The sequence below is a fragment of the Drosophila teissieri genome, chromosome X (genome assembly GCF_016746235.2).
Source record: "Drosophila teissieri strain GT53w chromosome X, Prin_Dtei_1.1, whole genome shotgun sequence".
NCBI classification, from domain to species: domain Eukaryota; kingdom Metazoa; phylum Arthropoda; class Insecta; order Diptera; family Drosophilidae; genus Drosophila; species Drosophila teissieri.
Genome location: NC_053034.1, coordinates 17,023,837 through 17,095,925, shown reverse-complemented (window position 1 = coordinate 17,095,925; position 72,089 = coordinate 17,023,837). Strand labels below are relative to the sequence as shown.

General features: G+C 44.0%; 3 protein-coding genes across 4 annotated transcripts; 2 read left to right on the top strand and 1 right to left on the bottom strand.

Moving 5' to 3' along the window:
- Window positions 1-22,309: 22,309 nt before the first annotated feature.
- Window positions 22,310-66,364, top strand: LOC122624757. 2 transcript variants are annotated; one of them, XM_043804443.1, is made up of 10 exons: window positions 22,310-22,344; window positions 23,089-23,182; window positions 61,956-62,256; window positions 62,320-62,554; window positions 62,633-62,803; window positions 62,869-63,090; window positions 63,159-63,362; window positions 63,421-63,699; window positions 63,764-66,141; window positions 66,224-66,364. In XM_043804443.1, exons 3-10 carry the CDS (start codon window positions 61,999-62,001, stop codon window positions 66,230-66,232), a joined length of 3,756 nt encoding a protein of 1,251 aa, XP_043660378.1. In that variant the 5' UTR covers window positions 22,310-22,344; window positions 23,089-23,182; window positions 61,956-61,998; the 3' UTR covers window positions 66,233-66,364. The 2 variants fall into 2 exon arrangements, with proteins under 2 accessions (XP_043660378.1, XP_043660377.1); XM_043804442.1 differs by having other exon boundaries at window positions 62,320-62,803.
- Window positions 34,412-35,623, top strand: LOC122624758. Its single transcript, XM_043804444.1, has one exon. The coding sequence runs from the start codon at window positions 34,548-34,550 to the stop codon at window positions 35,547-35,549; it is 1,002 nt and encodes a 333-aa protein (XP_043660379.1). The 5' UTR covers window positions 34,412-34,547; the 3' UTR covers window positions 35,550-35,623.
- Window positions 43,464-43,958, bottom strand: LOC122624759. Its single transcript, XM_043804446.1, has one exon. It carries the CDS (start codon window positions 43,860-43,862, stop codon window positions 43,503-43,505), a length of 360 nt encoding a protein of 119 aa, XP_043660381.1. The 5' UTR covers window positions 43,863-43,958; the 3' UTR covers window positions 43,464-43,502.
- Window positions 66,365-72,089: the final 5,725 nt, after the last annotated feature.

Sequence of the window (72,089 nt, the reverse complement as noted above, 5' to 3'; positions counted from 1 at the left end):
CTCTATCTTTTCGGTGGCAGCAGAAATCAGAGCTCGTTAAAAACGCTCAACTTGAACCAATCAAAAGACGCGCCGTTGTCGACGACGATGCCGCCATCGTTGTGGGCCATAAAAAGCAAATAAACAACAACACAGCAACACAAAAAATTATTAAAAAACATAAAAGACAACGAGAGAAAAAAAAAAACGAAAAACAAAAACAAAAAACAGTGCGACAGAGACGGCTAGGTAGAAGCGCTTGAGATAGATATAGCTGAACAAGATAGATAGATAGATAGATGGATAGGAAGAAGATTTGAAGAGGTATATACTCGTAAAAATGGGTAACGCATCACAAAAATGGTGAAAATGTGCGACTTTTTACTCGTGTAAACTATTCATATCGAAAGTTCATTGTACGCAAGAACGACGACTGCGACTACGACATCGAGTTGAAGTCGAGAGTCATTAAAATATGATCTATGATCCATTGTTCTAGAAATTCAGGGGTTCGGAAGTCGGCTTAGCCCGATTTCTTGGGCTAAAAAAGAAATGCGGGAATTTCCAAAGGGACAGGAAATGGCTTTAAGATGCCAACAAATGAAATTAAGTTTATGGCCGCGCGATTTATGGCTGTTATAGAAATTAAATGAAAAATAAAAACTGCTGCCAAGCCACTTATTAATCCCATTAAGCAAGAATTACTAGAAAATTCAAATAAGAAATGCTTAATACAATACGATCACTATTAGTTTTTATAAAATATTGGGCTCTCAACCACATTTATTAATGAAAGCTGAGTGTTACATAAGAACTCATAATCTTTACGTGGAAACTCATGCAATAATTAAGTTCCCAGTTGCCACGGCAGCTACGTGCATGTTATCTCCGTCAACGGACTTAATATAATATCAACCAACTGAAGTTGGGAGCTGCTGAGCTTTCCCCAAGTCGTAACCCTCGTGGTTCCGGCAGCGTTTTCTGCACATTATGGTGGCCATGGCCACCAGTCAACCAGGAGGTATCTATGTGTGTATGTGTGTGGAAAACCTCTTTCCCAGCGTTCTTCCCACAGCTTTAGCACCGAATCCGAATCCGAATCCGTATCCGAATCGGAATCGCAATCCGCGGGCTGCAGTCTTGATTTCCAATCCATCAGCATGACTCGTCTGCTTTCCGGCTCTCCAAAGACGATGCCGTGGATATAGTTTTCAACTTTCAGCTTTTGAGTAGCTTGGTTTTCAGTAGTTTGGTCTTTAGTAGTTTGGTTTTCAGTCGCTTGCTTTTCAGTAGCTGGGTTTTCAGTAGTTTAGTCTTCAGTATCTTGGTCTTTAGTAGCTTGGTCTTCAATAGTTTGGTCTTCAGTAGCTTAGTCTTCAGCAGCTCGGTTTTATGTGGCTAGAGACTCTGGACTCTGGCGGCGGACTATCTTGGCGGCAGCCCTAAGCGGGGACCATTAAATCAAACCACTCAACCACATCAACACCCGGGCGTGCAGCTTATTAAGTTGAATCATAATGGAATCTATATGGCCATAGCTGCAGCTGGGACTACAGCTACACTGTAAATACGGCGCAGGACTTTTGCAAAAACATATTATGCAGGCAAACAAATGCATGTCTCTTACAAAAATAACACGTTTATATATTAATTACTTCTTAAATATATTTATTTAATTTATTTAATACATATACACATTCAATCATCAAATATTCCAAGTGTAATCTCTTGCTGTCTTTTTCCCTCTGCCTCGCGGGCTTATCAATTATTTTCGCAGAAGTCTCATCGCCGTCATAGATTCGACTCCACTCCACTTCACTGCGATCCACTTCACTCCCTACGAAAGCTTCCTATAAATCCCATGCATATTTATGGGAGTATGGGGTTTTGGGGATATGGGGGATATGGGATATGGGGGGTATGGCAACTTTTGCCCATATTTTACACGTTCATAATTTTTACATTGTTCTATCACGCGAATCGGCTCTCGGTTGGGATTGGACCTGCGATGGTAGATGGTAGTCTTTGGGATGGGATAAGATGGCTAGCAATGGGTATGGGCTATGGTATGGTATGGTATGGTATGGGGTATGGTAGGTATGGTATGGGGTATGGGCTATGGTATGGTATGGAGGTCCCACCTTAATGTATGGCCTATAAGAAACTGGGGGTTCGAACTGCCACCACTTCATCACTCCGCTCTTTTCTGGTCTTGGTGGCCATATAGCGCACATAGCGCATACTCCATTGCTTTCAGTCATTACGGGCCCTCTTACGGGCATAAATCAGAAGTGGAAGTTGCCACCTTACGTTCTTATACTCGTCGTACACCCAACTCCCCTACTTTTTGGCGTCGCATGTGCAGCATTTTGAATTATTAGCATTGGACGATGGCGTTGTTTTTGCCTGCTTCGGTTCTTTGATTGCCAACTTCTTCGAGCCAAGCGCCATGCTACAAGCCAACACATACATATAAATATATATATATCTAGATACGTACATATTTTTATATGTATATATGTATGCCCAGCCATATCCGAGCTATATATCATCCTCATCGGTTCGCTGTTGGCCATATAGATTGGCGTTGTTTGGTTTGCTCGCATCGTGTAATGTGTGTGGTAAATAGCGGCAATTGGCACAACTCCCCACCTCCACCTGACTCGATTTTAAATTTACCTTTTGGAGGGGAGGGAGGTGCCTTCATTTCGGGGGCATTGACTGATTGGATGGGTTGCCTAGAAGATTTATGTATCTGTAAGCCTTTAAGATCGGTTACAAATAAGTTATTGAACCTTACAATCTAAAACTAAAGAAGTTTAATTAAGATTCTCGTTTTTAAATGCACGATTTTCAAGTCTCTTTCTCCCACTTGACTTACAGTTGTGAGACGCAGCTTCATCTTGACTGGCTTGATATCATTGTAAGCCCTATTACAACGCAATGCCAATTTCTCATGGCAAACTCAATGCAAATCAGCTCATTGCCCAACGGTAAGACGGAAATGAAGAGCAGCCAGCTACTCCATTAATTAAAACCACTAAATATTACCAACTAAAGCGAACCAAAACCTAAACCAAAACCTAAACCGAACCGAACCGAAGCCAAAATGGAAATTAAGAGCCAGACTTTGGACAAAGTTCAGAAGCGCACAAAAGCCAAAGCCGTGACTCAGTTAACCAGTGGATACAAATAAAAATGGGGGTCTGCTATGTATGAGCGTAATCAGCGCATTGGCCGACTGATTTTTGCATAATAAAACACTTAATTTCTATGAGCATTTCCAAAAACCAAAAAAAAAGAAGTCCAAAAAAAAACCAAAAAAAAAAAATGCCAGCGAAACTAAAATAATAGAAAACCCCAAACATCTTCGTATGTAATTTCAAATGGGAAATTTATACAGCGAGTTGTAGAAAATCATTAAACAAATCGCACTTTAATAGGCAACAGCCAGACGGAGGCCTACGGAAATTTACGATCCGCACACTCACCCCCCCCAACACCCACCCCCCACCCAAAAAGAAAAAAAAAGTAACCAAAACTTAAAACCCAAAGCGAAAAACTACAGCTACAAGCGAAAAGACCAAGTTGAATCGAGCTTTGAGCCAAGTTGAACTGAACTGAGCGGAGCATCCAAGCGGTGCAAAATTGAAGTGAAGTGAAGTGCAAAAGGCAAACAACAATAGCTGCCGAGTTCAAAATGAGCCTCTCAAAAATCTGAAAAAAACTGAAAAAAAAGAAAAAATAAGAAAAACCCCCAGCAGCAGCCACATCGCAACATGGAACCACCTGCGCCTGCGCAAAGCCAAAAGCCAAAAGCGCAGTGGAAGGCGCTTGCGCATGTGTGTGGGCGGTGGGCGGTGTTAGGGGGAGGGAACTTTGGGGGGCGAGTGGAAAGTACACTCGAAGAAAGCAGTGCAAAGGTGCACAAAACTCTGCTATTGAACAAAATGCAGCAACATATATACTGACTTTTAAACTACTCTTTATTACAACTTATTGCTTATTGCTGTTATTAATACTATTTTCCTTTTTCTAGTATGTCTCATAATAATGTTTAAAATGACTAAGAACTCTTACCAATTAATTACATGATAATTATGTATTATTCATGATTTGCCGCACTTTTTTTCCATATTTTTCAGTGCACGGCGTGCAAGGTGTTTCTCATGCGTTTTTGGCTGCCTGCCTGACTAGTGAGAGCTACGCATCTCAGAGTCGCAAGAAGTCGACTCGCCCATTACGTTTCAGTGCGCCAGCCAACCAAGCAGCAAACCCCAAAAAAAAAAGAAAAAAATAAAAGAAATACAGGAAAAAAAACACTCTGGAGAGAAAAATATACAACAATAAAGAAGTAACTGAGTAACTGAGGCCGATACGTATGCGATTTTTATGTGTGAACGTAGACAAGTTCGGTAGTTAAATAGATGCACAAATACACGGTCGCCGAGTCACACAAAAGGCACTAGCAGCCAACAACAACAACAGCAACAACAACACCATTCCGTCAGTTAGTTAGACGAACGGACAGACAAACGGACAGACGAACGGACGGACAACAATAAAAACAAGCCAAAGGAAAACCCCAAAGTTAACCAACATTAACATTTAATCGAACCTCATGTTCAGTAGAGCATGTCTCCTGTTACATACGAGTTATCATCCGAAAGAGGGAGGGTGCCTGCCGTGGGTTAAGCCAGAGGGGTGCGGGGGTGCGCGGGGGGATTCGGCTGCCAAGGGTTAAAGGGGGAGGGGGCAGTGTAGGGGAGTAGGGGCCTGGGAGCAAGGCAGCGGGAACTACTGAAGCTCTGCAAAAAGACTTTGCCACACTTGTGAGCTCCAGTTAAGGGTTACACTGGAAAAAATAAATGTTACAAATGCATATGCTTAAAAAAAAATACTTAGCTACTAACTACTTACTACTAACCTATTATAATACACTGTAATATTGTTCTATGAAATGAATTATGTGAATATATTTGGCATTTAATTTGTGTTTCAGTGTAGAGTATGTGTATATGTATCGGTTCTATATACTTGTGCTGACTGTTGCCAGTGATGATCGCTCAACGTCATCGTCATCGTCGTTAGCGTTTGTCGTCTTTTGTTTTCGCATGTGATCGCTGCCTTTTTCCACGCCAGCCGATTTTCATTTCCATTTCCATTGCCATTTCCACCATTTTGCAGCAGCGCTTTAATTTAATTTTCATTCGCATTTCATTTGTTTTGGGGCTGCGGCCCACCGTTCGCCATTCGCGATCACCATCGACGCTCGAGTGTGTAAAAAATCACATAAAACCTGCCCTCGATGGCGCCTTTTCAGAGGCCCCACTGTTACAGGGGGTCATACATACATAGATCGCTAACCGATAAGCAAAACTTAAGATCTTCAGGCTTGAGCGAGCTGTAAGATCCGATGGAAGCGATTGGTCTGGGCAAGAAGCTCACTGCGAACGCTGAACTATACATAGTTCCGCATAGAAAAGTCACAGGTGATATGATACCCGTTATTATTCGGCACTTTCAAAAGAAAGGGGAAAAAATAGTAAAGTAACTAAGCAGGCCAGCAAGGCGATCTTTGAACTAACCCAAATTAAGCCCAACCCCAGGAAAAAGATGACCCAAGAAAGGTGGCGAAACTATATATGCTAAACGATCCAACACTTGACCAAAGAAGCTCACAGCTGCAGAGATCTGCAAAGACAAAGACAATTTGCTAAAGGGAAAATAAATGTGAGCGTATTTGAAGGCATATGTATGGCGATATGCAGGAATGTCGGGCAATCACGTTGCGATCTGCGGTTTGCATGTGCGGCTTCCGAAATGAAGGTAACTCCAACGATGGTATCTGCAGCCTCGATACCTTTGTGGATACGGGACAGGGATCTGCGGATCTGCGGATGCACGGATTCATGGCTCCACCTTAACCCATTAAAGGCGAACGTGGCACAATTATGTGTGCGTTTGCAAATTGCTCAATTGCCCGGCTGACCACCAACTGAACCACCAACTGAACCACCAACTGAACCACCAACCGAACCACCAACTGAGCAACTGAAAACCACTGGACCACCGCAAATGCGAGCAGAAATATTTGCATTTCGCCTGGCACCGCTTATACAATTTATTTGCAATTTTCAATCAAAAGTCGTGGCCAGAACAAACAGACAACGGCAAACGGAAAACGGAAAAATGTTGGCAAAAACGAAACCGAAATTGATTACTTAGCCGCATTGCGGTTACATCAATTCGGTGTTCAGCTACACTGAGGATCAGTAGTGTAAGGTCAAAGGATCAAGCATCACTGAGGAGCAGTAGTGTAAGGCCAATGGATCAAGCAACAAGTGGCAGCTCAAAATGATTTGAAGCGATTAGAAATAATGTTTTTATTAGGTATTAACTTACGCTTTATTTACTAGTTATTATTGATTTTGAAGATAAATATTTACTAGTTATTATTGATTTTGAAGTTTAATGGTGGCTAATTGTTATGAAACGCACTGTACGCCGTTTTGGGTGGCCCACGCCGATTCGATCACGTTGCAATACTTTGAGGTTTTCCTCTACTGATTTGTCGGCCCATAATTTATAGCGAAAATTTGATCAATTTCGATGGCGCTTAACTCACAGGTGGCATTCGCCGAGTACTAAACCCTCCTCATTCACCTCGCATCTCTGGATCTGGCATTGCTCTGTTTCTCTGGAGATGACGACTCCAGCTCTCGATACGTTTTCACGCATCAACTAAAATTGAACCCATGAAACGCAGGAAGCGCAACGTATTTTGAAGATCTTTGTGTCGGCTTTTAACAAATCTTTACGATATGTCATTAAAAAGAAACACACACGCACACAAAAGTGAAATACATGCATGTAGGTATTTTGTATATATACGTGGATAGATGAAGTCGGGCGGCGTTTATCGCTGTCGGCAAATCGGAAGTTTAATGGGTTAATGATGGGCACACCGAGCCATATCCCATAGCCCATATCCCATATCCCATCACATAGCCCATAGCCCACATCGCATATCCCCTGCCCAAGTTGGACTAAAACTAAGCATGGCAACAAATAAACATATAAAAATGAAAAAAGAGAAACAATCATAAAAAATTGCAGCCGACACGACCGCGTTGCACCACCCGGTGGTGCTGGTGGCAGCCGCTCGGACCACCTTGGTGGCCATTCCCATACCCATTCCCAAACCATTCCATCATATGCCATCCACTGCATCCATCGAAACTATTTCTTTCTGTGGACTTGGGGGCGATCTTTAGCGCCACACGGATGAACTGTAATAGCGATCGAATGAACCTCTCACCATCTAATGATTTGATTTGGGACTCGACCTCACTTGATCCAAACCTATGCGATATAAATTATGTCGATCGTAAAATGAAATGATATTTGGCTTCAGAGCTTTTTAATTTTTAATTGTATCATCATGATTTTAGATTTAGAACTTTTGAAATGTGTCATAATGATTCGATTCAGAACTTTTGAATTGTATCATAATGTTTATTTTTAGAACTTTTTAATTGTATCATCATGATTAGATTTAGAACTTTTTAATCATCATCATGATTAGATTCAGAACATTTTAAACATCACCATGATTAGATTCAGAACTTTTTAATCATTATTATGATTATTTTCAAAACCTTTTAATCATCATCATGATTAGATTCACAACTTTTTAATCATCATGATTAGATGTTGAACTTTTTAGAACTTGACGGGACATATTTCATATTCCGATGCTCAAACATTTACGAGACAATTCAAAACACATTTGTTAATCTGGACAATCGGAGCTAATCGTACTGCAAACCACCATCAAACCTATCTAATCTAATTAACCGATGATCGCTGCCGTTGTCTTTCCGCCTCACTAATTGATCCTCATGGCATAATCAAATATTCAGCATCCGCATGCATACTATATGTATAAGAGTATCCAAAGTGATCAAGTGATCACTTAACAAGTTGCCTTCTGTCCACCCTCCTGCCCCCCCCTCAAACGGAAACTCTCAAAGTGAATAAAAAACGAGAAACATTTTCAATTAAGTTAAATTTCTCCACACTCAATTGAATTGAAGCATTCACACGCCCTTTTGCCTCGCGATTGCCGATCCAGCGATCGCATTGACAAGAGTCAAACAAAAAAAGATACAAAACAAAGATACACAACAAAGATACAAAGTTAAGATGCTGATGAGCTGCCGTTGATCATATTAACACTAGGCGGAGTGGAACGAACGCTCATCATTGGCATTAACGATCGGCGAGGAGATGAGCCACTCATATTCACAATCATATTCATGTTCATAAACATATTCATACGAGTAGACCGACTGCACTGGCGGCTTACCAATTTCAATTTATTGAAATGTCACTTTCAATTAAAACTAACTGCTGAGCAAACATAATTCATGCGTCGATCATGCGTCCCTTTGCATCAGATCTTTGCATTAATTGATGATATCAAACTGAAGTGTCCGCATTGGCACATTATCGTTTCGTCTGCACTGACGAAAATAATGTGAAGTGTAATTATAAAATCTACAGTTGCCAGTTTATAAGTGAAGTTGCAAGATAAACTGCTCTGAAGGGATTCAGTTATTTGTAATCAAGCTACGCTATTTTCTCTCAGTGCCGGGCAGCTGCACTGCTCCAACGTGACCCCGAAGACAATACCCATCTTGGCACTCATTAAGCATGCAACCCAACTCTTGCAGCTCATCCGCCCTCCCTCCTCTGTCTGATATTGACTTATGGCATTTTTATTACCAGTACCCCTTCCTTCCTTTTTGTTGCTAAGCTTACTGCGGCATTCCGGGAATTTTTCAGGCTTATACTCGTGTTGCATCGCATGGTGTGGGCCGCAAGGAGCCACCAAGGACATCATTATCATCATCAATAAAGCATAATTCCTGGCAAACAATTCTATTGAACAACAACAAGAACGTCGTCGTCTTCGTCGTCGTCGTCGTTGGCCCACCAAAAGTGCCATTATAAAGCGAGAAGATGAAGCTTCTGGCTCGTGTTACCGGGTTCCAGGTTCCAGGCTCCAGGTTGCAGATTCCAGGTTGCAGGCTCCAGGTTGCAAGTACCAGGCTGCAAGCTGCAAGTCTATGATCAGCGATCGCTGGATGGCAGCTCGGTGGTGGTGCGGCTACACAATAGGGGTCACAATGAATGGCAATTTTTTCAAACTGTCAAAAATTTATAGTTCGAGCTGACTGTCTGCCACGCCAAGCAGCAGCACAAGTCGCAACACCAGGAGCGGTTCAGCTGGTCAAGGGTGCTCAGTGTATATTCATTCGAAGTTACACAAGTGCAAGTAGACATGCATTAGATGCATTTAATGAATGCTGCATTATTTTATTTGTTAATAATGATTAATTCGGCTTTTAAGGCCCCGCTGCTGGCGCCAAACACGTTGCTCACCGCCTCCTTGCATTTAGTCCGTTCCGATCAGAAAGTGGCCATCAGTAGTCGCCCACCTACTGAGGGCGTTCCTCGCATAGCGCAGCCAAATCCGCATCCGAATCCGAATCCGAGCTCCAGTACAAACCTATGCATCCCCACCCACAGCTGCATCACACCAGCAGCACTAGCAGCACCAGCACCACTACTAGCACCACTAGCACCACCACCAGCACCACTAGCACCACTCTCACTCCCACCACCATTTCCATTTCCTTGCACTGGCGGCCAATAGACAAATAGTGGACGGCAGGCGAGCGGCGAGCGGCGAGCGGCGCTGGTCGATTTATAAAGGTGGCTTATTATTGCAATTTAGCCACTGGTTTTGATTTTGCCAGGCATAAAAAACACAGCGAGTGGTCCGCCAGATGAAGAAGCTCGTGTGTGTGTTTGTGTGTGTGTTTGTGACTGGGCGCGTGAGACGAGACAAATGTCATTTGGCAGCATTCGAGCGACTATATAGGCTGTCATGATCATTATCGCAATATATATTCCCCTACCGAGAAACGGCACGCACAGTCGAGGTCGCGAGCTCTGTTCCTCTGTTGCTGTATTGCCGCTGTAATCCCAGCTCATCTCGCCCAGATCGCTGTGGTTGGTCCCCCAGAATGGGAATGGGAATCGGATTCAGATTCGGATTCGGGCATCTCTATGGATGAATTGTTGAGGCGAAAGTGAGTTATGCCCGCCGCGCGTGCACTGAGCCAATGTCCTGCTGTGTGACACCGTTGCCATGGCTTTGGATGCCTTCGATTCGATTCAATTCGAACCGATCCAATCCGATCAGATACTTCAGCCAGTGGGTCTGGCTGGGCTCTTCCTGGGCCACTCATTTGTAATTTATACCATCCAGCCAAGCAGTCAATAAATGTCATGTTTGTGTTGTTGATTGTCCACACCACACTATACCAACCACACCATACCAACCATCCAGTCAGCCAGTCAGCCAGTGAGCCAAAAGCACCCAAGACCCGTTTTCCCTTCGAAAAAGAGGAGAGGAGAGGAGAGGTGGCGGCGGCGGCGGCGGTGGTGCTCCAGTATTCGAAATCGCAGGCATTCCTCTTGGCTGGGCTCCTCGCGCCGCGATTTGCATACACAAGATCAATTGCAGGTGATTTGTTTAGCTGTCGAAATCGTCGTCTTATCGTAACTCATTACGAGATTTATTTTGTTCAACAAATGCAGAAGGTGTGATTTGTCTTTGTACCGATCACAGTCCTGCTCGCTCTCTTTCCTACCCTTGCCGATCTTTGCATTTATTTTTTATTGAGTGAATCATGCATCAGGAGGCAGTTCAGTGCACTCGAAGAAAATGCTCTGCTGACTAGTAATTAATTGTTTAATTCATGTGGCAATGTTCTGTAGGCTTATGTTTAAAGTTTACATCATGATTCATGCACAAATACATGCATACTAACATTCTAAATAAAAAGGGTAAGTAAAGGCAGTTCAGTCGAATTTCGTTCAGTGTAGCTTTGGTTCTGGCTTTTGACTGGTGTCGGCTGAATGGACTTTTAGGCAATGGTTCAATAAATTCTCCTCGCTCCCAACGCACTTGGCAGCAGCATCATTAACCGTCCGCGGACACAAGCACGGACACGGACACAAACGGACACGGACACGGACAAATGGACAAACGGACAGAGACAGTGGGCCGCCCACAAAGGCCGCCCGGCCGACTGGCCGCCTGGCCGCATGATGAGCAGCTTCTAAATGCGACCGCATCCAGTTGGTCCACAAGTGAAGCGATAATGTGATTTATGCCGTCCATTAATCTGGTAATTCATTTAAGCGCAGGAAACTGAGCCGCTATACCAGCTAGTCAGTTTGGTTCAGTTCAGTGCTGTTCAGTTCTGTTCAGTTCAGTACGGTTCGGTTGAGGAAACCAAGTCCACATGCAAACGAGGAGGAGGAGTCGTCGTAGTCGGAATCGGAATCGGAGGAATCAGAGGAATCGGAGGAGTCGGAGTCGCCCAGTGAACATATTTTATGGCATTGTGCATATGAATCTCTTGGCCGGTTGCCGCTGCCTCACCGCATCGATTGCAATTCGACTGCTGTTCATCTTTGCCGGGCGAGCAACAGGTGGGGTGCGGATTGAAGAGGATTATGGTTTGGGGTTTGGTGTATGAGGTTTGGGGGCTTTAAAGAGATCGGAAGGATTATGGTGGAGTTGCAGGAAACCGGCCCCTTGCTGTCTCCCAGCGGAGGGCCAATGAAGTGCAGGTCGAAGCTGGCAGCGATCGCTTGTCGCTTGTATTAATAAAACATTAATTACACACTTGATACTCGCTCAAGTTGCTGGCTTCAAGGCTGCCACTGCACTGCACGTAAATTTATATGAATTATTGGAATGAAAATATGCAAAAAGGGCCAGAAACTATATAAATATATTGTACATAAATATATAAAATGCATTATGTTGTGTAAAACTAAAAACACATTGATTGGTTTTTAAAGCATGCTTTTATTTTGCTTTCATAAATCTCATATATATGCTAATGAATATTCTAAAGTTTTAAAGTAGCAGTAGCTGTTCTTATGCACACCATGCTGTATCTCTTCTTATTCACACTTATTCTTATTCTAACGCCATGTTTCTCTCAGTGTGCCGCCGTGCTGCAGTACTTTTTGCTTTCGTGCGCTCTGTTGCGTTGCATCGATGCAGTGTTGTGATGCTGCGATGTTGCGATGTTGCGATGTTGCGTTGCTGCGATGCTTCGATGGTCTATGAGGTGTCGTTGTAGGTGTTGCATGGGCTTGGCTGGTGGTCCACACGTTAGACGCGCCCGCTGATGCCGATGATGATGCGCAAAATTGATGGGCACACGGCCACCGAATGCTGTCAGTTTGCAGTTTGCCGTTGGCAGTGGATTTTTGGCCAGGGGTTTGGGGGTCACCAGAGTGTGGCTTTCATTCACCTTTCGCCGGGCGTTGAGCTTTTGCGTTGAGGTGCCGATTGATGGGTGGGTCAGTTGGGGTTAAGTGCTCCAAAGGGAAGGAATTTCAGCGAGCTGTTTCAAATACAACAGAGAATAGGGTAAAAGTTACCATGCCTGTTGCACAGAGAAGAAAAGAATACTTTGCTTCCATCAATCTTAATCTGAATCTTAATCGGTTATTATAGGAAATAAATGATGCCGCCTTCATTGACCAATCTCCCAACTTCCTGATGCCCCATCATTTACGCCCAATTTCCCTAGCCAGCCAATCAATCCGTTTACCTGGCAATCGTCCAGGCCAAACAAATTGATGGCCATGTCGTCATGCTAATTGTACGTGTGATTATTTTGACAGCGACGACGGAGACGGCGGAGGAAGCCTTCAACTTCCGTCGATGTTCGTTGTCGATGTTGATGCTGATGTCGATGTCAAATTGAGAATGCAATCATGCGTCCAAACGTCAAATGAAACAGCTCGGAACGGATTTCTGGCGGCAGATCGCACCGAACACGCTGGTCCACGGCCAAAATCGTGTGAGCGAACACCCACTTAACTAATCGCATGATTAATGATGTCAAACTGACACTTGAGGCAAACTCGGCTCGTTTCTGTTCCATCTACATTCTCCATCCCTCATCCTTGGTGCCCAGTTCCCAGTTCCCAGTTGCCAGCTCCCAGTTGCCAGTTGCCAGTGCCCCAGCTTATACAGCAATCTCGTGGCGATGCCCCTTGCCACCTCCAGTGGTAGGTGCATGCATGTTGGCCTGCCAATCGCAGCTGCGACGCTTGAATGACAGGTGCTGACAGGTGATAGATTATTGCTGGCGTGCTGCCGATGTTGCTGCCTCAGCCTTTGGACCCTGCGTGATTTATCCAAAAAAATCAAAAAAAAATCGAAAAAAAAATCAACAAAAAATCAAATAAGAGAAGTACGAACAGGAGGTGAAAACACATAAAATGATGTGTTCCTGATTATGCGCCGCACACTGAAAGAAAACTCAGACCTAACACCTTTAGTTAGTTACTTTTGTATATGCAAATTTACTTAGTAGTTACTATTGTATATGTATAGGTACTAAGGTATAGGTACTTGGTAGTTACTTTTGTATATGTATAGGTACTTATGTATAGGTACTTAGTAGATACTTATGTGTACATATATATATGTACTTAGTAGTTTCTTTTGTATATTATTATGTGCAAATAATTGCCAGTTAAATCAGTTTTGGTATACTACATATATCTGGTTGGCTTTTAAATGCATAAGACATGATATGTACATATATCTGATTTTGCTTCGTGCACCAAATGCGTAAGACTTGAAATGTATCACTTATTTTTCTGCGTGCACCATATGCGTAAGACTTGAAATGTATCACTGATTTCTCTCCGTGCACCGCATCATCGAAGCAAGGCAACTCATTGGCATCGCCGCGTAAAAGCATCGGAGCATCGGGCAAGCAGCCAAGCAGTCAGCGGGTAATTGATCTGTTCAATCCACGGCGATCGGCCACGCCGGAATGGGACTCCCCAGCAAGATTGCCGAGTGGGTGAAAATCAAGGGGGAAAATCGGGTAAAAATCGGGGGAAAATCGAGTAAAAATCGGGTGAAAATCGGGGGGAAAATCGGGTGAATATCGGGGGGCATTCGGAGGAAAACGGAATCGAAATCGGAATTGAAATTGGAATGGGAATGGGAATTACTTGGCGTCACTTTGAGCGTTATTAATGATGGCAACGTGTCCGCTGGGTTCGCAGCCCAGTCCCATTAGCCGATAACTCAATTCATTTCGACTAATTGAATGATGGGAAAAACAGGACGAACGAATTACAGGCCAGCGCTTTTACTTCCGCTCCCGGGTGACAACGAACAATGAAAGGGATCAACATTTGTGTGGCTTGAGTGCTTGATAGTGCGGCGTGCAAAGGGTCACAGGTCACTGATGTTAGGATGAGGTTTTTGACCAAAAGCTTGGAGTATATTGCCCGATTCAAATGCAAGCCATCCAGTTCCTCAAGCGATTGAGAACTGATGCGATCCCACGTAGCGACCGCAGGCGCTGACAATTGATTTGTCATCACAATTGGACGTGGCCCGGCGATCTTGGCCAGAGATTTGCCATAGTCGAATCAATCAAAGGCCCCAGCCATTATGAGGCCTGGTGATTTGGCTTGAGGTTAGGGCAAAGCAAATCGCCCGAGCAAAGCAAATATACAAGAGATCACCAGGCAGTGATCGTGTCACGTACATGGAATTGGGTTGCCATCGGTTTTGCTTTTAGTTTTGGTTTTGTTTTTTTGTTTTTAACTCGGGCTTGAGTTCTGGGTACCAGTGCCAGTGCCAAGTCTCCATTACCATTTGCAGCTCCAGCTGGAGCTCCAGCTCCAACTTGAGCTGAAGTCTTTGGGGGCTGTGGCAAGGTGCCGTCGAAGCCGTTTACTAGAACGAATTTCGTTAATTTTTATTGTGATTTCCTAGAACCGAACGACAGTCAAAGTCTTTGGCCTGGTAAATCACGAAAAAGTGTCGGCGGACACGCGCCTCTAAAAGCCCAAAAGACCAAAAGCCCAGCGCGAGCGTTCCAATCGAATCGAAATGCAAATTATGCAACGCCGCCAAATGAGGTGGACTCAAATCCAACTAAAGTGATGGCAAATAAGGGGAAAGATGGAAGGGAGTGCTGTGCTGTGCTCTGCAGTTAATTTTTAACGACTCGAGATTTGTGCATTCAGGCGCTACAAATTGTTTATTGTGGGGGCCCCCAAATCGCACTTCAGCTCTTCTCACTGCAGAGCGACTTGTCGTCCCAGAGTTTTTCCATCACCAAATCGAATTCGCTGTGGTCAGTCCAGTCCAGTCCAGTCTCCTCCACCTCGTCTTTTATCTTTTAACTTTTGCTGTTTGCTGTAACTCAAGGATTACCAAATGAACATATAGATTAGTTTGTCTGAAGATGCGCACATATATGCAATTGATTAAATGAATGATATATAATGTGATATAGAAGTTTTGGCCACTCCTTGTTGAAAGAGCCCAAACCCAAACAAGAAAGCCCATGGAACCCCACACCCAGAACTAAGGAGCATAACCAGCTCGTTTCAGTTGGGGCTGCTTAAGCATGCAAATCACGGACTCCACCGGCAGTTGTCGTCTCGTGTTGAGGAACGCGCGTCAGCATCATAAAACTGTCATTCCAAAGAGGCCTGTAGCCTGTATCACCGATTTCGGCCTAAACGGAGCTCAATTTGAGCGGTCTCCTCTTTTATGCGCGAAAATCTGCGATTCGCTCCACTGTGCGCATGGAGTGAAGATAGCCGAGGAAGACGAAGAAGAAGACGAAACGGCAGGCAGAATGAACGATTTGTGTGTTTTAGATTGAAATCAAAATAAAGCTCAAAGAGCCAGCCGACATGCAGCCCCCCTTAACCCTCTAAAGCCCCCACCTTCCATATGCTGGGGACTACCTTTTTGCGGCAGTCACCTTTTACAATACAACACACACATGTGTGTGTGTGTGTGTGATTTGTCAAAACTGTTACGATCGCCAAATTGCAGATAAGTCCTACGGCTCCAACTCTCAACTCTTCGGCGAGAATCTCCATTTAGAATCACAGACGGCGGCAGGCGGTCTTTTATAATTATATCTTGGTGTTTCACTCCGCGCGGTGTCATAAACTTATTGAATATCTTGATATCGCCGCTCTCCGCTTTCCATCTCCATGTGAATGTGAATGTGAATTAGCTGATCTTTCGACTAATTGGCAGTGGCACAAATGCTGCAAGATGCGGCAAGCAGATTTCCATATAAAATCAGGCAGACTTTGCTGCAAGTAGTGATCTCCTTTTGGGATGATATCTAGAATTTAATTAAAAAATAGGTTATTTCATTGGCTTTTAATTCGATAAACTGATAATGGCCGTGTAATTTGGGGCCATTCATATTGTATTCATATTCTGGCTGCACGTCCACAGGCACTTGGCTTGACTCGTGTGTCAATAGTGTCGAGCGGAATGTCAACAGGCCCATGGCCACGCGTCACTCGCAGTTCATATCAGACACATCCCCCCTTCCCCCTCCACCCCCTCCCTCCATTCAAAGGGACGCCCCCTTTTCTCCCCGCCCCGCCCTGCCACGCCGCCCACTTTTCCGACAAACGATCCGCCGGACGGTTCGACACTCATTAACATAACAAGTAAAGTCAACAATGGAAATTGTTGTCTAAACAAGACGCGAGCGGTCGCAACGTTTCAATAAACGATGCCGGTCTTCGTACGTCTTTAATTCTTTCTTCATTTTTGTTTTTTTTTCTGTTTTTTTTTTTGGGTTTTTTTTTTGGGCGCTTTGCTGCAGAATTTATTGAGGCTGTGGTAAATATTCGGGGCTCGTTCAAAAGAAATCAAACAAGTAATTTGTTTATTTGGCCGGGGCAATAAAATGAGTAAGCGGCAGGAGAAAGCAACAATCAAAGGGCACAAGAAAAAAAGTGCGAGAATTTCGTGGGGAATTGTGAGGGAGGATCGTTAAAAATTTGGGAGCGACAAATACGGGCAATCATCGTGGTCGTTATCGTTGCAATAATATCACAAGATTGCAAGAAAGCAGATACCTAAATCGTAGTAGTTAAAATACGTGCTAAAATACTTGCAAAAATATAGTACTTGCAAAAATACTTGCATAAATTAAAAGACTGCAGCAACGAACTTTCCATCAAAGACTTTTGAATGGGAAAGCAGTAAACCACAAAACTGACCTTGCACTGCACAAAAAAAGTAACACAACAAGCGATCCGATTGCAGATTCCTGATTGATTTATGGCGATTACCAAACTAATTGCTTGTTCACGATCACTTTATTGCCAGCTTGCTAGTCCGCCGATCACGAACCGAAACCGATTCTCAGACTCAAATCGCATTACGGATGACAAACGATTCATTTCATATGCACACATGTGTGTGGAAAGATCGGCCCCTGAGATTTATCTACCGTTTTGTTTTTGGTCTTCTTTTTTCTTTTTGGCCTTGTGGGGATTTGTGGGGAGGGGAGTGGATGCGTTCCAATGGATCACGTCTGCAACGGAAACTTATTAGAAGAATTCTAGTTCGTTTCATAGAACTCGAGCATGGATGCCTTCAAGATGGATGGAGATAGGCCATGTCCGATGCTGACAAATCACCTGTAATAAGTCAAAATGCTTGCTACTCGCTGGGTCGATATTTCCCTGTTTTCCCTCCTTCGCTGCCGATCTCCAATGGGAAACTCTATGCCATGTCCCTTGCCTGCCTACGCCTACCTACCTACCTTCTCCTTGGCGCGGCACTTTCACTTTTCCCCTGGCATTTCTCTCCACTAATGAGCATCCTTTACCTGTGTGCTGCCAAACACGATGTGCACTTGGAGAAAATGTGAGTGCCATATGAAAAAGATATAAACACCTTGCACCTGAAGAAAATGTGTGGGCGTAATGGAAAATATATAAAAACTTTGAGCACTTGAAGAAAATGTGTGGGCGTAATGGAAAAGATATAAACACTTTGTGCACTTGCGTAATGGAAAAATATCCATTATACATATTATTATATAAATTTAGCAATAGTTAAGCACTTGAAAACATTCTCTTGTGTTTTTCTATTAACATGTAACTGAGTTGCGAATTCGACTTTTTTCCCAGTGTAATGCACTGCAAATGATTGGGAAACCTCAGGCAAATCGATTTGATATCGATGGGCAGCATCCTAAGATCTCCTCGCCCGTCAATCCGTTTTAGTGGATGATTGTCCGTGTGTTTGGACCAACAAATGAGTTACGGGCTCGGAAATCGATCTTGGTGTTGGGCTACCTAACCAAACCTAACCTAACCATCCTAACCCCCATCATCATCATCATCCAAGGACTGGGTGTACTACATCTATCTATTCCGTCCCCGCTCCGCTTCGATTTGTGGTTTCAGTTGTTTAGCTGACGTCGGTGGTCCCGAGGCTGCGGTGTTTTTGGCTGCAACAAATTTTGATTTATCTCGTGGATGCACCTTTATTGCTGGCATTGTTGGTTCTAAATTTATGCCGCCGCTGTTGGTGTTCACACCTTCGGGCCATCGAAGAACACCAACAAAAACAGAAAAATAGTAGAAAATAAAACTGGCAAATGGACAGCGACAAATTTGTTACAAGTTGCAGCAGGGGCAAGAGTGTTGTGGCATTTCCGCAGGAGGATCGAGGGACAAGTCCTCAAGGATAGCTGTGGATACTCGTGGATACTTGTGGATACTTGTGGTGGCTTTGTTCAACAGCGAAATGCAATAATTGTAGGAGCGACACCGCAACATTGCGACTGCACCCACGGATGCACTTTACGAAAAATCGAATGAGGCCTTCGAGTTCAAGGCAGCGAAATAAACTTTAAACTTCATGCCAAGTATTTTTGCCAGTGGCTCAACTCCTTCTGCGATTGTTCCTCTTCACCTGACTAGGTTTTTGGTGTTGTAAACATTAATTCGGTTACATGATCACCAGCAAAAGCGATGAAGAATAATTATTTTACGACCTGACCTCTTCTACTGCCCACCCATCCTGGTACAAAATCCCTGAGCACTTTTGGTGGTGGCTCTAGTTCCCTTTCCCAGGACATCGGCCAATCCTTTGGAGGGTGGCGTTGAAAAAAGTAAAAGATAACCAAACCCAATTCAAATGCTTTACGCTCCATATGCCACGTGCAGCGCACCAAAGTCGTTTTAAAATTTAAGAAGACAGCCAACGGAAAGAAGCCAAGCCAAATTCCTGGTATAAAATTCATTGAAAAATTTTATGCAACATAAATTTTGCGTGCAGGATTTGCCTGGCCATCGCCCAAAAAACCAGAAAAGAAGAAAAAAAAAAAACAATCGAAGTGGGGTTGGAAAAGTGCGGGGGCGGAAAACTCAATCACAAGTGCAAGTGGACCGACTGCGGGTGTGTGTGTGTGTATCATTTCAATTTTAAAACCAAACGAGCTTAGACCCAGCGACCCTGACCCCCCTCCTCCTCCGCCCACCCAATCCACAGGGCAGTCGAGAAAAAGAAAACACAAGAGGCAGAAATGTTAACATGGAATTTGGAATACTCTTTATTTAATTTAATATTAATTTTCCAAAGGTGTAAGAACGAATAAACTACAAAATAGTATCCATCCTGTAAATAGAAAAAATACATTTATATAAGTATAAATAAGCAGGAGCATGTCAGCCTTCCTTCGAATGAAATGGACTTTTTGGTAAGGGTACGCGAAAACCCGCCCTTGGAAATCGCTTAAGGAGCAAGTACTTCGACACACGGCAGGACGAAAGGAGGACAGGACGACAGAATGGGACACTTGGTCCGTTTTTGGTTTTTGGGTCTTATACATATATATATTTGTTGGTTTTGGTCGTTTGTCGGTTTTTATGGCTTTTTGATTTGCCATTTCTGGTAGCAAATGATCAAAAATTGAATGAAATTGTTATTTTCAAGTGGAACATGTCCTTTTTTACAACCCAGGCGAACAACAGGGAGAGGGAGCCTTTCAAGATTGAGGGCTTCGACATGCCCGTTTTGTTGCGGGTTGTTAGCCTTAATAAGAGGCATCATCTGTCGGTGGACTATTTGCTACCGCTGCCCCACGCCTTTTGTTATTTTTCGGTTTTTTTGGTTTTTTTTTTGGTTTTGAAGGCATTAGAAAAGCTTGCGCTTAAATCTTCATTTCCATATCCATAGTCGTTTCATTTTGAAATTGAAAAATTTCCAGGCGATAAAATTTCAGCATAGCCATTGCCCAAGACGCCGTCACATGTGAGTATTTTCAGGTGCCGTCTTCTTTCGCAACGGCAACGCCAACGGCAATGACAATGACAATGAAATGCTCTGCTCCTGGACCGAAAACAATTAAAATATTTGCTTAAATTACATTTACACATTTGCTGAGTTCTTCCCCCGTTTGGCCGTTGGGGGAATGGGTTAAATGACAGTGTTTAGTCTTTGGCGAATTATATTTTTCTTGGATTCGTCAAGGCCCATGTACGAACAGCCATATACACACACACTACGAGTATATGTGCGAGTTCTTCCCTTGTTCTTGGAGCGCAATATTAATTATGAATTTATGGTCCAATATTTATTACTCATAAAGCCCAGCAGGCGTCCAGAAAATCCAGAAAATCAGAAGCCACCCCCGTACCGGATGTGGATGTGGTTTCCCTACTCAATAATAAGAGAGTGTCCACTGCTTAACCCACTGAGGCGACGCTAATGAACTTTTGTCACTGCCAGCGCACACATGGCCAACATGTGGGTTAATTCGCTACGATGGTGGAAGTGCTCTTGATATTGATCAAAATCAATTGGCAGTCTGCGCCAAAAGGGGCTCTTTAATCGAACTTAATGATTTAACTAAATAAAAGATCATTTTTGATATGATTCTTGAAGTTCCCTCCTTGTATCTCTTCGTTTTCCTTGTTTCAATCGAAATAGAGTATCTTTCGTTTTGGCCGGTCAGAAAAGGTCAATCGGAGCAAACTTTTAATTGCTCCCGTTCGAGTGTTTGGCTTTTTATTATATTCTATTTTTTATGGCATTCCGGTCGCTTCGACTGCCATTCCGTCACTCTGTCCGCTTCTCCACTTGTCCGTTTGTCCGCTTGTCCGTTTGTCCGGTCGTGTTTGGCCATGTTTTATGTGTTTCGTTTCCATTGAAAACCCCAAAGAGCCGAAAAAACGAGCAGCCACAAAAATTATTTGTAAACGGCGGCTGTGACAATTTTTTGTTTTTTGGTTTTTTTTTTCGTTCATCCCATTCCGTGGAAGTTGCTTGCCCGAACAACAGAAACAAGCCGGTGAAAAAATTAATTGGAAATTTTTATGTCTCAAACATGTTGTAAGCGCAAAGAGTGGCAACGGCGGCAACACCAAGTTCGAGGTTAATTGTTTGATTTTCTAACAAAAAATATAAATAATTTTTAAGGCCAATCTCACGAGAAGTTGAGCTACCTGAGACGACGAGAGCACAGGAAATGTTTGGATTGTCTTCCGTTGATTTTTTCGACTTCTTACAAATTCGGTCGCGTTTCCGGAGAGTGTAAGCCACATGCAAATCACTGGAAAAAGTGTTGACCCGAGCCTAAAACTGGACCCAAGTGCTGACCCCTTCGGGGAATTCCAAAAAATATATAACATATACATAGCCCTAATTACAAGGTGTTGAGTAAAAAGTAATTCATATTGCGGCTTTAAGATAAAATCACTCACTTTTGGCTCGCATTCAGGACAGACGTGCATAAATTATTTAATAATATATTTGGGACAGCTGATAACGCCTTATTATTATATATTTTTGCAACACTATTCGCAATGAGTTTAATAACTGCAATTTTGGTTTGTTGCGTTTAATTCTTTAGTAACAATAACAATGACACGTTTTCATGCCATATTTTTGAGTAAAGTTGGCAACTTGCAGCCTCTTAAAGTTTGATATTTAATTAGCTAAAGATCTATATATTTAGGTTTTGGATATATGAATTTGCTATTTATTAACTACATATATTAAAAATAGTCCAAATTGGAGGAAGTTACATTGGGCGCAGTTTTATTCTGCTGATGCTGGGTTCTAGTAACAAATTGGCATAGGACTCAAAACTTTTCTTGGTACAGAAGTTGTGGTCTGGAAGGAAAACTGTGCACAATTGAATTGTTTTAAATCCAAAGTCGTTGGCTCTGTTGATCCAGCTCAAAGCTCGTTTCCCGCCCCAGAAACTCGCAGCCCTGGCTATCAAATGATCGCAGTATCGATTCTTGATGATCGCAAGTTGATCGCAAGTCCCATATATGCAGTTCAGCAAATTCTATTTAGTGCCCGGCAGCAGCAGTAAGCTTCTATCAGTCGACGAGTGAGTTCGAGCAGAGCAACAAGTGTGTCCTATTTAGCCCAGTGTAGGTGTTTACAGCAAGTGTTTGTTTACGCTTACAGCTCCAAAAGCGATCCATGGTGGGTGCCTGATAGACGCGTCGCCGAAATCCGATACGATCGGCGCTCCTTGTGGGGAAATTCCAATGAATTTCGTCGCCAAGTGTTCAATTGGGTCGCAGTTCCGAGTTCCGAGATTCGAGGCTGGAGTGTTAGAATCGCCATTTATTCGATGGCGCCACAAGTGGCACACACTACTTTCTGTCTGAGATTTGGAAGCTCCAGCTCCAGCTCCAGCTCCTGGTTCTGTTTCTGGTACTGGTTATGGTACTGGTTGTGGTTTCTGGTCCTGCAACAAGATCTCTCAGTTCCCTCAGCTCCCCAAGTTGCCTATGCAACTTGTCCATTGTCAGTTTCGCAGACGCCACGTGCTTTGTTACTTGTATATTTCTCTTTTTTTTTTGGGAAAGGGAACGGGTAAGGATAATGGGTTGGTGAAGGCGTCTACGATTTCCTGTGCCTGGCAAATTGTTCTTACCTCCAAAAAGCAGGCGACGAACACTCGATAGTTGAACAGACTGATCAAACAGACTTATCTACTTTGCATAATGCCGAAGCAACTACACAGGCTTTTGCATGGCACATCGACTTGCGGAGATATAAGTGGAATTAATAGTTGTTAGCTTTCAACTTAAGCATACATATGATTTTATTTTTAATTGTTAAAAAAAACGAGCTATGCTTTAATATATGTATGTATTGCATTTCAGGTAAGGAACTTGGCTCCTAATATAACAAGCAACCGAGAAGCCCTACATTTTTCGCTGATCTAGTGCGGAGCCTATGTGAAGTTGCAGTTGCAAGGTAAGAACTTAAAACCCAGTGCGTAGCGCATTAATTCCGCAGCCTCATCTTCTTTTGTGAATGAGTCTCGGTTGAATTTTTGGCTTTGGTCAGCAGCCCGTTTGCAGTTGGCAGTTTGCAGTTTGCAGTTTGCCAGGCAAGTTGGTTGTTTCGGAATTGTTTATTTAACTTGCGGCTCTTCCGGCTGCTACTGGCTGCTTGGCTGCCTGGCTTTATGGTTATGGATACGGCAGCCCACAGCTCCAGAGACCCGCAGTTCCCCGACTGATCCAAAGATCCAAGGATGGTTGGTTGGCGCTCGCAGGGGGCAACAGTAGCAATGAATTTGCATGTAGTACATGAAAACCGTGATCTCCAATTTGTTGTTGCCGTGGAGCGAGAATAGAGGATTGCTGCATTGGAGGATTGTTGGATTGCTGCATTGGAGGATCGAGGATCAGCGCAACGAGGATCGGAGATCGGGATCGGGATCGGAATCGGGATGGGGATTGGGATGGGGAACGGGCTTTTGGCATGGCGTTGCTTCGAATTGGTTACAGGGCCGCACTGAGCTACAAGCCGAAAAAAAAAACGTTTTGTAACATTATTTTAAGGTGCCGGCTTTGCGACTGCATTTGCTACCTTGCCTCGTTGATGCGCTGCCTTTCTGCTCGCCAGATTGCTAAGCCAGCAGCACTGAGAAAAAAAAGAGGTATGGAAAAACATACATTAAGATGTTGCCATGTGGGGAGCTGTTCCTTAGCTGTTTCACTCATTAAGTGCTCATAGTGAAACATACTGACGAACAGCTATAGTGAATTTTACTTTCGTTTGATTTGTTTCTCCGAGTGTATCCTTGTTGGTTCGTTGCAAGTTGTCAAGCTTGCCATGGCAAATTTGCGATCAAGCGACAACAACAGTGACAACAAGAGCCGGTGACGGGACGCCCAATGTCCCGCTGTCTTCCCGCCACCCGCCACCCGTCCTTGCCCCTTAACCCACTGAGTACCCAGAATCTTAGCCATTTCCATATGCACACACAGTGTGATCTGGTGGTGAGGCAGGCTTCTAGGGTTTCAGCGCTGTACATCACGTCGCCTTGTTTGTTGTTTGCCATCGCAGCGCGTCTCTCTGGGGTCCCCAAAAAAAAAAACCCAAAAGCCAAAACCCCCTGTAAGCCAGTAGAGGCACTCGAGGCACAGTCTGTTCTGAGGTTCTGAAGCTCTGAACTTTATTGACCATATTGATTGCTGCTGTATTGATCGCTTGTTGCTGATAACAGACGAATGGCCAAGGGGGGCACAGTGGGATCCCGAGTTGCAGATGCGCGTTGCAAGGCTTGACACACTGCCTGCTTTATGATGATGAGCTGCGAATGGTTGCCAATGCGTTTATGCATAATTTGTGAACGAAATTTACCATTTTTCATAACACCTCCTACGAAAGTATTGAACTATATATATAGAGTGACTTGAGCTTTGTAGAACTGAAACTCTAAGCATTGCCACATGTTCATATGGCTTTTAATTGCAACTGTGAGTGAGAGTATATCATTTCTCTTGCCGCATAAACGTAGACCATGTCTAGTGCTGGCTACCGACCTGGTGCAAATGCCAGCGGGTGGTTCCTCTCAAGATCCTCTGGCACTGGGAATTCAGGATTTCCAGAAGTTGGAAGCTGGGAGCTGGGAGCTTGGCACTGAGCAAGATTCACTCTGGCACGTTGCATATTCATAATTTCCAGTTGGGGATTTATCAATTGCACATCTCAGTCATGAAAACGCATAAACATTTCAAAATGCCTGGCGCGGGTCAATAATTTGACATGAACGAAACAATATGCAGACACGTTCGGCTGTTTGGCTGGTTGGTTGGTTGGTTGGTTGGTTGGTTGGTTAGAAGTGAAGAGAGTTAAGGTCGCCTGGCAGATGGCAGACAATGAAATGTGGCCAAGAAACCTTTTCAGCCAAGTCAGCCTGCCGTACATTGTGTATATATGTATATATATTCATTTATGTTTATGTTTGGCCCATTGATGATGTGTGAATAATTGCAAGCGGCAGCAGGTTGTATTTTTTGTTGGTAAAGGAACGTGGAGGGGAGGGTCTTTAAAGGGTTAAGGGGGTTAAGGCTCGGCGAAGAGGAAGCACGAGCTTTTCCGCGACTTGAGCTGCTGGCTTAACTTTCAAGCCTAGTGGCTGAGTTGTCTGCCAACAACAGGCTAGCAAACACTTCATAAAAAGACCTTTAAGAGCCTGCTAGATCATCATCATTATTTTCATCATCAGCAGCAGCAGGAGAGGGGTAAGAAGCGGGGGGGAGAAGAAAGCCCAACTGCTCCCTGATTTTATTATCACTAAAATGAATTCATTTGAATTTATAATAATGTTAAAAACGTTATATCGTTCAAGGCTAAAATAACTTATAACTTGACACTTTTACCTTATCACCTTTCCTTATACCTTATTATATCAACTTGTTAATAACTAAATATCTAAAGAGGAATAAATATCTCAGAGATGGCGAAAGCTGGTGAATTTGTTCGCTGTGCAGAAATTGAATTCCTGGGCCGTGTTAAAGAGCCAAGAAAAGGGAATGGAAGTTTTTGAGGGATCGGAACGACTGTGTGGGGAAGCCAGCGAGACGCCCACACACAAGTTGCCAGTTTTTCTGATTTTTGGAGTGCACACACACTCACACTCACACACACCATACGCCCACCTTGCCACAATTCGCGTAGAGCAGAGCCATGGCCATAAAATCTGAAAATCTGAAAATCTCCAAATGCAATTCAGTTCATCTTCAGGGCTTTCTTTCCCATCTTTCCCATCTTTCCCTCTCTCTCTCTCTCTGTTGGCAATTTCGTAATTAATTTATTGCCCCGATGGCGCGACTTTGCGCGATGTGTCAAAACTATTTTTAATTGCTGTTGCAAGTCAGTCACTCAGAGTGGAGTCCCTGTTTTCCATTTTCATTTAGCCCTCCCTTTTCGGATCCCGAATCCGTATCCGAAACTGAAACCGAAACCAAATTCCGAACTTATTCGCGATTCCCGGAAGATCGTAAACCAGGCAAGAGATCAAAGCGCTACTGACGGCCGCCTGAAAGGAATTCACTTTCTATTTTCTGCTATTTAATTGATATTTTGCGGCGTTGTGTCTGTCGCATTTAGCCACTAAAACCCAGCCACTCCACTTCTGCCCACGACTTTGCAGCCACGTGACTAATGTCCTGCTCAATAGACACTAAAGATGCATTACCCATTACCCACTACCCAAGGAAGTGCACTGCGAGAAATCGAAGAAGCTTTGCCTACAAACTGTTCTTATCATGAATGCGCCAGGTGTTTTGCTAAAACTTGCTTCTTTACTACTTACAACTCTTTACTTGTTGCACTTTTTTCGTGTGCAAACAAGAAGTACATAGAACTTCTCGCGGTGTACCAAACCAATCCGATCCAAATGCGCAACGAGACGAGGGGAGAGGAGAGGGGAGGAGTGGAGACGCGTCGCGAGTTCTGCGTTCACAATTGCATTTTAATGCAAATTTGGTGTCAACGCAATATCGACCATGACAGACGCAGTCGCAGTCGCATTCGCAGTCTCTGGCTCTTCCAGTCTTCCAGTCGTTCATTCTTCGGTCTTCAGTCTTCAGTCTACCAGCGATCCTCCGGATCCTCCAGTCTTGTGCCCATATGCCCCGTCTCTTTCGCGACGCTCACGCACTTTTGGCGACCCTCTCTTTCCATCTCTTTCTGCTCCCCAGCAGGCCGTCTCTTTCTCCAGCGGCGGTGTGTAAGTGGCGGCTGCTGGGTGTTAAAGTGACTGATTAAGTTTGCGTTTGCCAGTTTTTTCTTCACTTTATTTTTTCCTCTTTTTTTTTTGTCTTTTCGTGTTATTTTTTTTGTTGATCTTTTTGTGTTTTTTGTGTATTTGCTGGGACTGCTTTTTGACGCTAAACGAATTATACGCTTACGTAGGTGGCAGACACTCTGGCAAAAATCGGAGAAAGAAGCAGAGAGAGGGGTAGAGAGGGGGAGGGGGGTCCAAATGAATTGAGACGCGGCAGAAAAGTTATAAATATTGTCCCTGGAGGGGCGTCATCGCCGCCTTGTTGTTGGCTCTTCTGCGACTTTGGCCCGATGTTTTTGCGAACTCAAAATCCATACGGCGATGATCCTTGTGTGGGCGCTGCGAGTGGAAATGTGTCCCCACAAGAATCCGCGGGGGGAGGGGGTGAAATGGAGTTCGCCAGAGGGGCAGGATAATTGCACCGAGGGAATTATGATTTACTTTCATCACTGATTCCCTCTTACCGATCGAAAACTTCATCAAATCGAATGAGATGGGAGATCATGTAGATGATGGCTATCGGGCATGGTTTTATGGCATATTCTTTATAGGAAACTACTGGATTTTTATATCTCTGTCGAGTGTATTTGACATCTAAATCAGATAGCAATTATATACTCATCGGTTGCCGAAGAGGCGTTACCTCTGTCCCCCCTGTCCCCTGGCACTTTCCCATTTCCCAGCGCCTATTTACCATGACATCTAATAAAGTCGTAAAATATCGCACGCACTCGTAAAAGTTCCTCGGATCTTCGCATTTATGATCGCCGGCAGTTGCTTCTCAAAATTCTTTTTATGGCGCCGCCGCTACTGTCTGCGGTCCTACTTTCGGATACGAGTGTAACCCGCTCTCGATACATCGATGTACATATGTATGTACATTGTACATAGTTCATGGTACACTTGCGTAATTGAAACCTTTCCCTGCCTTTCGGATCGGATCGGTTTGGTTTTTGGTTTATGGCGATCGTAAAGCGATCGCCAACAGGGCTACCTGTTGCTGCCCCTTGTTGCCCAAGTTGCCCATGTTGCACAGGTTGCCCCTGTTGCCCATTGAGGGAAATGGTCGTCCATTGATGTTTATCGGGCTATCGGTGAAAGTTTTATGGCCTGTTACGCTCGTAACTGTCCTAGGTACATAAATACACCCATCAAATACACCCAATACTCCCAAGCGGTAGCCATCGGTCTTTTACTGCCACGCCAAGATGCGATCTAATCTGCAGAGCGTTTTCGCCACACTCATCTGCCAAGGCCAACAGAGTTATATACTCATAGATTTTGGCAGTTGAGTTCTCTATACCTTTAATCAATTATTAAAAATCAAATTTCCCCACTGTAACTTCTGGCAACTTCTTTAGCCGCTTACAAGCCAAGCCGCCTGCATTTATTAGCATTTTCAATTGCCTTTGTGCGCCCATTGTTATCGAACATCCTCCACCTCAAACTCAACTTCAACTTCAACCTCAACCGCTTCAAAGGAAATTTCGTTGGCCAAAGCGATTTTCAATATCTGGGGCCTGCCATTTCCTATAGCTCAATTTTTTATTGCTTCCTGTCGTGCTTTTCCCGGGATAACTTCCTGGGATAACCTGCCGCGCATTCCCCCTACTTTTCGTGATATATATTCTTTATTTTTGTGTGTGTTTGCTGGCTCGGTTCTCATTTCAAAAGGCAACTTAATCGAGCAAAATAAACCGTTTTCATATGCTCGAATTGAGGCAAACACGTCGCATTACAAGGGGGAGTATTGTCATTTGGTTTGGTTCTTCGCTTCTCCGATTCTTTGGGGAATTTTCAAACGGGCCAAGGGGTTGCCTCTCATTTTGTCCTCTTCCTTTTTCCTTTTTGCATTTTTTTTTTCGGATTTTTTTGCACGGATTTTCTTGTTCACTTCACGCGCCGTTCGAAATGCGCGAAATCTCTCAGGTTTTCAAAGGAAGGGGGAGCGGGGGGTGATAGGGAGTGGCTGCCTTTGTCAAAGGATTATCACTTCCTTTTGGGGGACATTGTAAAGGAGCGCAGGGAGTAAGGAGCGAGTTCCTTTCTGGCGGGGGGCAGGGCTCTGCTAATGAGGTGTGTCCGTAACTGACTCCCCTTATATACACAGCGAAAATAAATAGATTCCAACAATTCATACTAGCTCTAGAATTCAGAAAACTAAGTTCATTTGAAACAGTAAGAGAAACAGAAACAGTAACAGCAACAGTAACAGAAACAGTAACATCACAAGTAACTACGCTATGTATGCACTTACCCCTTCTCACAGTGTAGTTTCCTATTCCCGCAGTCCATCCAGTTTTTCTCAGTACATCTCCGCCACGATGTGGGATTGACAGTGTGCAATATGCGTTGATTTTTTATGGCCTTCAATTTGCCGTGGATGTGGATGTGGCTGTGAATGTGGGGCCAAATGCCGAACTCTCCGCTCCGAGTCGAAGTATAAGTCGATGCCGATGCCGATGGCGATGGCGATGGCGATGCTCCGGAGTCGCGCTGTGCCGATCTCGAAATGCAGATAATAATTATTTCAATATGTGTGACTGACTTGCTCGAATGACTGACTGCCAGACGGACCAACTGACGGAGGGATGGATGGATGGATGGGTGGACGGACGGACGAACGAACGAACGGACGGACGGACAAACGGACAGACGGACGGACAAACGGACGGAGGGACGGTATGGATGGAGATCGCAGGGCAATGCCAATGCCAAAACGTCGTCCCAGATCGTCATCTTCTTCGTCATAGTCATCGTCATGATCTTCATTATCATTATGCGAGTGGATCAAAACCGCGACGCCGCCAACAACATTTAAGTCTCGTTGCTTGCTTTTTTTCGAAACCTAACTTTTGTGGGGTATATTCAATTTTAGCCGGAACTTGAATTATTATTTCTAAAAAGGCATATATAAAAGCTTTATTTTTGGTTTGCTTAAATAACTTTTATATAATATAATTTTATATAATTTATTCCGATTTAATAATTGAAAGCTAAAGAGAGTTTTCCATTTAATGTGCTAATTGATTGCTGCTTTTGATGGATTTACATACTTATACATATAGTGTAGTATGTATAGTTTTTCATAGTCCTGGAAGGGTATTTGCGAATTCGATCTGCTCCATGCATAATTAGTTTGTTTTCCTTTTTTTTTTATGGCTCTTCTGTTTGTGTTTTTGTTTTTGCATGTGCTCCGTTTAGTGTTGTTCTTGTTGCTGTTGTTTTGGTTTTGGTTATTGCTCTTGTTGTTATTGCTGTTGTTGTTGTTTTTGTTGGTTTTCACTTAATCACTTGTTGAGAGCGAGACGGCAAGTGTTGGGATTTTAAGTTGAAAATTGAATTTCTAAGAATTACAAAACAGCAACAGGGCAACAAAGTGCCGTTGGCATCTCGCGTCCCCCCAAACCAAACCGAATCAACCCCAATCTGAATCTGAATCTGTATCTGAAACGGAATCGGAGTCGGAATCCCAATCCCCCGTCGAATATGCTTCATACGATACGATACCATACGATACGATACCATCGCACCACCATCTTATGCCGATTTGGCTTGGCTCAAGTCCCATGCATACTCGTACTTATGTACATATATGACGTATCCCATATCCCATCAACCATAACCCATCTACCATATTCCGTCTTCCATATCCCATCTTCCATATCCCATCTTCCATATCCCATCTTCCATATCCCATCTACCATATCCCTTAGCCCTGATCCCCCGCAAACTTCCTCCATATCCCGTATCATCGCGACGGGCTTCGTTTCATTGCATTGCATTAATTTTGCCAATTAAAAAGTAAATAGAGCCTGCATCCTTTTGCTGGATATCTACCCAATTTGCCCCATCTCTTTCCCAATTGCGAAGGGTATCTGCTGCTGGAAAGAGACGAAGAACCACTTTCGGTTGTGGGCGCGCAAAAGTTTTCAATACAATTTAATCCAATCTGCACATTGTACATTTGCACATTTGGATAGATGGATGCTACATGTACTACATACATATATATATTTTGCGAGTGATGAATGCCACAGGCACTGCCACGCCTCCCTTCGCTTGGAATCATTTTCGGCATGCCCCAAGTGCCTGGCTCAATTCAATCAGTTTTTTTTGTATTCTGTTTGCTTGGGGGAAGCCGCACAGTGGTTGGAGATTTGGCCATGGCAACCGCGGTATTTCGCCCACTGTACCCGCACAACTGAAATCGCCAAAGGCAATAAAGGCCCCTTCGCTCTGCGCCGTTTAAATCATATAAATAAGTGCAATAAATATTTATGATTTAGTTTAACGGAAATTGAAAGGAAATGTAACGAATGTATAACTATAATATTTGCAGATTTATTAAAACTGATTTTGTATTTTTCATGGCTTTCCTTCTTCTTTAGCTATTCTCACTTTCTTGTAATCACATCTTCCTCTTTTTTTTGTTGACAAGTTTGGTAGAATCAAAAATGCTTGACATACATATGTAGGTATATATGTTTTTCTTTTGTTTTTGAATTATTCTTATTTGGGGGGCGGTGGGTCCGCATAGTCATGCTTCATAGTAGCAGCTTCAGAGTGGGGCAGGCAATCTTCTGGGGCATCCAGTCGCAACCGTTTTGTGGCGCAATTGTCTCAACCGTCGACGCGTCGCTTGCGTATCGCATATCGCACCTGATGGGCTGGTCCAAAACAGGCGGCTGAAACCGCTCCACCCTTTTGGCCCCCACCACCACCACCACCAGCAGCACCACCATCTTTTTCTTGGCCGGATTGCTATGCTGCGAAGCAAAGCCAAAGACCCAGGCCCAAGTGGCAGCAGCCAACCATTCGTATAATTGTCGATGCGTTAAGGTAATTGTACACCCAGCCAACTGGCTGCCAACTGAGGCAGCAGTTTAGACAAGGCCGATCCAGCCCACACTGCGACAAAATTCGTCTCAAAATTTAACTATACTATATTTTTGCACTTTGCCATAGATGAGGATTTCTAAAAGTTTGAGTTAAGTGAGAGAAAAAGTAAGTCTGGGTGTTGAAGCTTAGCTCTTTTAAAGGTAAACCTCGCTGACCTTTTTTGTTTTGCGGTGCACATGTGTATCTGTACCTCAGAGCATACCGTTTCCGAGGGGGGTGGTGTGTAGAGGGGGGCTGATGGTGGAGGGGGGGGGTGGGGGTGGGTGTTACTGGGATAGATATGTTGCTCCTCTGTTGGCTTCTGTTCAATGCCGTCGCCGTACGCAGTAGTAGTGGTTGCCATCGTCGATTCACTCAGTCGTTTCTAAGTTTGCGTTTGTCGTCGTTTGCCATATTGATGGCACGCTCCGCCGCCTGGCTTTTCCACTGCCCCTCCCACTTTTCCGACCACCGACAACCGCCTACCAAAGCCGCCAACCAGCCACCCACCTCCCATTTCAGACGCCCCGGGAGAGCATTTAAAATTTTAGTTTTCTGCTGACAACTAGCATTTTGCCATAGACAGACATCGGTCTTAGTTTGGTTTTCGGTGTATGGTTTTGGTCTGATTTGCTAGATTTGATTTCAGGAAATCTCAGCCGTCTCACTCTATCTGCATATAGAGTGTGTACATACACCTGCCTGAGTGCCTGAATGACTGAAAGTGCCTGAATGCCTGAATGCCTTCGGTTTTGGATAACGATTTGGATACCGATTCCCATTTGGATACACGCATTTGTCAAGCCCCCTTTGTTCGGCCCATTGTCTCCGTGCGCCTTTTGTTGCAATTGAAAAATGATTGCAATTAAATGCCGGCAAAGACGAAGACTGAACGCAATTGACCAAGGTCCAGTTGGTTTGGCAATGCGAAATGGGATTAGATTCACTGCGGTTTCGCCTTTAGAGAGCTGCATCAATGAAAGTGGCCATTGGATAGCCAGCTGAATGTTCTGCTCATTGCACTTTCATTGCCTGAGTTCGTTATGTGAGGTGCTTGAAACCCTTAATTAGATTTAAAAGAAGAAGAACAAAATAATTCGTTTATTAATCGAATTATGCCAACGACCCCTATTATCCTTCATAATTTGAAATCGCCGACTCTCTTCGATCGTTGATCACACTTTTATTGGCGCTTATTTTCTTGGGAAGGAGGAAGGAGGAGGACTGTTTCCGAATTCCTCGACTTGGGTCCCGGAGTCAACTGCATCGGCACACATATATCACGGTATATGCGAGGGTTTCGGTTTGTTCGCTGCCAGTTTCGTATAATTATACCCGTTACACGCGGAGTGTGCGGGTATGCTGGGTTGCTGGAAAAGTATGTGACAGGTGAAAAAGAAGCAGGCGTTTCCAATCCTATAAGGTATATTAGGGTTCATTATTCCTTATCAGGATCGTTATTACTCGCATACCCTTTAGCAGAGCAACGGGTATCCGATAGTCGATAGAACTCGACTTTAGCATTCCCTCGTGTTTTTATATGCAGTCATCAACAGCTCATATATATTTTTATTGCCAGCGCGAACAGCGATATGCATCTGAGGCATCAGAAACAAGAAAAGATCAGGCGGCAGATGAAGATGCGGCTGAATCCGAATCCGAATCCATATACGAATACGAATACGAATACGAATCCGAGTCCAGAGATCATTATGATGATGATGATGATGGAGGGGCTGGAATGGGATGATGACTATTTCTGCGTACAGATTTCCAATAAAATTTCTGTCGACTTGAGTTCGGTTTTCGGCCGAGTCTCCGTATTTCATCTGGTGTGTGAGCGAGATTTACACGCTGATACAAGAATATAAATACACATACACAACAGTAACAAAAGTAAGAAAAGTAACAAAATGAACAAAATGAAAAAAAGTAAAGAAGTGAAAAAAAGTAACAATAAAGGCTGTTAGTCACTCCGATTCCGATTCCGAATCCGATTCGCTGTCTCTGTCTGGCCCACTGGGCGTTAAGATTTATTTCTTTATTTTGGCAGCCAGTGGCCAGAGTTGTCTCTCTGTTTTATTACCAGGAAATTTGTATTTAATACGTTTTTTCCGCGTTTCTGTAGCGGCTTTTTGTCGCCCTTAAGCACAGCCCACTAACCACTAACCACTAACCGAAAGGTTCTCCAACTAACCGTCGGTTATCTCGGCCCTTCGATCTACACGCCTGAGGCAAAGATACAATGGGCTGTGATCTAGTTGCCCCATACGGTGTGGTCGGTAGCCAATTTTCAATGGAAGCCACACACAATCAATCGCTTCGCAGAAGAGCTTCCACAGCCAGCTCATAAGACCTATAACTTCTTTACATACGATCTTATCGACTTGTTGGCCCACACTAATCGATTTCGGGGTACTCGGAAGGCCCTGTTTTTGAGGAAAACCGTATGGCACATAGGCTACAATGTACAGTGAGTTCTACACTTGTAAATTCTGGCATATTCGGCAGAATTTTCATTTTGATAAGCAACAGGAGAAAAGCGTCAGCTTGTAACATAAACAATTCATTTGAATTTAAGACTTACACCAGAAAAATTACAAGCTCAGATATTGATATTTGCAGAAGTGAAAACACTGGGGAATACATACGAACATGGGTCGCAGTAAGGTGATTAGAAAGAGGCACTTGCGACACTTGCGGCATTCAAGTGATCAAGAGCACACGGAGGACTATTACCTGACACCCGATGAGGTGCAGGAATCGGTGCAGCGCTGGTCATTCCTCTGGCGATACACTCCGGATTCGGATTCCGAAACGGGGAGCAGTTCCTCATCGATAGTGAGGCAACGGGATCCAGCTGCCTATGGGGACTGGCGTTTGACGGGTGGAAAGTTCAATTTCCAAACGACCGGCAGGGAAATGCTGATGAATCTCAGCAAGTTCCCCTATCCGGAGATCATCCATCCGCCCGTCTTGCTGGAGACCAAGTTGCCCAATACCCTGCGGGTCAATCGGCGACCCTACATCACCCACAAAATCTTCGAGCACGTCATGCCGGACATATACCATCGGGCCAAGGAGTTCATGGAGCCACCAGTGTGCGAGGGTGCCGTGGGCTATGATCCACTGTACTTTGACCCACCCATGCTGATCAGGCCACTGTGCAAGTACAGTAAGCCCCGGTACTTCTCACCCACGTGGAACAACACCAGCGAGGACTCCTGGATGGATGGGCGACGTTGTGCCCAGATGCTGGTGGCCCTCAATGAGTCGCTGCTGGATGGCGAGAAGCTCCGAGAAGCCATTGGACCAAGGTGGTCCAAGTACCTTCCTGCCAGGCGCAACAAGCTGCTGGCTGGAGTTCGAAAGGACACAAGGTGGCAGCGATCCAGGGTGAGGTTTACCTTGAATTCGGAATCCGATGGCACGGACAAGCAGTGGGCGGTGGTGGAGGAGGAGCAGCTGCCCTCCGATGACTTCTACGCAGAGTATGTGAATGAGGAGCTCGAGACCGAAACGCAGCCATCGTGGAACTCCTCATTGTCCGATGAGTTCAGTCCGAAGATCACGCAATCCCAGTCGGATCTGAATCTCGAATATCTAAGGACAAGTTCGCTAATTAGGCGTTGCCAAAGTTTGAGCAGTATTTATTAGTTATGTACACTTGTAAATGTAAAGCATTTGCTTGAGCCAATTAAAAATTAAAAGTCCATTCAATAAGAGAGACCCCCTATTCCGATTTCACACAATTAAAAAGACCAGCAGTTAAACGGGGAAAAAGAGCGGCAATTGTAACAGGCGGCAAGCTCATCGATCAGTTGAAATTAATAAAATACTCAATAAATGCGCTCACAAAAACGTGTGCAAACAATCGATCAATCAGCGATTTGACAGGCCCGCAAATCGCTGGGTGAGCTGGTTTCGGAATCGCCGACTTGCTTTTGGCTTCGAACTGGGGATTGGGAATGGGGATTGAGGATTGGGAATGGGGGATTGGGATGGGGGATGGGAATGGGGATTGGGTCTGGATGGAGAGTTGGCTGACAGCCAGTCTGCTACCAATCTGCGAGTCGAGACTTCAAAACAATTACACAGCAACATTTCCAAGAGCCGCGAGTATCTGTGTATCTTGAAGATACATGCATACTCGTATCTTAGGGGATGAGTTTCGCAGTCTCAGTCTCCGAATCTGAATCTGAGTTGGAATCATGGAACCATAATCGGAATCGGGCAACTGCCACCGCACAACTGCTTGTGGATTCAAGCGATTAATCGATAACAAATAAAAACATTTCGACAACTACTTCCAAAGAACGCGCTCCCAGCAGCCGCAATACAGCAGTGCCAACTTCAGAACAAAAATATATAAAAAAGAACACAACCAAAACCCCAATTCCCTTTTGCTACAGTGAGAGAAATAACAGGTGTACATACCAATGTGGTTTGCATGAGATGGCAACAAGTCGAGTTACCATCATATCCATTTAACCATAGTTTAATGATCCAATTGCACAAAATAGTTGCCATAAACTATGCATATACAGCTGAAGATTTCTTGCAGTGCACCCCGCCACTGAACCAACTCCATCGGAGGAGGCTGTCAACAACTCGACATTGTGTGTATGAGTGGCGTGGTACGCATAAATGCCATGGAAATTTTCTTTTTAATCAATTATGAGTATTAAGCCAAGGGGTCCATATGGGGATCGCCTGGGGGAATGGGGGATTTCGGGTGTATTCCGGGGTATTTCATGGAGGGATTGGGGTGACTCTGGACGCCGACTCTGTGTATCTTGTATCTGGTATATGGTATCTGGTATCTCCGATCACCGATCGTTGGGGTGAGAGAGCTCAAATGTGAGGCGCGCGCGCGGCGGCAGCGAGATAAAAATCGCAAACATTCTTTATTGAATGCTGTAGATGCCAACGCCGTAGACATCTCGCTGTGGATATGTTCTTGTATGTGTTTACCATACAAGTGTAATCCCTAAGACCAAGTGGAGTGGCACTTCGAGTGCTTCTCCAACTGAAGTGGTAGCCCATGGTAGCCTATGGACTGCCAGTCCTCCTCTTCCTCGAATTGGTTTCGGGCATAGATTTGCAGGATCGAACCAAACTTGTAGCTAGTCGATTGTTAGAGTCCTTTAAGGTATGTGTTAAGTTCTAAGGATTGCTTGGAATGAATCCTTTAACTCTCTCTTCTAAGAGAGGAGGTCCTTGACAGGGCAAACTATACCGTTCTATGGATATGAATGATACATGTGGAGTAAGTACTTAAGACACCTTCAGCACCAAGCAACTTTGCTGGCACTTTTTGATATCGAATTGATTTGAATTGATTTGAATTGATAGCAGTAGAGACATGACCTATCTGCTGGAGGATGCACATAGCCGGCTTCTGGCGAGGAAGCGCACCACGTCATACAAATCATAATCGCTGGCTGGTGGATGGTAGACAACAGTAGACACCAGTAGATGGTAGACAGTAGCTGCATACGCTTCAAACGGTCGACAGTTTGTCTGTCAAATTGACATTACACGCAGCGACGCGACTGCGACGCCGGCAGAGGGTAAGTCAAGTGCCGGCAGCGGCAGAGGCAGCGGCAGAATCACCAACAAGTTGCATTTACATGTCAAAGGCTTTGCGCTACATACACTGGCAAAAAAGAGTTACTATTCAAAGGGGTTTCAAACATCTAGGCACATTTGTAGTTAATGACAGAGTTTCCAAGTAAAAAAGGTGCTGGCTTAGATAAAATTATTGACAACTGCCTTGATATTTTCTGCCAGTGCATCAAGACCTCTTTTCAAGGAGTTCTCAAATATCTAAAAACATTTGTAGATAACTTCCCAATTTGCAAAAACAAAATGTGCTAGTTTAGATAAAATATTGACAACTGCCCTGATATTTTCTGCCAGTGCATCCAGAACACTTTTCAAGCAGTTCTTAAACATCTAGGCACATTTGTAGATAAATGGCAAAGTTTCCAAAATAAAGGTTCTATCTTAGATAAACTTGGATATTGACAACTGCCCTGATATTTTCCGCCAGTGCAGCAAGACCTCTGGTTGGACTTGGACTTGGATTGGGCCTTGGTCTTGGTATTGGTCTTGGTCTGGGTATTGGTCTTGGTTTTGGTATTGGTCTTGGTCTCGGATTCGGAATCGCACCCAGTCTGCGTTTCATTCCGGGCGTAGGCCGCTTGACTGACTGACGGACTGGGCTGTTGGCTTCTGTTTGCGGCGCTGACTCAGCTGAATCTGCACCTGAATCCCAGTTTGAGATTGGGACTCTGAGTCCAAGTCTGAGCCTGAACCTGAACCTCAAGCCAAAAGCCAAAAGCCTGAAGATGATGAGGCCGAGGCGAAGGCCCCCACCTGAAGCCGATGATTTTCCGCTTGGTTTGGCTTCGCCTGGCAACCTGTTGGCAACTCATTAAATAATGCCGATGACTGGACAAATTCGTATTATGCTTGTTTTATTTATTTATTTGTATATTTTTTTTCTCTTGTGGTGATTAAACAAGCCCAGCGTAATCCTTGCTGTGCAGTGGAATTGCATTTGACTGGGGAGGCCGGAACGTTGGCGTTATAATTCTACCATTCGACCATTCGACCAGCCCACCTCCATTCGGGGGTCTCTCCTCCTCTCCTCCTCTACTTCCCCATGGCCCCGATCTCCTCCAGCTGACAGTTCTCCTTGTGGCGAGGTTGCTTCTGGTTCCTTCTGTTCCTTCTGCTGCCTTCTGTTCCTTCTGTTCCTCCTGGTGCCTTCTGGTTCCTTCTGGTTCCTTCTGCTCCTGTGTATTTGTGGATTTGTGTATTTGTGTGCCAAAGTGACACTTGTACAGATTTTCTTAATGCGCCAAAGTGCCACTTGTCGTCTGTTGACGCTCCTCGTCCTCCGTTCTCCATCCTCCATCCTCCATCCTCCGTCCTCCGTTTTCCTTCCCCCAGGAAGCAAGTCCCAGTATCTGGACAGCAAATCCCAGAACGCCAGAGATCGAAGCCGTTTTGTACGTGTCTTGGCAGTGAAATTTTGTGAAATCAGCGCTAAAGCTGAAGCTGCAACTGAAGCTAAAGCGAAGACAAGTTAGCCGGGCATCCTCGAGAACTTGTCCGTCGCCCAGGCGCACAATTCTAATTGCTGGCCAACGCACAATTTGTCACATGCCAAATTCATAAACGACTTGGCCAAAATGCACCTTTGCCATCCCAGAAACGGTAGCGGTAGCAGTGGCAGTAGCAGCTGATTTTGGCCTCAAGCTGCAAGTTGGCACAATCGGTCCTTTGATTGAGTGGATGAGTTGTCGGTGGAGCTGTGTGGGTTTCGATGGAGCGTGAATGAGTTGAGGCAGAAGTAGTTTTTCTGGGCAAAGCAGCTTTGGCACTTCAGATGTGTGAGGTCTTCAAGGTGGCTGTGGTCCATATATATTTTCTTCAAGATAACCACTTTCAAAGTTACTTATTAATATAAGTAAAATTGTATATGAATTGAGCCTCTTTGAGGTCTCCATTAAAGGGGAAACCATTTATTTACTTAACCTCGCGCGTCGCCATTGCCGGTAATTACCTTCCTCCAATCGCCGAACATTTAATAAATCCCAAAGGGGCGTTCTTCAGTTGCAGCCACCTAGCTTAACTTACTCTTAATTGCCACTAGTTGTTGTGATTAGTACAGGCATACGAACGGGTATGATCAAATTTGTAGTTCATGTCTGGAGCTTACTTAAAATTCATATCATATTTTATTTACTATCTGCATAGCCTAGATGCTTTTAGAAATTTTACCAACTTAGAAGTATTAATCTTAACACTATGATTTAAAAGCTATGGTATCTTGTAGTCGGGTTTCTTGGTTAAATATCTCAAGGATAGCCACTTGTTGCTGCTGGCTGCCTGATGTTGTTGTAATACTGGGCAGTGCCCCGGGGCAGTCTTTATTTTCTTGGTTTCTGCCCCTCGTTGTTTTTGCCTCTCTGGTTGAGGCTGCCACTTAATTTATTTGTCACCGAACCGAAGCGCAAATGAAGTTCGAAAAAAGCAAGCGACCGACATGCAAAGGCATCCCAAGAAAAGCCAACATAACCAGCGACCACGGAATCGTTTGAAATAATACGAGTGGGGAGGAAAAACGCAGGCAGCAGCAGCGGCAGCAGCAGCAAAAAAGCTGAAGAAATAATTACAAATTAAAATGAAACACGGAATGGGACAGACATTCAGACGGACACACACACACATGAGGAAGAGTCGGGCTTTGAGATCATATATGTACAATAGGGGGACTTTGAGTTTTACCAACTTTATAAATAGCTGCGTTGACGACGCCGCTGGCCACGCATGCGCAAAGATTTGTCATAATTGATAAACGACAACAGCAACATTCGACGAGACTCCTCCATTCAAACACAGCAAACACAGTACACAAAAAACCAAACAAATAAAACAAAAATAGTCTTTACAGAAAAATGACAAGACAGCCATCGAAGTGGGCACTTTTTTTGTTTTAGGGGTGGACCACGGCGATCTCAGTTGCCTTCCCAGTGACTGTGACTTTGACAGTGACTGTGATCACGCCTCGATGAACATACAAATCGAAGCTACTGCCTATTAGCCCATTAGGTGGAGAAAGAGGTTGAGAAATGGCCATCTAATTCATATATAGAAAGGATACTTTGCATTGCCGAGTTTGATAACCAGAAATTTGCCTAACTACGTGAATAAATTACTGTGTGAATCGCAAATACCCAATCCACAATCCCCAATCTCCAATCCCCAATCGATCTTCGCACAGATGCTCCGCAGATATCCAGATATCCAGATACTTTCAGCAGCTGCCAGACATCAAATCCGAATCGCAGACACAGGTGACGATGACAATGACAATGACAATGACAACTTCAGCACCCGATTCAGCTGGAATCACAGCTTTAACTGCAACTTCAACTTCAACTTCAGCTTCAAGTTGAACGATGACGCCAAATTGGCAACGCGTTTCTGTGTTTCTGTTTCTGTTTCTGTCTTTTGTTTTTTTTTGTTTCTGCGCCGTTTTTGTGGACCGAACGTGAGAACCAATTGCTATGTATGGTCATTACAAGCCGACCAGTCCAGCTGAAGGTCCGTTGGCCAGAGCGAGAGATATAACCCATAAATATTTTAATGATGATTACATTTTAAAAACAACGAGCGCTGCAATGGCATCACGAGATCGAATGAGAGAAATCACGGGCCTGGGTGATGGGTATTCCGATTGGAATCGGCATCGGGATCGGGGAATCGGAGATCGAGGATCCCAGTATACCAGTATCCCAGTATCCCAGTGTATCTGAAGCCACTGATGATGAGCTACTAACCCGGCACTGACGACATTTTTCGAATTACATTGACAGGCGGGGACGGGACTAAAAGCGATAATTATTGCCAACTTGCGGCGCTGTAAGTGTTGGCGATCGTGTTTCGCGGCAGCGTTTGTTGCAGCTGTTTGCTGCACCGATTCCCATCCCAACCCAGCCCCAATCCCAATCCCCGGGTGCTCCTTGGTGCTCCCTGGTATTCCCTGGTACGCCCCGATATCCCCAACATGACCCTCTGCCTGATCGACGGCGTCTTGCCAATGTAATTTCAATAATTTTATCTGCCGCCGCTCGCGTCTGCCGTGATTCGATTGGCGAGCGGTGACAGATCAAAGCCCCTGCCTGCTACACCGCGAGAAAAATTGCCTTTAAGCGCAAATGTTTTAAAAACCAACTGCAAAGCTGTTTGTCCACTAAGCTGTTGAATCAACTGAGATATCTATGGGTTATCAGTGCCCAGTCTTCATCCCTTATTCTATAAAAAATTGATTCTTTAGCCACAATCCTCTATAAAATTGATATACATAGTTGGGCTGCATTTTCGCTCAGTGCTTGGACGGCGGCAAAGATCTGTGATCGGCGTTCACAAGGCAGCAGGCGATGGGTGGAGCTGCTCGATTCGACTGCTTTTGGAGCTGCCTGCTCCAGATGTTTAGCTGCACTTTGGCGGCTCGATGAGGAGTTCCTGCGATCGCAATCACATCCAGGTTCAGGTTCAGGTTCAGCTTCACCTTCAGCTTCAGCTTCAGCTTCATCTTCAGCTTCAGCTTGAAGTTCAGACTCTGGCTGAGCTTGAGGTTGCGATTCACTTTGAGGTTGCAGCAGAGGTCCCAGTTTCAAAGGCCCAGCAATGTGCAATCATCAACATCAGAGCAAGCGTCATCAGCCGACCACTGCCAATTACTCGGCAGCATTGTTGACATGCCTTTTGCCATTTGCATCGTTTTCGTATTGATTTGTTTAACTCTCCGCTCTGCACACTTTTTGGGCTCCCAAACCGAGCCGATTCGTTGATTCGCTGCCATGGGATCCACTGCATTTTTCTCCCACGGCCCAAAAAGCGTGTGAATGCACGGCCCAAAAGGCCGCATGAAGAATAATCAACAGCAGTTCAATGTGCCCATCAAAATATGTCAAAAATCTATCGCAGGGCGACAATCGATGCGGGATTCTTTCTTCCAGAAAGCCAGGAATCCAGAAATCAGCTGCATTCCCAAGCGTTCTGTAGGTCAGTTATCGACCTAGTTTACGTGTGGTGCACAGGTAGTTCTTAACTTCTTAGTTCTTAGTTCTTAAGGAGTTCCCAGTAAGCAGTTGCTTTGAGTTCTCCAAGTGAGCTTGTTCAGTTATTAACAAATAGGCTGTAGAATATTTATTTCTTAATTTACTATAAGCAAAACCAGCTATCTGCCCTGTTTATTGACTGAACTCCTTGGCTAAACAAGCGTTTAGCTGCCAGGCCAACGAGAAGAGAACAATCACAATCTCCCTGCGATCGGTTAGATCCACTTTTGGGCAATTAAAATTCGATTGAAATCGCCACGAGGTGAACATGTTAATGAAGGATCGCCACGCCTGCTGTTACCACAGTTCCAGCGCATTTTTCCCACACCAATTGGCAATCGAATGGGGATTTCAGTGACTTGGTGACCAAAAAAAAAAACACCGATTTATTGGCTTCCCGAGTTGCCCCGAGTTCACTCTTCAGAAACCAAACTCTTCAAACAAAAAAGCGCATTTCATTTGGGATTCCGTGAGCGTTTCGGTTCAAACATAAAATAAATAAAAATCAGTACAATTCGAAGAGCTGTTGTCGCCTTTGAGCTTTTGCGACAATCACTCACGTTGCCATTTGGCGGTTCCGTCTCAGGTCCCCACACCCCTCTCCCCCCTTAGACATTTCCCTTCCCCCTCCAAAACCCCCTTGCCCCCCCCCCTTGGCACCCCCCTGCGTCCACACCCTTGCCCCAAGCGTTCAATCATCGGCGATTGCCTTTGAGGCGCGGACTCATTCGCTGAACGTTCTGCGTATTGAAATGAAATTTGTGTCGCTCGACACGATGACTTATTCAATTATTCGATACGCTGCGCCACGTGATTGAATTATTGAACCGAGTTCGAGTTCACATGCCATGTGATTTCTTCCAGCTTAATATAGATGCCTATTTGTTTGCAAATATACCTCAACGTCTTAGCTTTCAGCAAGTCGCTTAACTTTTAATATGTTTTTAATCACACGTTTAAGACTTGCATTTCATATCCATATTTTCTCGGTAAACTGCGATATCAGCTTGGCTTTGGCTGCAATTTTCGAGTCCGAGTGCTGCGTTTGTGTGCTGATATCCAGAACAGGTGTCTTTCGCAATCGTTCGCCTCTCGTTGCGATAGTTTTGTCCCCATCTCCAGCGGGTTTTTCGGTGCCGCCTCGCACGACTTGCAGGTAATCCTCCAGGCTCAAGGTCCTGCGAGGCTGAACCCCTTCCAAGGCGGTGTCATTGGTGTTGAGGCTGGCCAGGAATTCGGCAATGGTGGCGTAGTGAACACCATTGCGCCGACATCGACTGTACTCCAAGTCGCGATCGCTGCTGCTCTTGCGGATCTGATCTCCGTCCATTATGATCACTTTATGATTTACTTGAAACGAATAATTTGGCAGTGCTTCGAAAGTAAACTGGCAGCAATATATACAACGTGGCCAACTTTGCTTTGTTATTTGCTATTTAATTGGAAATAAAACTAAATGTTGCTGACGAGTCTTTGACTTAAAGCTTGTATTGTATTTATGTGTAATGTGCAAATAATACTAATACATTTTTGCGCATATTCTGTGACTTTTATGCACATGCCCGGCTTAGTGGGACGCAAATTAATTTAACACGAGTTCGAACAAGCAATGAACATGTGGCTTTTCCTCTTCGGAGAACAAATTCCAAGGGGAAAAGAAAAGAACTTCTCGTTCGACAGCTCATTTTGCATAATTGTGCGGCGCGACGGGCGGCGCATACAAATCGATTATTGAACTGAATTCCTGATATATATATTTTTTATGGTTTGATTTATGATCGCCATGCAGTTGTCAGTCAGTCAGTCAGCCAGTCAGTTTGTCAGTCAGTCAGTTTGTGAGGCAGTCGAAGGGTGAAGCAGCACTCGGTTCTTTAACGATTGAGCATCAAAAATGCTAATTGAGCTGTTTATCGATTTGTCAACAACAATAACCCGCAAACAAAGTCGAACAATGGCCACATCAGCGGCGAGAATGTCATTTGTTCATTGTGGCTCGTTTTGATGGGGCTTTTGGGACCCCCTTTCAAGTGGACCCCCCTCCTTTCCCCCCTTTCACCCCCCATGTGCTCCATGGAGTTTTATTGACTATTAAAATTGTGTCAAAATGTGTTTGAAATTTTTTATTGTTAATTATACGCGACGGGCGTAATGTGGAACCAATAAACAATATCGCCCTGCCAATTGAAATGCGGTATTAATCGTTTGTTATTTTCCCTCCTTTTTTTTTTGTTTTTATTTTGGGTTTTTTTGGTTTTGTTGTTGTTTTGCTGCGGAGGAATACTGGGAATTAATTTGCCGAACTAATTAAAGTATGAGGCAGGCAAGCATGAAACCGAAACCGAAACCGAAGCCGAAACTGAAATCAAATCAAAATCGAATTCGAAAAACACTCAAATGAATAGACAGGCGGATCGGACAAGCCGACAAGTTGTAGTCCCACATCCAGGTGCTGGGCTCTACACTGAGAAAAAACGGGAAAAACAAACAAAGTTCAATGAGATGGTCATTTGTAAATTTGCTAATTTCCAAAGCTCTATTCAAAACAGCTTCTTCTAGGATAATAGAGTAAGTAGCTAAAGTAATTTGCGCCGTTTAAAGTATTCCTATAATTAATTGAAATCATTGCAAAAATGAGTTTTTTAGCAGTGCAGCAGCAACTTCAAAAGCAAGCTTGGCTTGAAGTTTGAATAATGAGCCCTGAAGATAGAGCCGTGGCAAATACCGATTTCACTGACCGCCCTCAGTGAACCGACAGAATGAGAATACTGACTGAGTGACTGACTGAATGACTGACTGACTGAATGACTGACTGAATGACTAACTGAATGACTGAATGACTGACTGACTGAATGACTAACTGAGTGACAGAACCGCTGGCCAGGCGGATCCTGACTGACATTTGATTATTGGCTTCCAATTTGTTGCAGCGCTCGCTTTGTTTTTATTTTCCATTCAAGCGCAAATTGCGTGCCTGGCAATTTGCAAAAATCCAACAAAAAAACACAAAAAAAAAACAGAAAAAAAGGAGCATATACATATATCCAGGTATATCCAGGTGAGGGAGCAACAGAGAAGGAGCGATCGGCGAACAGAAGTCAAATTGTGGCCAACATGGAAATTAATGGAGCAATGGAGCGGCGGCGATCGAAATGAAAAAAAAAACGAAAAAAAAAGCGAAAAATCGGTGATGGAGATGGAGATCACGGCTGCTGCTGTTGCTGCTGTGGCTGCTCCTACTTTTGCAGCAAAATCGGCGGCAGGAAAGGAGTTATTAAGACAGAAAGGGATGGCCAGAGGTTGCCACCAGGGTCTACCTTTGCTTTTGCTTTTGCTCTTATTTTGCGCTCTGTTTTCCATTTAATGAAGGCAGTTCGATCGATTTGGCTGGCTGCGAATCGTGGCAGCCCCACACTCCACCTCCTCCAGCCCCAACTCAATTTCCAGTTCCAGTTGCAGATCCGATTTTCAGCGATGGCACTTTACTGTTCCATTTGTTCAGCTATTAAACATATATCAAGCATATATTAGAGTTGATTGCCCAATTGATATTTTTGCATATAAATTGCCAAAAGTGATTATCAAGGAAATGGCACAGCTGTAGTTCATTTACACATTTCATGTGTTTCGTGTCACGTTGCCGCCGTTGAAGTCGTTGAAATTCAGAGACCAGTCCTCGGCACAATTTCAGTCGGTAGTTGCTGGTAGTTGGTAGTTGTTGCTGCCGTGGCTGCTGTTGGCCAGGCCAAAAGAGCCAAAACCAAAAAAGCAAAAAAACAAAAAAACAAAAAGGCTATAAGCGCCCAGGGTCCAACCAAACTGAACCGAACCGAACCGAACTGAACCAGCGTTTTCGATCTGTCTGTCAGTCAGCTGCCATTTTTGCTTGGCTCGAGACTCCAGACGCGAGACTCCAGACTCGAGACTGCAGACTACTCTGCAGCTGAAGAAGCTGAATGACTGAAGCTGTGGGGAAGGGGGAAGGGGGGGGGGGGGGGATCTGGCCAAGAAATCAGCCAACCAAGTCGACGAACCAATTGATTGACATTGCCCACAACGCCCTTTTGCCAACTTGGGGCGGTCGTTCCAAATGCTCCCAAACGGACAAGCCCAGCTTGTCCGCTCAGCTTGTCCGCTTTTGTGGCCAACTGTACCGGAAATGTGTGAAAATGCAAAGAGCCATGAATGAATCGCTTAGCTGGCCGGCCAGCCAGCCAGTCAGTCAGTCAGTTAGTTTGTTAGTTAGACTTCTGTTGAATTATTATGCCCCCGACCAACTACTAATTATACAACAATAATTAATTAAGCCAAGAAGACGAAAAAAACGACCAACAAAAAACTGAAAAAACAGAAAAAACAGGCAACAAAACCAGTTGGCCCAAAGCCGAAGTTCATTCAAGAAAAGCTACGGCTGACAATGACAAAAACAGTTAGCAACCGTCGTTGAGCGGTCAAAGCCGTGTAATTATGAAATTCAAAGAAATGAAGCATTAAACCGAACCATCTCGAAACAAACGAGAAATATGATATATGAAAAAAAACACACAAATGCTCATAACTAAATTAGCATGGAGCCACCGCCCATTGATAACTCCACTTTTGGCTTGCTTTTGGTTTACTTCTTTTTTTATTTTTTTATTTCTGTTATTTCTGTGTCTGTGGTTGACAAATTAATAACATACGAAACTAAACCCTTTTTGAAGTGAACCGAGCAGCGGGTTGTTAGTGCTATAAAAACCAAGTCCAGGTCCATACTTTGATTGCCACAAACTGCGCCGAAAACTACGCTTTTCTCACCATTCACTTTACGATTATTTTTACAACTGTGATTATTATAACTTAAGACGCCTTTTCAACAATTTAACAATTTCCAACGAAAATTTCAAACGCGGCAATTAATTTATAGACATTAAACCGAGAGTTATGTCTCTATGCATCCATGTCCATGTTAGTTGAGCTCAATGGAAAGTCGTGACAAAATGCGCAGGGAGTTGGAGTTTCCGGAAACTACAAAATACGTACCACATTTATAAGAATAAACTATTAGGTTCGTTTAAAAATAAGTGTTAAAAATAAGTGTTATGTAGCAAAATTGCCTCTGTTCTCCCTGTAAATGCCATAAGATCTTTGCGAATCAGTTCCAGCAATTTTCCAGCAACAATTAGTACAACTCCTGACACTTTCCTTGGATTTTTGCAGCACTTGCAGTTCGGTTCTCATCGCTTCAATTGAGAAGATTTCCCATTTTAGCAGAACATTTTTACCATTTTCGCATTTTCCCATGCGGTTCGCAATGCCCGAGACGTGTACACATTTCTAATTAAATTTTCAAAGTTGCTTTTCCATTCTGTGCGATTTTTGATTGACATTTTACATTAAATGTTCTGCACCCAGAGCTCGCGGAAAGTGGCCACGGCGAACGGGCAACGTTGAAATTGATCAATTTCACATAATTTCAAGGCAAGTCGGACGCGGTAATGCAAATCCGACAGATGCGACTCTGCAACTCGCTCTACTCGCGACTGTTAGAAGATCTTAGATCGCTGTTTTCTCCTCTTTTTTCTCCTCTTTTTTTTATATTCCTTCCCCTTCGGTTGGGGATGTGTGGATGTGGATGTGGCTGTGGATTGGATTGGATTGGATGTGGTGGAGGAAGCTGGACTGGACCTGGCTTATGATTGACAACGGCTGGATTGAGCAGCGCTGTAAGCCCAGTCTCCATCCCAATCTCAGACCCAATCCCAATCCCAAACCCAAAGCCAAGTGAAACCAAACCAAAACCTAACCAAACAGATCTGAACCGAACGGAACGGAAAACCGAACCTTGGCGATCCGCGAATCCCTGACAGCTCGACGGCCTTTGGGCGATTTAAACGTTTCGGTTTCCTCCTCCCTCACCGCTCCTCTCACAGACACTTAGAGAAAATGTTAGGTAGAAACTAAAATGATTTCCATTTTAAGTTGATAATTCACTCCTATGGGATAGGGTGCTATAAATGAGATTATATTATATGCAAACGTATCAGGAGATATTAAAACAAACAAACTATAGAAATGCATAAAACTGTTAGGGCAATATTGAAACAAACTGTGTAGATATAGCATAAAACTGTTAAATAAATATTAATACACACTATATAGATAATTCATAAATGTGTAAAAGAAATTCTGAAACAAACTATATAAATAATTCATAAAAGTTTATAAAGAAATACTGAAACAAACTGTATCTATAATGCATAAAACTGTTAAGGAAATATTGAAACAAACTATATAAATAATTCAAAACAGGATGAAAGAAATACTAAAACAAACTATAAATATGATGCATAAAACTGCTAAAGAAATATGAAAAAAAAACTATATAAATAATTCAAAAAAGTGTGAAAGAAATACTGAAACAAACTATGTATATATATAATTTATAAAAGTACAAACTATTATATATTTATGATGCATAAAGCTGTTAAAGAAATATGGAAACGAACTATATACATATAGCACAAAACTGTTAACTAAATATTAATACAAACTATATAGATATAGATAATGCATAAAACTGCTCAATTTGGCTAGATTTGTTTGCAGTGCACTGCAGCTCACCTGAGCCTGCCCCCACACCCCTCGCCTTTTAATTGCTCGCCGTCTGCTGGATTTCTTCAGCTTCTTTTACAATTCTCATTGATCTTTTTTCGAATGTGCGCAACTGTCGGATTTTGTGAGCTGTCAGTGGCTCTCTCTGCCGTGGAGATTGTGGTGCCCCTCCTTGGCTCCCAGTCTCCTCCTGCTTAAGTCCCCCTCCCCCCCTTCTAACCACCCGTTTAACCCCTCTGTGCCCCCTGTTCTGCTGGATGTGTGTGTCTGTGGCGTGGCATATCTTTGATTTGCTAATTAACGGTTTGTCGGTTCAGTTTGACATTTGAACATGAGTTCTTGACATTTCTTTTCTCTCTCCGCCGATTTGTTTGGTGTGTGTCAAGGGGTTAAGGGGGCCTCTTGTGTGGCAGGGAGGGGGGAAGGCTCTTGGCAACTGAATTTTTATTTGTGGCAGCCTATTGATTTGATTCTGACCTTGGATTGGAACTATCACTTTAACTATCATTTTATAATATAGTATACACATAAAATTATATAAAAATACTTCATATTCTGAAGTATCGCAAAATGCCCTTTCCATTGCCAATTTCCCAGCGATTCCGAGTACAAGTCGCCATTGCCACAAATTGATGGCCGGTTGGGATTTCGGACGCGGCATAACATTGTTAACACCTTGACTTTCCCCATCCCGCCGGCCGCTTAATATTAATGATGATGTGGTGTTGATGTTAAGTGCAGTTTAATAAATGAATTGTCTCCCATTCCAGCCTCCGCAGAATTCGCTGCATTTCCACCATTTGCTGCATTTGCAACACATTTGCAGCATTTGCAGCATGCAAAGAAGTGTTTCCAGAGGACGAGCATTTCCCGTTGCCCCAAAGGCAGCTCGTAATCCATCAGCGGATTTCGTTTGCCATTGCATTTGCATGAGCTCAGAGCGCGAAAAATACTCCAATGGGTGCACTCAAAAAAAAGGCAAACACTTTATCACACTACAATTGACTCAAATGGACTCTGTAAATTAGTTAATGCTGTAATTAGTTAATGATGGCAGCAAACCAATCAATACCCTCTGGTGGCCAAGTTTTGGTTCATCTTTGCAGGGATATCATCAGTTCATCAGGGCTTTGTTTCACTGTGCTGGCGATCATTTGTCTAATTTTCCCCCCTTGGACTCCACTGTCCACTGGCAGCTCATCGCCGGGGCAAGCCTATTTCTTACAACTTCTTCAAACAACTGCAACAACTGGTGTATCATAAACAACAACAGCCAAATCGCAATGTTGCTCTTGCACTTGCAACCTGCAACTAGCAACTAGCAACCAGCAACTTGCAACTTGCGACGCAGCAACAGCAACAACAGCAACTACAAGTTCCTCTGGGGAACCTTTGTGGCAAAGTGTTTTGGAATCTCTCCGCCGTTTCGGTTGCTAACGTCTAACAAGCCAAAGAAAAATGGGCCCAACGCCAACTTTTGGCTAAAGCGCAAACACATTAAAAATTGCTCCTTCTTCGTCTTCGTCTTCGTTTTCGTCTTATTTCTTTGCAACTGCCTTAGATTGTTGCTGTCGCTATTGGTGTTTGGCAAAATACTCTAAGAAATCGAGTGAATGGGATAGTAAGCCACATCTTTGGAAGATATTGAAATTCCACCTGATATAAATTTTATTTTGTATAATTATTTGCAATTTTAAGTGCGTGTTATTGGCTAATTTTAATAGTTTCTTTAATTTATAGTTTATTTTCTATGGGAATAAACTGCCACAATCAACTGCTTTATTTAATGAATTTCCTTCTAATCTGATTGGTAAAACTGCTTTAATTGAATATAAATCAATTAGTGCCTATAGAATAAACTGCCACAATGAACTGCTTTATTTTAATGATTTCCTGCCAAATCTGATTGACAGAACTGCTTTAATTGTGGCGAACTGCTTGTCAGCTCGTCCAATTGGAGTGTTTTACCCATTAATTATTTAGCCTTAGAATCCCAATAAAAATCCAACTAGAACATTGCGAATGCGTAGTGTATTTAATTTTCGAACTTTGTTAACTTTTTTTCCAGTAACCATTGTATTTTGGCCTGAGGCCTCAAATGCACTTTGCGAAAAAAGCATTTCCTCCAAACTTGTCTCGATTTTCGCTGCTTGCCCCGCGGCGATTTTAGTGCGAAATAGCTCTCTTTGTGGCCTCGCAAGCAGTGCGGTACACTGAGAACAACTCGAAGCTCTTTTTGCTCCTCCCAAGCAACTCAAATTTGAGCATTAACAAAGTGCTTGCCAGTGCAGTTAATGCATAAAGATCGCAATATACGAAATGGTTTTCTTATACCAAAGAAGAGGAAACTGCATAGAAAGTTGCAAGCATACTTCCGCATAGCTACAAGTATTTCTCACTGTGCATTCTGGTAGTTTGCTGGCGCAGCAACAATTTGCAGTCTGGCCATGCGATTTATCTTTGGGCTGGCAAGTTAATGTGGCAATTGTATGCTAAGCAGCAAATGCAATCGTTTTTTTTCTATATATATATCTTTTTTTTTTTATTTTTTGGATGGAGGAAGGGTCGTGAGCGAGGAGGAGGAGGGGCCTTCAAAAAGGGGGCGGGGCTGGGGCAACGGTTTTCATGAATGAATTAGTCGGTGGGCAAAGTTTGGCTCTCGGTGGCGAAAGGGCAACAACTCAATTTACAGTTGTTATATTTGCTGGCCTTTTTCTCTGTTCCTGGTGATTTTTCTTCTTTTCTAATGTGTTTTTTCTTATTTTTTCTTATTTTTTCTTATTTTTTCTTATTATTTTTGTGGCTGGATTTGCTTTGACCAAAGCGAAATTCCATTGCCCACGGGTCGGCCATTTTTTCGCTGGAAAATTGCCGAAGAAAAATGCACAAGAATACGCATTCTTCATCTTCCTCTTCTCGTGGGACATCTCATGGGTGTGATTTTAATTTCATACACAAATGAACGCGAATCGAGAGATACACCACCAACAACACCACCACCAAAACACCAACAAAAAACAGTAGAAGAAAAAAGAAGAGCAGCAATAACTCCCACGAAGATTAATAACATAGAGGCGCACACACTCGTAAATAAATAACAAAAAAGAAATACTAAATGCACAAAAAATGAACAATAAGCGCGGGGGGCGAAAATGAAATTTATGCATAATGCCGAAAAGCGCGCAGGCGAATGGCCCATCAAAAAAGCGGCGAATAAAAGGCAAAACTGAAGAGGAATACTCAAAATGAAAAAAGAAAATGCATGAAAAATTCCAAACTAGGAAGAGCAATTGGATGAATTGATGGGTGGCTCTGTGTGCTGGGTGGGTGGGCTTTTCCACTTCCACCTCCACTGTTATGAGGCACTTGATTTTTGAGACGTGGCTGAAAGTTGAGAACGAATCATAGATGCCCTGTGTTGTGACGTAGGTGTCTGCAAGTAGGCAGCACTTTTGCCACAGCTCAATGAGTTATTTCCCTGAGTTATTACTCATTTCGGTGGCCCCTTGATACTAACATATTCATATTTGGAGACCCAAGTGATTTCTATGTTATCCCCAGCATTTCGTTACTAACCAAAACATCAGCAAGTTTTGAGTAACGCCACTTGGCTTAGCTGCTTTCGAAATCTGTCGCCTTGATCCCATGTACCCCAATATCCCAGTGAAATATACCCAAATGGGCAAATGGGCCACATCCTTGCTCGTACATCAAGGATCAATGGCACGTAGCAGCACTAAAGTTATTAAAGCCATAAGACACACAGCCAGGCGGACGGGCGCCCGCAATCCAATCTCAATGCCCAACCAGCCAACCAGCCAGGCGTCCATATGCAAAATAAAAAAAGAAAAAAAAACAGAAATATCTTATATATTCGTGTGTAAAGATGTACGTGCATACGTATTTTGCATATACGTACAGATAAATGTATTATATACATGTGTGTGTGGCTGTGAGTTTGTGTTTTTTGTGAGCGATACATTTTGACGCACCCCCTCTAGAAAACCCCCCTCCCCCGTCGACAACTAAAAACGGAGCTACACGACTTTAAACCCATCAAACCATTAACAACAACAACAATAGGACGGGGACAGTTGTGCCAGCTACACGTGCACTGAGAGAAACTATAAGCTAATACAACAGACCAGCAGCACTGAATAATTCCAGTTATAACAGCGATTTTTTATATAATGTTTGGAGCATGCTGCATGTAACTTTTATTTATCTTTTTTTTTAAATATTAATAGTGATATTTTTTGCGGTGTGCAAACGCCTTCCCTTCCCCAGCATGTGAGTAAAAATTTGCGTATGAGTCAACGGCAGCGACGTTTATCTTTCAACCACCACCCATCAGCAAACACAGGTATGCACCCCTGCCCCGCCCCCAGAGTTCAGTCTTCCGCCTTCCGCCTTCAGCCTTCAGCTTTCAACCTTCAGTTTTCAGCTTTGAGCCACCCACTCCGCCCACTTGATATGTATCGCCGTTGTCGTCTACAGTTATAAAATATATATGAGTGGGGGCGACAAGGGGCCAACGCTTGGCTCAAGAAAAATCGACATGGCAAACGTGTCGGAAACGTGTCGCAAATTTGTCCGTCGAACGTCGAGCGGCATAGGAATCGGCATCGGAATGGCAACGCGTTTGCCCACTTTCCGGGATTACGGAGCGGTCCATTACGGACTTACATATAGCATATAAACTTACGTAAAACAGGCAGCAAAAAAACAAAAAAAAAATGAAGAAAAAACAAGGGAAAAAGTCCTGGTTTTGGTAACAGTTTGCCTTAGCTTTGTTTTAGAATAGTTCTGGTTTGTAGATACGTTTACAGATACGTTTTCCATTTTACAGATACATTTTTCGAAAGTAGTTTAATGGCATTTCAAAAATTAACATTACCAGCATCTGCAAGTGTGTTATTCAATTAAAAAGCATATATATGTAATATATATACCGGTTTTACTGCTGAAATTAATGTGGTGCCCGGGATTCAGGATACTAGATTCGGGATTCAGGATTCAGCATTCAGGATTCAGCATTCAGGACTCAGCATTCGGGATACGGAATACGGAATACGGCCTCCACACAACGATGAGAGCTGGTGCTATCCGCACATTAACGCCCGTAACGTAATTAAACAAAAATAATGGTCTCAATAATCAAGGCAGTGCCATTAAAGCCAGCTATGCAGCTACCCCTTTTATTTCGGGCCCTGCCTTTTTTCCGGACTCCAGTGATTATTTGCTGCGGTGCTCTTAAGTTCCAGTTCCAACCCCCTTTTTAGATTTACACACATGGAGATTTATGGTCGGAAGGAGCGCTCCACATTCTGTATCAAAAATCAATTAATGGCAATAATTTTAAAATTAAAACAATTCCGTGTGCCGTCCCGCCAACATGTGTGAAATTTAATGACTTTGAAGATATTTATGGAAATAGACCAAGTCTTGGTGGCTCAGGCCCAAAGCCTTTCTGCCATTTCGTTCGCAATTATCGAGTATATTGCGTAGCCGCCCCTCTGCCCCCCCTTCTGCCCCTCCCACCGAATCGTATCTGAAATGGTCGCCTTTTTGTTGTAATTAGATGAGCAGCAGCAGTGGAAGAAGCAGCATCAGCGCAAGGGTTTAATTACATTTTGAATAGGAAATTTATGAAACAAGTTTCGGTTCGGCTCAGCTTTTGGGTTCAGTATCGTTTTTTTTTGTTGGCTTTGGTCCTGCAGCTGAAGTTTTCCACAGGACAAGTCATTGTCGGCATGTGTGTCCCATTGTCGCCATTCGCATGTATTTAAATACATATATATTTGAATATATATACCATACATATATCTATCTACACTTGCGGACTTCATCTTCATCTGTGTCGCCATCGATCCGCACCCTTCGCCCCTCCCCCCTTGGATTGCCTCTCTCTTTGGCGTCTGCTTGGGCTATTATCCTTGCCCTTGGGCAGCAGACTGCGGAAAAATCCTTGTTTCATCTTCGAGGGAAGGTGAGCGATGGGCAACTATTTATAATTAGTGCGGATAAGTCGCTTGCGGCAAAGATCTTTATATAGTTTTCTATACTAGATAGTTTTATATACTTTACTGTTCGAAATGGTTTTCCAAAAAATAAAACAAATACTGCCACTTTCTCTCACAGCTTTAACCAATTGTTAGCATTTATAATTTGATTTTTCACAAATAAACAAACAAAATATCGAAACGGCCACAGGCGGGATCGGTTTTCCGCAATATTTTCCACCCGATTTCCTGCATTTTCGCTACCCTAAGCTGAAAGACAAAAGCTAATGGCATACACACACATATGTATATGTGTATATACAATATGTATCTATATATTTTTGATAGATATAATTACAAGCAAATATGCCGCTAACGCTGAAAATTCGCCTCAAATTGAGTTGCGCCCTGGGTTTCGGGGGTTTTGTGCAGATTCGGTTTCAGTTTGGCCCGTCGAATGTTGTTCAATTAACGTGGCTGCGTTGTTTTTGTTTTGGTTTGTCTGTCGGCGCACCCCGCACCCCGCACCCCGCTTCCCACACATCGCAAAATTGGCAGCAAAATGACAACCGCGAGCGTTTTCCGCCGACTGCAAAATGTGGCGGTGTGCGACGCGCGATGTGCGGCATCAACATGTTGCACAAATATAAACATAAATCAATTAACATTTTTCGACCATGCCAGTGAACTACTCGCTTTTTCGGCTACTCCACCGACTGCTATCCTTTCTGCTCCTTGCCTGCAAATGCCGCGGATGTGAGGTGGCCAAATTTTTTGCCGATTCGCCGGCGGCGCGAATTTACCGAATCGGTAATTTACAACAGCCGATGTCTGTGTGGGTGTGTGTGTGTAAGCAGGGGAGTCCCCCAAATTTCGGCGGTGCCTACTTTTCGGCGCAGCAACTAAATGACTTGCAGCTAACATTAAGAAACCATTTGAAAACTTTGGATTTATAGGGATATTTAAACTATAAATACGCTTGCTATGTAGTTGGATATTCAAACAACATTTGTTACAAGCTTTACAATTATTTAAACAACACGAAATAGACATTTCTTTATTATTTATTATATTATTTGCTTTGTTACAATTTTTAATATTTGCTTTCCATATTTAACTTTCAGAAAGTTAAGCGTCCCTCTCCATTTCCCCCCAGGTACTCACCCCTTTCCTCAAGCTCTTTCCACGTCAGAGCTAACAGCTGGTTGTAGCTCCTGGAAAATAGCTATGTAGCTGAGGCACTTCCACTTCCTCCAGTAGGTCGAAATCACATTATTGATATCCTCTGCTGCCACATATCATATATCACATATCACTGCACCACTCACTCACAATTAGTATTTTAAAAAAATTGATCGGAAAAGTTGTTTGCTTACGTAGGACTTTTGAGAAGCGCAGAGGAGGGCACATATATTTTGGTATTATTTAGTATTATTTAGTATTAAGTTTTTAGTATTATTCAGTATTTAGTATTATGTGTTTAGTTTTATTTAGTATTAAGTTTTTAGTATTATTTAGTATTTAGTATTATTCATTACATTACATTACATTATTTAATGTAACGTAATACTCTCAGCTGTCTTACTTATAATTTTATAATTTCACTTTGAATGCCAGCTAGAACAATAGAAATAGAATAGTGTTATTTAAGTGTAAATATTATTTAATAATATATAAGATCAGGCACCCGGATGCTTGTTATTGCCGCAAATAGAGTGAGACACCCGGTGTTCAGCGGGTGCACTTAGAGTGCCGGTGGCTTGCTGCAGTTCAGTTCCCTGGTGCACACATCATTAAATTGAGCCTTGATTCGATTGGCATTAGATCACTTCACTGCCACCTCAAATCTCCACTTCTCCACTCAGACTCAATTTAACTGGCAATTAATGTATTCTGTTCTTCAGTCCAAGTGCCGTGCCCATTCTCAATCGCATTGCGAAAGTCCAGTATTCTGGCATTCGATCCATTGCCGAAAGTGGCAATCAGCAAAAACAACAGCAGGACAAAAGGCCGCCACACGTTGGATGTTGGATGTAGCCCGTGCCACGCCCCCAAATTTCTGGTCAAAGGTGGGTGTTGGGGCGCATGGGTGTGAATGTGTGCGAATGGGTGGGTATGTGTGCGTATGTGTGAGAAGGCCATGTCGACACCTATTACCATTCATTGACTTTTGCCATGTCCCTGGGGTGTCATCTATGCAGGTTGCTTTGGTTTATCCTTCCACGTTGCTGCTGCTGCTGCTGCTGGGTATGTTGTTGTTTCTGCTCTTGTTGTTGTTGCTGCTGCTGTTGCTGCTACTGTTGTTGTTGTTGCTGCTGCTGCTGCTATTGCCCCACGCGTTTGATTGCATTTGCAGGCGAAAACCCAACGACCGTTTGCTAATGTCCTTCGATAAAGCCGGCAAAATCAACACCACCAGCCACCAAAGGACACATGCCCACTCCACCGCACATTTTGGGGATATGGATATGGCGATATGGGGATGTGGGGATATGGGGATATGGGGACATGAGGATATGGGCCAGCCAAACAGCCAGTCAGCCATCCGTTCAGCCAGCCGACGACGACTGGTCTCCGTTTTCATTTGGTGTTTGATTGGATTTTCAATTATTCATTATTATTGGTTGCAATTTACCTGGCGGCCAGCACAGCACTCATCCTTTCCAGCTGCATTGATTGCGTTCCATCAGCGAATGGAATGGAATGGAATGGCTATGGATATGGATATGGCTATGGATGTTTGTCGCATCAGTTTTCCAACTCATCAAACTCCAATTGCATCATTAAACGGAATTTTTGATTTGATTTTGATTCGCCCCTCGTACAGAGCATTCCACATCTTTTTCAACCTTTTCATTTGCATGCGATTGCTTTTCGTACTTGCAAACTTGATTCATTACTCCCTCAATGCGATTGATGATCTCTCGAGATTCTTCAAGACTTCAAGACTGTGGTTTTGCTTGTTACATTCAAGGCCACCGGTAGTAGAGTTCATTGATCAATTAAATGCAAAAAGGCGGGCAAATCAAGGCTTGAAAAATTCCAGAAAATTTAATGCCGCTCCCCAAAAGCGATTAACTACCTATGTAAATAATACTCTACTCAAATACTCTACCCAGAGGCATTTGCACACATAAAATGTGGCTCGTTTTGTTTATGCATTACCAAGAGGGATATAACTTTTTGTGTAAGTACTCAACATATAATTTCTAATTGAAATTTTGACACCTTTACAGGGCACTACGAAAACTTAAAGATTTCTAAGGTATAACTATAACTGACTAGGTATTATTAATATATTAAGAATACATCTTTGTAATATTTCCATGTATGGTTTTACAATATGAATGCTTTTTTTTCGGCAATACGAATTCCCGTTGTTTCCCCCGTTTCCGTTTAAGGTGGACAATTATCTGCTCTACGAGAAGACAATACCCAGAATTTCAATATCGAGTGATAGAGGGGAGTGTGCGGAGAGGGGAGGGGAATGGAGAACACAAAACCGAGACTCCAGATCGAGCCATAAAGATAAAGACTACAAAGCAAAGCAAAACGAAAACCAAAAGCCAAAAACCAAAACCAAAGCCCCGAAAAACAAGCCAAGCCACCGACAAAGTGTTTCCGACTTTTTCGTAGATTTTTGCTGCCAGATTTTTATTGGCAGAAAGAGATAGCCAACTTCGGGATAACTGGCTAACTGGTCAACTGGCCAACTGGCCGACTGGCCAACGAGTTAGAAAAAGAGGGAACATTTTGATTTTTACGAGCATTTCATTTCGTATCATACCATTTCGTTTTGCATCGGATATTTGGGGAATACTATACTCGTACATATATACAAACACATTTACTCGTATGAGCGGCTACTTGTCTTTGGAAACCGACAAATCTCTTGTCTGATTTCGCCGGCGACAATAAATTAAGTCAAGTGTAGCATTTAATTGATTTTAATCATAGATTAAATATCGTTAAACAACCAAATCCAGGGTGTGGGGGTCATGGCAATATAGGCCAAAGAACAATGCCCAAAAGGCCGCCGCTGCGTTGACCAATAAAGTCAACAATCAAATCAAACAATTCCCCCCCCCCAAATCCACAACCCCCATTCCCCCATCGAAAACCGACCCCACAAAAGGGGCGGTGGGCAGGGCAAACAAACCAATTTGTAGCACAATAAGTTGTCGTTACTTGGTTGTTGTAATCGCTGTTTACCAATATGTAATCCTTAGAAACAACAAGAGCCATCTCCTTGCCATATCCTCTGCGCATCCTTGTTGTCGATGTCGGGTTTCCAGTTTTGGTCCTGGGATTCTGAATGCTGGATTTTGGATTTTAGATTTCAGATTTCAGGGTGCTGGCTGTTTGGTCTGCTTGCCTTGAATTTCAATTACCCCGGACTCGATTTCCATGGAGCGGGACAACAGACATCAGGATATTGGCACTGCCTTTAAGGATAGCAGCTAAAGAGCTTAGCACTTTGTTTCACGTAATTTGTACTGCCTAGCTTCACATTGGAGTTTTAGTTCGAATTTAATAATGCATTAGTTCATTTAAAATTGGATTAGTTCATTTAAAAATGGATTAACTCATTTAAAATTTGATTAATTCATTTAAAAATGCATTAATTCATTTAATAATGGATTAAATCATTTAATAATGGATAAATTAATTTAAAAATGCATTAATTCATTTAAAAATGGATTAATTCTTTTAAAAATTGATTAATTCATTTAATAATGGATTAATTCTTTTAAAAACGGATTAATTCATTTAATAATGGATAGATTCATTTAATAATGGATTAAATCATTTAATAATGGTTTGTTGTTCGATTGTTGTACCAAATAGTGACCACTAGTCAAGTGCATAGGTGCCTAGAGTGAAAACCCCTAATGAAACGCACTGTATGCATATGCGGATATAAATTTAAACATAAGGGAGCCATGTTTGCCGTGGCGGGGAGAACAGTGGGGTCGAAAGGTGAAAGCCAGGACAGTGGAAGAAAATATTCGCGTTGCTAACGAATCAAATAAATTTGTTGGTCAATTAAAAAACTGCAAAACGCGCACAATTTCCACATGTGTGGCAGCAACAACCACACAGCCCAGCAGTTTTTTTCAACATCCCCCCCATATTCTCCTCACCATGCCCACTAGCGCCACTCCCCCTTTTTCCCACGCCCATGGATGCTGCTGATTTTTGCTCTAATGGATGCCAGCGCCAAATGAAAAGCTTCGCGCGAAAAAAAATGCATTGCAAACCAATTTTTTTTAGCTCTCTAGCTTTTTCTTACCAATTCTATTTTTTTTTTTTTGTGCCATGATTCCCTGCATGGTTTCTGACTAGCTTTTGACCAAAAATTCAACTCCCTTCCGATTTTTTTGCACACAGCTTTTTATGATATTCCTTTTTTGGTCATCTTTTTCAGTTCGCATTTTTTGCACTTTTTTTTGATTATTTCTTCCATTTTTTTTGTTCGTTTTTTATGTTAAACTTTGGCCGTAAACTAACTTTGTCGGGTGGGGCTTGATAGTGTCTGGGGAGAATTGATGTTGCGCAGGGAGGGCTGGGCGCCTTTTTTAGATGCTAAAAAAAAGGGGAAAAAAGGGGGGAATTTTTCAGGGGGGGGAGGTAACGGGTAAGAGGTAGCACCAGTTCGAGCTGAGCCAGCCACGTTAGTTATTAGTCGGGGGCATCGGTGGGTTGGGTGAGTGAGCATGAGAGCGGCGATAAATGTCTAGTTCAGCACTCGAGAAAAAATGCGCCGAAAACGTTGCAAGCGGAAAACATTGATAAACTAAAAGCGCTGCAAGGGGAACGGGGAGCGGGGAACGGGGAACAGGAAAATGTGGCATCGGAAACTACGAGTGCGAGTATATAATAATCACAAGTGTGCTGCCTCTAGAAGGTAGACATCATGCTTCTTACTGCCAAGCTATGCCTTATCCATTATTATTTATATCAAAGCACAGAAAAATGGTTCAACTATTTAGCTGTTGATTACTATATGTTCAAAGTTCATAGATTTTCTCGCAAGTTATAGGGTATTGCTGCATGGAAATTGACATCGGCTGGCTGACCAGCGCAAACGAAAACTAAATAAAAATGCAGTGCAATTTACGGTTGGCCGAAGGGTGGGGCGTTGGGAGGTGGGCTTTCCCAGAGGAAAGTCAACGGGGTGGTGGAGAATGTAGGGGGAAGGGGGGGCAGAAAGGGGGGATATAGGAGTGGAAGCATGGAAAACTACTGCCAATTTCATGCTATGCTCTTCCTCTTTTGTTCACATCGCTCTCATCTCTGGCAGCAATCTGCTGCTGCTGCTGACTCCAGACTCCTGACTCCCGATTACTATATACCCTATAAATACCCTACAAAGTACTGCTGGGTATATTTTTTTTTTATATATTTCCATTTCCCAAAGCAGCCCGTAAAAACCAAGCTACAAAACATTTGACATGTATTTAAAGTGCACAACATGTGGAAGGGAATGCACTCCTAGGGAAAGGGTATGTTCCATTTGATTGTATGGCATTTTTCAGCATTTTCACTACTCCTTGCTGCGCACATTCTGATGTACTGCATGCGCTCGTTGCTTCGGCGTTTGATTAAATCTACAACAATGGAAAATGCGGAGCAGCCAAGAGCTCTCTTTGCATGTAGGGAACCGCCTTCGGGTCTCTACTGCGCCTGTCCATCGAATCAATCGATAGCCAATAACCAATACCCCATGACCCGTGACCCGTGACCCGTGGCCACTAGCCAATACCGAAGAGTGCCTATATACATATATATATATGTGTGTATATATATTTGTGTATAAATTCTTGCAGGCGTGGCACCGAGCGTTTCTTTTTTCGTGTTGTGCCAGGAAAAATGCCGAATGGCGACAGAGCACGAGGTCGGCCAAAGCATCGCAATAGGAGCAGGCCACGAGCTCGTCCGTGCACGCCGGAGAATCTTCTAGAGAATCACCTGCAAAAGCTGTTGGAGGAGCAGGAGCTACTGCACAACCTGTTGGTCAGCCATCGTCCTGGCATAAAGCCGCAGCTGGAAGACCTGGGCGGCGAAAGCAACTATGAGTTCGACCTCCAGGATGAGGATGGCGTCGATGAGCATTTGCCGAGCTTTAAGGTAAACGATTTAGAACGAAATTATTTCTTATTTCTACTCGTTTTCATGTCGCTGCATTTGCAGAAGAAGTCGTTGGAGGAGGAGCAACATTCCGTAATTCTGGCCGAGGATGTGGAGTCATCGAGTCCTGCGAACTTGGAAGATCTGCCAAAAATGCCACTACGAACTTATCCAATTCTGGCCGAGGATGTGGAGCCATCGAGTCCTGCGAACTTGGAGGATCAGCCAACAACTGCATTACGAACGTATCCAATTCTGACCGAGGATGTGGAGCCATCAAGTCCGCCGAACTATGAAGGTCTTCCGAGAATTCCATCACGAACGTATCCAATTCTGGCCGAGGATGTGGAGTCATCGAGTCCGCCGAACTATGAAGATCTTCCCACAATTTCCTCACGAACGTATCCATATCGCAGGAACCACAGCTCGATCCCGCTGCCCATCGCGGTGGGCAACTGCACACCACCCAAGGTCATAGGTCAGGGCTTCGATACGCCCTTTCTCTACCCCGAGTTTGTGTCCAAGAACGAGAGAAGTCGCGTAAAGTGTGAGTAAACCCATGAATTAAATAACTTAACATAAACTATCAATGACTATCGATGCACTTTATAGACATCTTCAGTTTGGTGGATAGTCTGGTGTTGCAAGTGGAGCGATCACTTAAGCTGGGCGAGCATTCGATGGCCGAAGGAGCCGTGGAAAAGGCTGCCACAGGAGCTGTGCCCAAGGCCAGGCCCAAACAGGAACTGCAAATAGATCGAGTGGGCCCTGCCAAGTACACGATTACTGTCAACTCTCGGAGTTTCAAGGAGCCCAAGCCACACAATCCGTCCAGTGAGTCAGATAAGTAAGGCAACAGCAAAACCTTTTCATTTACGAGAGCTCTGCCTTCGAACCCGTAGAAAACCAGCGCTTGGCCAGAAGTAAGGTGCATTCGCATAGTAAATTGCCGGAAACACTCGACTTCGATTGTGAGTTCGGAATGGAGTACATTGAAAAGTTTCGCGCCAACAAGGTGCGAGATGAAAGTAGAGCCGAGCCCGTATCAGAAACACACGGTGATGGTGCGGATACCAAAGGAAAGGAAGTGCCCCAGATCGACGAAGGTTATATTGGTGGACTTGGCCATAAAATGTACAGATTTCATAATATTTTCTTATTTAGAATTTAAAGACAGCGAAGTAACCGAAGTACCGCATACAAGCGAACTCCAACTTCTGGAAATTGCGATGGCCGAGGCATACAAGCGAAGACATAGGAGGAACCGCCACAGCCTCACCTCTCGACCAAGTACGCCCATCACCAGACCGACCACGCCCATCAATGACGACGTGCCCAGTACGTCGGCGGAGGCCAGGTTCTATCAGCAATTCACAGGGCAATCGGAATCCGAGAAAAGCGAATCCAGTGTCCTAACCAAGTGGCAGCTGCTAAAGGCGAGAGGTAAGTCAACTAGCAACTATTTCCATTACGTTCATTCCCAAAAGCGACTTTGCGATGAGCGCAGGACCAGAGCCATTGGAGGACTGGCAATGGGATATCGTGCTGTTTATGAGGCAATATAATAAGGAGAAAAAACGAAGGCAACGACTAGCAAACAAAGACACAACTTCCAAGCCGGAAGCCGAGAGTAAACTGAAGAACAGACGGCGGCGTAGAAAGGAACTGCAACGGAAGTACTCGTATGTGCCTTTAAAAAAGCCGAAAGTGCGCCCAAAGTTCTATAAAGCCTACCAAAGGCAGAAGGAATGGCTAAAGGCGGAACGGGACTTTAAAAGAGTTCAGTATCTAACATTCTATAGACCACAAGTACTCTTCGACCCCAAGATAAAGTTGTCGCAAAAGCAACTGCGTGCCATGCAACGCAGATTCTTCAATGTGCCCCGTAGAATACCGGTGCAACCCAAGTCCATGCCGGAAACCATTAAACCTGAACTGGACATCAGTAGCGACACTTCGTCGTACCATGGCGAAAAGGTCTCTGATCCTGTTGAAGTGGCAGTGCCCCAACAGGATGCGAAACCTGCCGGGCCCATGGACAGGGGTCAGAGGTTGAAGAATCTTCTCATGGACGAAGTGCAGCAAAATCGACAGAAGAGACTGAAACACCTGATACTACCAGAGGATCCTGTAGGAGCCATCTACCTGCCCCTTTTCCAGCGACACAAGACATCGCAATACTATAAAAAGCAACAGAAGCCATCGCACAAGAATCCCAAACCCGCCTCGGCTCCTTTGAAGAGCACAACTACCAGCTCCACTGCGTGGCAGAGCAAAACCACTTGGATTCTACCCCAAACCAGAACGTCAGCCTCATTTAGCACACTATTCTACGATGCCAAACACTCGCTGTCGGACTCGACCGATTTCCTCTTCAGAAATGACAGCTTGAAGGAGCCAGGCGATCCATTTGATGAGCCAATTGCAAGGGCTGCACCCGAGGAAAGAGTGGACTTCCGGCGGCTCATCGACATAGACTTCGTATCGCGACACATCCTGCAGCTGATGGCGAACATGAAGCCCAAGAAGAACAGTGAGCTGGTCGAAGTTCCGCCCCAGATCACCCACTACATGGATCACTTCTACTGGACACATCTGACGCACGATGGTCTGTTCTTCCATTGGTTCGTCAGCGAGGGCTTCTTTCCGGCTCACTATCTCACCGAGGTGAAGACCGCCCAGGAGCTGCAGGACATTCCGCAGGCCCAGCTGGACAGGGACATAATGCAGTATATAGATGTGGTGAATGACGTGAATGCGAAGAGAATCAAGTTAACCAGGCGCATGGCGCACCTAATGGTGACCTCCTACTTCCGAGCTCTGAGCCACAGGGCCCAGTCGGCAAAGTGCCCCATCAAGGATCGATGTTTGCTCCGCTGTCGCTTCGCCATCTCGATGGTTGAGCTCTACCAGCAGGAGCGAGGTCGCCACATACTGAGGAATCGGGTCGACTGCTGGCGCCTCCTGAAGTGGGCCCTCAGGCACGAGGGGCGCGTCAAGCAGCTGTACGATGAGCCACTGTTCTACGCCGAGGAGCGGGCCAGCATCAATTCCTGCCTGGTGATGCGCACCCCGAACTTGGAGTCCTTCAGGGAGTTCTACCGGCGCCAGGTGCTGCCCAAGCCGGATGCACTGGCCATCAATCCGGTGTTCAACAAAATCAGGCGTTATCCGAGCAATCGCAAGGATCCTTGTGCCACCTTTGTGTGTCCCATTCCCGGTTGCCAAACGGGTCTGAACTCGAAGATTCTAATGGCGCACTTTCTGAGCGATCACTGTCGCCGTTTGGAGGAACTTTGGCTCACGGACCGCATGGTCCTGCTCTTCTATGCGAGTTCCTATCCGCCAAATCAGGTGTACTGCATCTGCGTGATCGCCCTGCTGACCAGAATGCCCAGCCAGACGGTGCCGATACCCCAGAATATACTGAACGAGGAGCTACCCTCGAAATATCTATACTTTGTTGAGCACGGCGCTTGTCTCCTCATGTTCGCTCCGGTTTCGAGATTCATCATCGAGGGAAAGGCGAAGTCAAGTAATGTCGCGGAAAAAGGTTGTAAAAAGCTACCGGACACTGTGTTCATCTTTTGGCTGGCCATTGCCGATTATGAGCTCAAGGATGTGGGCTGTCGACTGTTTGTGTACTGCCAGGATCGCAGTGTCAAGAGTAACTCCCTAATGACGTTTGTCAAAATGTCCGAGTTCAAGGGGGTGACCCATTTGGTGGCCACTCAGCCGGACAGCTATCTGGCCATCGACTATGGCACAATGGCAACGCTGACCAAGGACTTCAAGGAGCTGCTCTTCATCGAGGTGCGATACGTTAGCAAGTTGGTGGAAGATGCCAGCAATTCTGGTGATGAGAATTTCGATGATTACAGGGAGGTTAGATCTTAGACTTATTGCACTCCTTTCCCTGCATCTTTTCAAACCTTAACTTATTCATTTATTTTCCATTTCATTGCAGGACCTTTGAAAAAGGCAACTTGAGGCATAATTGCACACAATCTGGATTGCATACTAGCATATACTTTGAATATATTTTATATGCCTAAATGGCAGATTATTTTAAATAAAAACACTTGTGGTGGCGGGTATAAAATTGAAATTTACTTCTTATTTTACTGCGAAAGGGCGCCAAACCTTAGGTTTATTTATTATCATTTAATATTTTGCTATCGCCAGAAAAGCAATCAAAGCCAAAGAGAAAAAAACAAATTGGGAAATGGAAAATTTAAAATAAGCAAAGCGTGGCAGCAAATCAAAAAACAATTACGCGGCAAATGACATTATCAAATGTCAAATGTCATGTTCGGCGAGGAGGCTACCCGCTACCCACTTCTTTAATTTTCATCTCCCCAAATTTTTTGATGTCGCTCGGTATCTTGTATCTTGTATCTGCTGGCAGAGCTCGCGTATCTGAAATGCCGAGTTACTCGCACTGAAATGCAAAGCAGCCAAAAAAAAGAGCGCATCAAATTCGTTCGAGGCAATTTTTCAATTCATTGAAGTGGAATTCATGGAAAGCCGTGGACTTCGGCAACTCCGGACTTTGGATACTAAGCGCCACTTGACTTCTGACTTGTGACTTGTGACCCGAACCCCTCGCTGACCCCAAAACCCCCAAACTCCCAGCTCCCTTGGGGGGTGGGTGGCGTATCTGAAATCAAAATCAAGATTTTTGATTCTTTATACACGCGCATAATACCCCGCTGCCGATACAAATTGGGGGCAGGGGTCGTTGGGAGTTTACTTTGTTTGCTGGGGCTTCTTTTATTCGCTCGAAATTGGCTTTAAGACCGTTGTTTGTAAATAAATCTGCGATGCCTTTGTATTGCCTTTTTTATTTTCCTACATTATTGGTTCGTGAGCATTGCGCAAAGTCAACCGAGAGCTGCTTGAAAACTTAAATACAATTTGAGTTGGCTTGGCGTTCTGTACAAGTAAGTATAGGTATCGTATAGTATCTCATACAAACAATTAAGCAGTTGTGAAACAAGCGGTTCTCCCAGTGTAGCTGACTTACTGCGGTTACTGGACGACATCCTTGGGCTTCCATGGCAGCCGATGTGCCACCTGGATGCACGATTCTGCGATTCCATATGTATGGCTCGACCTATTTGGCCTGATATTGATGACCCCGCATTTATCTCTCCTGGCGGTTGAAAAATCGCCCTGACAATGACCCTGGCTCCTGGGTCCTGGGTCCTGGTCCCGGTGCCCTGTGTCCTGGCCTCTAATGAAAGTCAACACGCAGGACTGTGAACTAATGACCTGCGGGAGTGGGCCGGTGGGTGGCATCGTCTGTCATCAATCGAAATGAGAACCCAGCGGAGGGCATTTGGTCAGTTTTGAATATGTCGATTACGAGAGACGTTTATTGATTGCGAACTGCCTCGAAATGGCGGCCAAAAGAAAAACTATTAGTAGTAAATGGGGCTTTCGGCCAAAGACAACGCACATATGTCACAACCGAGTGGCAAGTTACGGGGGAAAAAATGAAAAATGATCTCGGCGCAGAAATGGCGTGAAACGGGAGACCATCGGAGGGTTAACGCTGCTTGCTGGGCACTCTTGGGTTAAGAGTGGGGGTGCATGCACTAGCGAGGTGTGTGTGTGTGTTGTCTTATACATAGGTAAACGATTGCTATATGATATAAAATGTAAAATTCACAGGACATTGAATAAATCACTAAATCCTTGCTGCGTATAAAAATCAAACAAGTTATCAATCAATCAATACTGGCATAATTAAATGTCACACACCGTTTGTATATTAACACAAAATCTGTCTTAACTTGGCATTTTATTATTATTTTGTGGCATCTTTATAGCTTAAATATATCGCCAGAGCTGAACATCTCTAGTGTACATAGCACACATAGGTGTGTTGGCATCCGTTCAATTGCCGTAATATATCTGTCACATGTCGAATGTGTCAGCGTCAGTGTAGGAGTAGGAAAAGTAGTGGGATCATCCACCGAATTACCCATTAACCATTACCCACCACCACCCACGGAATCGCCCACCTCCTGCACCACACATCATCATCATCTGTGGGCCACCACCCACTGGGCGGTGTGCGGATCTCCTTGACGGTCGGTCAGCTGTCATTAATATTTATTATGTCACATGCATGCGCCCGGGACCAAAACATCGACTTTGACTCCCGGATACGGATACGGGGATACGGATACGGGAATACGGATCCGGTTTCCAGGCTCAACTTTGCGCTGGACTCGCAGCCAAAATACGTGCCCGAGCATCTGGCCAATAAGTTGGGGGCCAAAGGTTTTTAATATTTTAATAAGCCACAGGAAAATGTAGCGACTCTGGCGAACAGAGAGACTTCTTTAAACTGAACTGCAACGAGAATGTGTTCTCCATCAGAAAGTTCCCTTATCAATTCCCAATATATATATTTCTATTGGAAATTGGATAGAGTTGCACAGCTAGTATCTTCTGGCACCTGAATCGTGATCCTGGCCATCATAACTGGAGTCTCGTCCAGACGGACAATGGGCTCATTAGCCGTTTAATGGAATATGTAATGTGCATGGGCCGCGTTGATAAAGTGATGACGAGTGGCCAGTGGACTGGTTGCTGCCATGGTGGTTGATAGACAACGAAGTCTGCCCCCGAAAACTAACGAACTAATCCAATATTTTTATTACGAAATGCCATTAAGGGTCATTGAATATTGTGGCATAATAAATAAATGGCCTGGATACAGTGCACCACATATATTATATATATATATATAGTACGTACATGTGGGTCTGAGTATAATCCCAGCTATCAACGGCATCATTATTCAAAGACGGATTTAGCGGCACAATACATATGGGAATGGATTTGCTGCGAGGGGGCGGGAGTATGAAAAACTTTGACACACATACATCAAAGCATCTTAAGTGCGGGGAAAAGCAGACGTTCCGTTCCTGCGAGTTGACTGCTCTAAAAGCGATTTCTCTGCCTGTCTTAAATGTGCCAGCGAAGCCATTTTCATTAATAGCAAAATCCTGGCTGCGCCTTTTGGGCGTAGACTGGATGGCAAATCCTTTAGTCTCTAGCCACTTGCCAATTGAAAATGAGGCATCTGCCAGTATGCGCAATATTTCTCCTTCTTTTACTCTCCTTCTGTTTTTTTTTTGTTTTGCCTTTCAAGGCGACTGCCCATTAATAAGCCAGTTCACACCCAAACACCTGACGCCCTTGGCTCACCTTTGGCAGCACCACCCACAAGTCCGCAGGTCCAGCAGTCCACATGCTCGCCACCATGTGCCATAGACCATGCACCACATACCACATACCATGCCACACCATGCCACACCATACCATGCCACCCCTTTTCCTGGTTAGCCACTCAAGGACCAACACGGCCAACGTGCGCTTAATTAGTCCGTTTTGTTTAAAACGATTCTGATGACCATGGAGCTGATGATGATTCTCGTGTTCCCCATTTACGCTCGCATATAACTTGTGTGCATATTCAGATAAATGCATGTACACATGCTTATATATGTTTGCCCCTTTTGCATACTCTTCCTGCGGGTTGCTTGCTTTTGGGGCACTTTTGAACCCATTTTCCAATTACGTTTCTTTTTAGCTAAAAGAACTTGTGTCTTAAGTTTAGTTTTTGAAATTATCCAGCTGAGGTATAATTTGTAAGAGTATCTTTTGCGTCGTCACAAACCTTTTCGATTCCTTCAGATTTTTTTTCCCACCTCACTTCCTGCAGGAGCTGCTTGTTTGCCAGCAATTCAATTTGCCGGCTTTCTATACTCATACGCCCAATGCTCTGTATATTTTTTCTGTTTTTTCTGCATTTTCCATGCCGGTCATTTCTCCCGCTTTTCACTTTTCCACCGCGCCTTTCTTTCTTTCAGCCCGTGTTTGCGTATGTTAATCGAAATGTTTGGCGGCCTGAATGGGGGGCGCTGAGTATGCGAGTATATGCACATATATGGATGTATTTCTTTTTTTTCCCCATTTTTCGCCCACTCGTTCAGCGCACATGTGTAACGCGGCTTTGTTTAACATTAAATGGAGGTTAATACCTGGCAGCACGTCCAGCGTCCACTGTCCAGTGTCCAGCGTCCAGTGTGCCGCGGAAAGGGTCAAGTGCAGCATCAAAACAGAAGGGTTGTGCCATGTGTCCAACGTGACGTGGTGGGATGTGTGTTCGCATCTGCAGTTTTGCTGGCTGCGATGCAGGGGCGGGGATCCTGTGAAACCTGCAGAGCCTGGGAAACCTGGGGAGCCTGGGAAACCTGGGGAGCCTGGACCAACGGGGCTAATGTTATTGCCACCACATTTGATTGTTGTCCATTTCCCCGGCGCCTGCGGCACTTTTTGCAGTCCGCCTCGTGGCCCCCGAGCATTTTCGATTGTTTGCAAATAGGCGAGTGATTTTACGGTTAATTGATTTTAAAGCGATTTCGCTTAAATGTTATCTCTGCATTGTTGTTATTGCCACAGCTCCATCGCTGGATTCTGATGCTGATTCTGATGCTGATGTTGCGAGTGGATCACTTGGGATTGGCAGTGCGGTTTGTTTGAGGTTTTGGGCATTTTTTTTGTGTGTCTGCTTACATTTAAACGATTTTCCTGTCGTTGTAATTAAAATGCGAGGTGTGGGTATAAATCATGCATATGGTTTGTACTTTACTTTTAGCGGTTTTTTTGTGGCAAGATGTTTCCAGAGCCTGCCAGTGGCCCTTTATACGAGCTGCCCCCTCCCCGTTAATTGTTTCATATCGACAGCATCAATTATGGCGTGTCTTGGGGAAATGTTTGCCCCGCCCACTGGAAACTAGAAACCATCCACCTAAGTGAGCAACGCAGTTTCTGGCCTAGATTGGGCTCGTGTGTTCATTAAAACAATAAAAAGAACACACGCCCAAAAACAAATACAAATACAGATACAAATACAGATGCGGATACAGATACAGATACAAATAAAGTTGCGGATACAGATACAAATAGAAATAAAGTTGCGGATACAGATACAGATACAAATACAGATACAGATGCGGCTGCGGATAAGGAACCGAAGGGCTAATTATGATTTCTCCAACTGACAGCGGTCAAAACAGCCTTGGGAGGTTATTATCGAGGGGTGGCATATCCGGTTCGCTTTCCCCACCCCAATGAAGGCCATGAAGACCATGAAACCTTTTCTTTTCCTTTCCTTCATTTGGCTGTCCGAACGTCTATCTGTGCGTAACGCAACGTAATTACACAACATTCTTAGTTTGGGCATTTGGCCACTGGCTATTTGCCCATTGGTTTTACGAGCGTGCTGCACTTTTGCGGCCATCATCAAGGATCAGCATCCAGGACATTCTCTCGGCATCAGGACATCAGGACACCAGGACATCAGAGCATCATCAGCAACCCCGAAACGAATAACTATCCCACAATAACCGAACCGAACGGCCGACTAACCGAAGCGGTAACTGTAACTGAAACTGAAACTGTTTACTGAAGGCTGTGCCACCTGTCCGCCCAGCGATTGTGTGGGTATACACTGCAAGAAATTATCACACAAATATATAAATAATTTCTATTGTTTTGTAATTATTTCCATGGATCAGTCAATAAAACATTTGTGCAAAACTAATGTAGTTGTGTTACTGTCAATACATTATGAAATCAAATAAGTTAACTGAGTTGAATCATTGCTGAACTTTTGTTTTGTGTGCACTCCGCCGAGTCCCAGGAATGTTATAAGCAGCTTGCGTGCAAAAACATTTAAGAAATTCCCAACCCCGTGGAGGACATGTCTCACATCCTGGCCAAAGCACTCTCTGTCTTTATGTGACGACGCA

Excerpts from the sequence above, each read along its gene's own strand:
- LOC122624758 (XM_043804444.1), top strand. The coding sequence starts at position 34,548 with ATGGGTCGCAGTAAGGTGATTAGAAAGAGGCACTTGCGACACTTGCGG.
- LOC122624759 (XM_043804446.1), bottom strand. The coding sequence starts at position 43,862 with ATGGACGGAGATCAGATCCGCAAGAGCAGCAGCGATCGCGACTTGGAG.
- LOC122624757 (XM_043804442.1), top strand. The coding sequence starts at position 61,999 with ATGCCGAATGGCGACAGAGCACGAGGTCGGCCAAAGCATCGCAATAGG. Across the intron at positions 63,091-63,158 it reads CAAGCCACACAATCCGTCCA|AAAACCAGCGCTTGGCCAGA; the intron begins GTGAGTCAGATA and ends TCGAACCCGTAG. Across the intron at positions 63,700-63,763 it reads GCAGCTGCTAAAGGCGAGAG|GACCAGAGCCATTGGAGGAC; the intron begins GTAAGTCAACTA and ends CGATGAGCGCAG.